The sequence below is a fragment of the Maniola jurtina genome, chromosome 5, assembly GCF_905333055.1.
Source record: "Maniola jurtina chromosome 5, ilManJurt1.1, whole genome shotgun sequence".
Classification (NCBI taxonomy): Eukaryota; Metazoa; Arthropoda; class Insecta; order Lepidoptera; family Nymphalidae; genus Maniola; species Maniola jurtina.
The window spans coordinates 3,145,498-3,217,586 of NC_060033.1; the positions used below are offsets into that span (position 1 = coordinate 3,145,498).

Genomic DNA, 72,089 nt, shown 5'->3' on the forward strand with positions numbered 1-72,089 from the left:
CTATCAAGAGAAAAAGATCACTCATTAGAAGTTGTATGCAGATATCGACGAAAACATATTACATTACTACAAGCTTACAAGTGGAATTGAAACCCATTCTATTATTGAAGTTAATTAAAAATTAGAATTAGAATTTATTTATTGCAAAATATACAAGAAATGCACCAAATACCCAAAATAAATAAACAAATATGGTAGGTCTATGCAAATATGCAATAAATATAATACAAAAAATATAACAAAAAATACGTTTTTGGTTGTAAGTTGGGTCTGTCTGTATCAATGGGAAACATTTTCTCACAAATAAGGGTCAAACCCTTCGATAACGATGATATTCGCTCCGGGTGACAGTTTGAAGAAGTGAAACTGTCATTGCTTCTCCCCTTTGGATTATTTTCAGGCAAACGTTTCGTATTGAAAAGTTATTTATCGCTTTCATTACGTTCGTAACCTACTAAAGACAAGTTAATTAAGATGTCTGAAATCTCCCAAAAAAAGTGATTTTTTGTACGGGATATATTAATATGGTTTGTAGCGATATTTTCGAAATTCGTTTACGTACCTACCTTTAACTTGCTGACGTGGACAATTTTTGCACATGTATGTAAAACGTTGTGAACATTCATTGTCGTACATGAGACTGCTCGAGCAGTCGGCTCGGGCATTTTTCAACTGCTGACTATCCGAGCAGTCCGATTACGTTGTTCAACTGTTCAAGCTGTGCGTGTGTATATGTCTGCTCTAGGGAATTAGGCGACTAGGAAAATCTATTGATATACAAGTGTAAATTAAAAATTTATTACACCCCCGACAAGTGAAGATTACAGTAATAACTAGAAAAGAGCTAATAACTTTCAAACGGCTGAACCGATTTTCTTAGATTATAGCTCAGAACACTCTCGATCAAGCCACCTTTCAAACAAAAAAAACTAAATTAAAATCGGTTTATTAGTTTAGCAGCTACGATGCCACAGACAGATACACAGATACACACGTCAATCTTATAACACCCCTCTTTTTTGGTCGGGGGTTAAAAAATAGAACTTTCTTGCTTTGAGTGCAGCAGGAACTAGTATCGCATACTTTGGTTTAGTCTATTGGACATGTGAGTGCCGTAGAGTTCGTAGCCGCTTTGTAGCGACGTAGATGTAGCCATGATTATATTTCGTAGTAGCGTAGCACTTGGCGTAGAACATTTATAGCTCTACAACCTACAACTAACAGCCTGAGTCGAGGCTGTTATAAAAATAGTTAACCTCAATTTTCTTAGTATTGCTTATAAATGTGTTATATGAAATACCTTCTTCGTGAATATTTTCTACATCTTTAATTAATTTGTTTAAGATTATTTTAAAGAAGAAAGTTCACAGTATCTCTGTTGGCAATTGAGAACGCTATGCTTCTTGTGTCTCTAACTGAACCAGAAATGAGAAGATACGCAGAAAAACCAGAGTAACCGACGTAGCTCAATGAGTTGCAATCCTGAACTGGCAATGGCGGGCCGTATAGATTGAAAAATCAATAGAGGTTATGGTTCCAAAGTTTATCTATGATGCAATGGTGCCTGGTGAGAGCGCAGCTTTGACAAACTACCCCACAATGACAGGTGACATCAAAAGAGACGCAGGGAGCCGCTGGATAGCGGCGGCGCAAGACCGTAAACTTGTCAAAGTCCCTACAAAAGCCTTATTTATGTTTCTCAGTTAAAGATGATGAGAAAAGAAGAAAAGGGATACGGAAGTGATGTATCCCTACTTCATAACATTTATATTTTTTACATTTCATAATATGACTTCTTAAATCTCAACATATAGTATTATGCGATTTAAAATTAATAACATGGCGTAATAAAAGTAACTGTGATGTTTATTGTCATCTAAAAACTCAGCTATGACTCCTTAGGGATCATAAAAGAAATCGCATAAATTCAACTCTGTATGTGTCACCATAAAGAGTAACGTTGGGGTTATTAACTTTTATGAGATAATTCAATAAAGATTACGGAGATCGGTTAATAAAAATTGACTGTGATAAATTTTTAACCCCCGACCCAAAAAGAGGGGTGTTTTACATGTGTATCTATGTATCTGTCTGTGGCATTTTAGCTCCTAAACTAATGAACCGATTTTATTTTAGTTTTTTTTTTTTTGTTTGAAAGGTGGCTTGATCGAGAATGTTCTTAGCTATAATCCAAGAAAATCGATTCAGCCGTTTTAAAGTTATCAGCTCTTTTCTAGTTACTGTAACCTCCACTGCTCGGGGGTGTTATAAATTTTTAATTTACACTTGTAACCGATGTAATAGTAAATTTTACTAAAACATGTTGAAACAGATCTTCAGAAAATAAAATATAATATAAAGTGGTCTTTGTAGTATTTGTTATTCAATGTAATTATTATTAATGCTAGCTGACGCCCGCGACTTCGTCCGCGTGGATTTAGGTTTTTCAAAATCTCGTAGGAACGCTTTGATTTTCTGTGATAAAAAGTAGCCTTTGCGTTAATCCAGGGTATAATCTTTCCCCAATAAGAATTTCAGCTAAATCCGTTCAGTAGTTTTTGCGTGAAAGAGTAACAAACACACATATACACACATAGTAGTTTGTGTGTATGTATGTGACACATACATACACACAAACTTTCGTCTTTGTAATATTAATGTAAAGTGTGATAATATTAATTCAAACTGAAGCGACATTTTATAGGAAATATTCCTTTTCGTTTCACAGTTAATTATGAAATCCATTAATCCTTCACTTCTCTTGAAGTTAAATATTGGGGCATTTACAATTCATATAGCCAATCCTCTAAGAAGCTCATTAGATATGGCGTATTCCCGTCTTCATTACTCTCTCTAAAATCAATGTTAGGTAATTATAGGCTGAGAGAAAATACGACTGAAACATAGGTTTTATGTAAGGTTATATAGCAATAAATTAAATATAACTTGCTTTAACGGTGATGGAAATTATAGTGAGAAAACCTGTATGTATGCAAAAGTGTGTGAAGTCTGGCAACCCGCACTCGGTCACCAACGTGGCAGACTATGGCCTAAACCCTTCTCATTCTTAGAAGAGGAGACCGTGCTCATTTATTTAAGTAGATAAGTAAAACTATAAAACACTTAAATACTGACTCAACCAATTTTAAAGAAGCTAAGCATATAAGTACCTTGAACTTTGAGAACAGGCAAACCTACTTTTATCTTAAAAGAAAACAATGTGTTTCCAATTCGGGGGCAAAAGCTAGTTTATTTATAAAGTACTTAGTTGGATTAATCTTTATCATGTTTCAATATTGATTCGAAAAGCCAAATATAAACCAAAGGTAGATTCGAAAATAATGTCCTAGAAGTTTTGCTTAACATAATCCTGTAATTAACTTGTATTAACAAATTCTGATTTAAGTCTCAATTTATTCAACAGTTCAAAGAAACACTGATTAGTTATTCTGGCTTCGTTTGTAAGTATAATTTAAGGAAACAGAAGGATGGAAGTTTAATTTATTCTTGTTATTTAGCTAGTAAGTACCATTTGAAAGATTTCTAATTTTCAAAACAGCACTGTGAGCAGAGTTAACTGTATGAAAAACATCTTCAGTTTAGCACACGTTCTATTCTTCTCGACGTCAAAAATCGAATTAAAAGTGTTACCCATTTTAGTCAGCATTCGTTAGTTTTAGGGTTCCGTATCTCAAAAGGAGAATCCGTTTCTCCTTTTGAGATATTCTATCAGAGTCTCCACTTTGTTGTCTGTCTGTCCGTCTGTCGTGTTTTGTCAAGAAAACCTATAGTATGTATAATACCCGTTTACCTAGAATCATGGGCAGGTAGGTAGGTCTAATAGTGCAAGTAAAGAAAAAAATTGGAAAACCGTGAATTTGTAGTTAAGTATAATATCACACATAAAAAAATTAAAATGTGTTCACGAAAAATTTAATTCACTAAAGCACATAGTTCTCCATAAAGGTATATCTTGTACGATAGTACGGAACCCTTCGTGCGCGAGTCCGACTCGAACTTGACCGGTTTTTTCTAATTTCGTCGACTTTAATCAGACCAACTATTATTTTATTCAACAACTAGCCGATGCCCGCGACTTCGCCCGCGTGGATTTAGGTTTTTCGAAATCCCGTGGACACTCTTTGATTTTCCGGTATAAAAAGTAGCCTTTGTGCTAATCCAGGATTTTATCTATCTCCATTCCAAACAGCCAAATCAGTCCAGTAGTTTTTGCGTGAAGGACTAACGAACATACACACATACACAAACTTTCGCCTTTATAATATTAGTGTGATAGTCTGATTACTTTATTAATTATCTTACACTCTAAGTATTTATCTAGGACTATAAATGCCTTCGCTTGGGTAGAGTATTTGAAAATGGGTATTGCCTATAATTTATGTCTAATAAGAGTTAAGATGGACACCAAGTTAGCTCCATTTTGAAAGTTGTCCTTTATTTTTAATAGGTGCCTAATCTTTGTCCATTATATCTCAAAAAAGAAGCACCCTCAATTACAGATGCTCTAAACTTTGAGAAACTTCGTCCATTATAGAAACGCAGACCTTTTGATCGTTATTCGACATAACCAGTAAACTTGGACACCGCCTATCTTAACTTCCATGAACTTTATTTAGAGACTTTGGGTTTTGTGAAGGTCAAATTAAATTGGTCCATAACAGCATTACTCTGGAATCTATTAAGAAAAGAGCATTTGTTTTGAATGACTTTCGGCTCTTGTGTTGTTCCAAGAAATTATCGAGACGTTTAGATTCTTTATAATATCATCGGGAGTTTTGTAATTAGCTTTATTCATGTTATAGCTACCTATATTTATATTGGACGACCGTTTAAGCTTAAATCGATGTTTTTCAAAATCGATTTTAAAAGAACTTGGTTACATCTACAATATTGGTTACACTTGGTTGGTAAGAAATGATTAACAAAATTATGATTCATGAATCCATCAGCCCGTATGCGTCCAAAGCATTATTATGATGATAAATGAAGAATATATTCTAATATCCATGCTTCTATACATACATACTTCTATACTAACTTGCCGGTTCTTCTCAGTGGAATCTCCTTTGCGAACCGGTGGTAGAATCCTGAGATATCATAAGTGGCACATGCTGTCCTGCCCACATGAAATAAATAAATGCATTTGATTAAATTAGTTTCGTTACATTTTAAAAGTGAAAAGGTATCATTTGATACCATTTCAGAGCTCAATCCATCTTGATGAAATTTGGCAAGGAGACACTTTGACCCTGGGTACAAACATATTATGATACCTTTTATCCCGGAAAATGAAACATTTCCCGCGTGATTTTTAAAAGACCCGAATCCGCGGAGATGAAGCTGCAGCTTCAGCTATCAGCTAATAACAGTATAAAACATGTCAAGAAAACAATACGGACGATTATTTAAAATCAGCATAAGATTTAATAAAAGATGTTCGTGGCAATTTATCAGAGATTTCACTTGTCTATGTTTTCTGTGAGTCTATCTATGACTTTCGACTCTACAAAGTGTCATGGCGTCTTGTAATAATTTTTGTAACTGTAAAATAATTAAGTAAATAAAACAGTTGTGATCTTAAATTAAAGTATTCATTCTCCGAAGCTGTGTTAATATAAGACACCTCGCAAGTATGAGTGGTTTTTACACATTTCACATGAGCCAATCCAAAATTCCACTTCGCGTGAATCTGAAGACACCTTAAAACGCAATTAATCAAACTTTAGCAAGGGTAATGCTCTAGAGTCAAGACCCGGACTAGAAGTAACTAGTTTTATACCTGTGTCTAGATTCGGTATACAATCAAACTTTGTTACTAAATTTTCAGCTCTTAGATGTCGCAACTCTAAGAAACTTAACTCATTATAGCTTTGAATCCTTCTTGAAAGTTATAAATAGCACTCACACTGCTTTGTACAGTGCCCGGCAGGAAATATTGTACAGCGAACTGTAGAAAAAGATTTCGGCTTCGTAGACTCTTCTCAAATTCTCGTAATCTCGTTCGCTTAGAGAGTTGTATGCGGAAGGATCTGGGAACCCACCGCATTATTATCCCAAGAGAACTACCATTATAGGATTAATGGAAAATGGTCACGACCCTCAGTAATGAGGAATAACGACAATAGAGAGTCTCTTCTCTTCGTAGTCTCTGTCACTATGTGATGTTTCGTCGGTCTTAACGACAGAAAGAAAACTCAACAAAACCGTTAACTCTTTCTTAAGTTCGATGTACCTACAATATTTCCTACCGGGCAGTGTACTTTTAACTGATTCCAAGAAGGGGATAATTAGTTTCTAACCCCCGACCCAAAAAGAGGAATATTATAAGTTTAACGTGTGTATCTGTGTATCTGTCTATGGCTATGGCATCGTAGCTCGTAAACTAATGAACCGATTTTAAATTAGTTTTTTTTTTGTTTGAAAGGTGGCTTGATCGAGAGTGTTCTTAGCTATACCTAATCCAAGAAATCGAGTTCAGCCGTTTGAAAGTTATCAGCTCTTTTCTTGTTACTGTAACCTTCACTTGTCGGGCGTGTTATAAATTTTTAATTTACACTTGTTGGGTCGGGGGTTAGAAACTAATTATAAATGCAAAAGTTTGTTTTTCTTTTCCACCGATTGAAACAAAATTTTATAAAAAGATAAGTAGCTTGCATCCTGAAGAATTTAGGTATATGTTTTTATTTCACAAAATCAAAGAGTTCCCACTGAATTTTTAAAAACCTTTTAGTATAAGGCAGACTATTCGGTTAGGAGACATTATTTTATTTATTTTTCAATGAGACTATACAATGAAATTGCATTTAAGGTTTTTTGCCTCTATTTTAGCAGATTTCTCTCTCATTTTTCACATTATCATTAGGGTGGCAAGTAATGTGCTGATTCCTATTTTATCCAGGGCAAGGTGATTAGGGCCGCCCATCTCGAGGGCATCGCACTAATGAAAGCGTTTTTGGAAACAAAGAAATCGTTCAGTAAAGCACTAGCTCTTTTTCTACACCCTTATTTGGAATTCTGTAGGTACCTGTAAACTCCGAATTTAATGTGTTTCTTAAGCTTCTGTTATTTACTTGTAGAAAGTAAAAAGTTTGCTCTTTAGTTTACATATAAGTACTTATACTACGCCACAGGTCGAGTTGTCAGTCAGGTGTGCAGGGCGTCCCCCCGCCTCATACCCCGATTGCCATCTCGGCGCGTTTGGAACCCTCGTAGCTTTAGTTTTAAGTTTACGTAATTAATTAACACTACTATGTTTTCATCTTACAAATCTAACAATTCTAACCATCAAAAAGGAATATACAATAGTATCTACTTTGAATAAATGATTTGAGTTTATTGGTTTTTCAAACTACCGAATGTATTATACAATAACTAGCTTTTTCCCTCGAATATGTCCGCGCAGATTTAGGTTATTCGCAATGGTACATATTATATTTATAAAAATTTAAAGTACTTAATGTAAATTGCATCTTACTGGAATATAAAAATGCGTGGCCATGCAGAGGTCGACGTCCCGTCATAGTAACCAGACCCTAGCCAATTTAGAAAAGATCATTTCTAGTTAAGCCACAGTACTATCTGGCATCTGACAGTTCCAAAATAAACGATCCCCCATCCATAGACAAGTCTCCTAAAAGATAATCACAGTAAATGGCCAGGATATTAATGAGGCGTCCCAACGTCGACTAAATCAAATTAACTACAGGCCATTTTGATCGTAGGCCTACGAAAACCTCTAAGGAAGGAAGGGGTTGGCCATATCGCAACAATCGATTCAGTTGCAAAACTTGATTGTTCTTTTCTTTTTTAGGGTTCTGTTTGTTCCTCAAAAATAAAAAGTCTGTCTATCAGTCTGTATCATGTCTGTCAAGAAAACCTACGGGGTAGGTACTTTCCGTTGATCTAGAATTATGAAATTTGGTCTTATAACACAAATAAAGGAAAAAATTCAAAAACCGTTAATTTGTGATTACATCACAAAAAATTCACGGAAAAATTAATTGGCTAAATCGCAAATAACTAGATAATCTTCTATCCGGGCGATTCATAACACTCGATTCGGTAAGTTATCGTTCGATAATCGATTTGAGTGTTCTGATTAGCCCACTTCCATCTTAGATTGCTTCATCATTTACCACCAGGTGAGATTGTAGTCAAGGGTTAACTTGTATCTGAATTTAAAAAAAAAGAATTCTGCCCTATGTCGCCATCGTCGCTCTACGGTTTCAGTACACTTAGGCCAGCTATTAATTTGACGCCAAATTCAATTACAAAAGATCACTGCGCCCGTTCAGCTCGTTTGAACAACGTGATTAATCAGATTGCTGCGGCCTTTCGCTTCTATAAAGTGCGCCGATAACGTCTGATGGTCGGTTAGTAAGGTCGCGTCCTTTGAGTTATTTGTGTCCCACATTAATTGATCTGCAGGGTGTAGGGTAAATCATGGAATGTTACATAAAATGGAGATACATAGAGGAGAAGGGAAGACGAAAGATAAAATAACCATCTTCGCACTATTGCCTTTCTAATGAAACTGGTTTTGGGCACATCTGGTTCTGATTTCAAATTCTATAACGGACATAATCGTAGGTAGGTAGAAACATTTTTTGTTTTTATATGAGAAGATAAATACCTAATGCATATAATATTATGGTTTTGTCAATGGCATCAAAAATTATACCCTAATGTAACATTCATTTACCAAATCTCTTCCCAGTATTTCTTATTAGAAATCTACATATTTCAGTCATCTTCGTTATACATAATATTATGATTCTATTTATGTTATGAACTACTTTATAAAAGCTTTTTACATACTTTACGTTTAGATGCTAACTTTAGCAAAATGAATATTACACAGTTGATGAGTTATAACGTGCTCTAAAAGGGGATCGAAACATTCTAGAACTTTCCGCTACTGGAAAATCAGTACAAAATTACTTGTAAGTGGCAATATAAGATAAATCGACGCTCTACCCGTAGCGTATCCTTCTATTAGGGAATGTGAAACTTAGTTTCTTGTTAGGAGCGTAAGCGATATTATAATAATATTTTTTAATCACACTAATATAATAAAGGCGAAAGTTTGTGTGTATGAGTGTGTGTGTGTATGTTTGTTACTCCTTCACGCAAAAACTACTTGACGGATTTGGCTGAAATTTGGAACGGAGATAGATAATATCCTGGATTAGCACATAGGCTAATTTTGATCTTGGAAAATAAAAAAAATTCCCACGGGATTTCGAAAAACCTAAATCCACGCGGGCGAAATCGCGGGCATCAGCTAGTAAATAATATTTTCTGCTGTTTTCTTCTGTTGTGTTAGTAAGTAGGTAAACTTCAGATGATGGAAAGTTACCCTAGTAATTTCTCTACAAGTTCAAATTATGTGTAACGCCACACCGCCTCAGCCAATCGCAACGCGCCAACGCCAACCAGACTATCCGAGTCAAGCCGAGCCAAACGCCGGCCAATCATAGCCTAGTGGCCATTGAACGCCAACGCCAGCGCCATTGACAGCCGAACGCCACTCAGCAACAACTGCCGAATGCCTTCGGTGGGGATAACGCCATATAAAGCCCTGCGAGCTCATTTTTAGGATTATTATTGTATCGTACGCATTATAAGCTGAAATACTGCCGGTCTCTGTAAATAAGTGTGTAATAAATGTGTAATAAGTAAATAAGTGTAGTAGTAACAAATATATGAGAGTAATTATTAGTGTGTTGAGTGAAGTGATAAAATAAATTAGTGCGATTATACTGATTTGCTCTTTTTATTTAACCCCACTGTTTCATCTCAGAAGTGGGATTAATAAAGAAAGTTATGATGCATAATCGCGCCAATTAACGATTCGGCAAATACATGCCGGCTACTTTGTTCCTCCGCAAGAGGGAAACGAATCACCGTGTAAAAATCAAGCGACAATGAAGATCGTCCACTTCTGGGGCCCGGAAGGTCCTTAGAAGAGTTTTGAACCGGAGGTACATTCATCTGCAGCGTGCATGGTTTCTACGCCCGATGGCAATCTACCCTCAACTTCTACGCGTAATAACTGAGGTATGATCCATCCATTATTCCATTTTAAATTTTAATCCCGTTTTTAATGATATTGATGCATAGTGTAATGAGGTTGATCGTGTTTGTAACCTCTACTGATGAGATGACCGTGAAAGGTTAATATTGCTAACACCCTGTTTGAGGTTATGAAATTAGTATTAGGGCACGCGGGTTATGATAGGTGGTCATTATACGCTCGCGGATAGAGTGAATGGTTTGAGTGATAGCTGAAGCTAAAAATATAACTATAATTTGTGGCATATCTGACCGTCAAATAAAGGTTTAGGTTTAAAGACGTATTCTCATAAAAAAAAAGGTCATTTACATGAGAAAATAAAGTTTACAATATTCGCCATTTAATGAAGTACTCATTCAGCGCATTTGCTGAAGTAGTTCGCATTACTCATAATGTGAGCAGCTAATTATTCAGTTTTAAATGGATTGAATGAGTGTACATTTTTTTTTATGTGTGCAGGTATTTTGTTGTACAGTTTAGCTCCTTCATAGGTAAGGGTTTTTCTGCCATAAATTGTTCTAGTTTTGGGTAAGGCAAGGTAGCTAGCTCGACGAGTTTTAGTTTTAATTTTTGTGAATGTGATATTCGTGTGTATTGTTTTATTTACAGTTTTCCTAACAAAAATACACGTGCTGTATGTATATAACTGATGAAATAAAGGCGGTAAATACTAATGCTAAAATTTCAACCAATTTATTTAGTCAACTTTTTATCGAATTAGGTAAAAACCCGCTCAACCATCCACTTTTCACGTTGCACCTCGCTGAGATACCCGCAATTTGAATTCGCAGTTTAATTCTAGAGTGCTACCGGTACGAAAAAGTTAACAAGTAATTCACTAAGTTAAATAGTAAAAAAATAAAAACTCCCGACTGCTGTTTGCGCTGCATATTTTTCGGCTCTTACATTAAATCTTATAAAATCCACCACATTGATTGTTTAAAGAATTTTATGTATCCATTGACACACACGCCATCAAGACGAATGACGTATCATTTATCAAAATCGGTTAAAATTGTTGAGAGGTTATGAACTGACACAAATACATACTGATTAAACGCCTAATCCCTACTTTTGCAGCAATTAATAAAAAAAAAAAATTTTAGTATATCGGATGGTAACAATAGTTCTCAGACTACCCGCAAATTTCAACCAGAAGTTTTTAAGAAACAAGCTTTGACGCTATTAGTGTTTTTATTTGCACAAGGCTCAGTCATAGTATAAGGTTCTATAAACCTTTAAGGTTATTTTTTTCGCGTCGTCAGTGATATTCCCGCTGCAGTCATACAGACAACACTGGGTACGTGTGGGGTACCTATAAATTATTTTTAAGGGTACAATAATATCATTTACGTCAGAATCGGTTGATGAGCACACTTGCATATAGCATGGCGATCGCAATTTGAATGTAAAATCGAATTATTTTATGATGTTCACTTTTGAGTTTCTTGTGAAATTAATTTTCATGTGGTTATGATTGTTATGTAATATGAATATAGATCTTCATAATTGGGGCAGACGTACTTTATGAATCGACTGGGAGCTACTTGTAGTCAAACAATAATATTGTGCTTATCTTTCTTTTCTCGGAATTTTTGGTGAGTTCATGAAGTGCAAACGTCATCGCCTACGATGGTCACCACTGATGCTTTGCTGTGCGCTGTGTACCTGATGCCGAGCGCGTCACTGCGAGGCACCTCATCGTGGCGCGCTAACGATGCAGGGTTGCAGCCAATGGGTATCTATAAGCCGCCGCATTGTCGCCTATTTGGGGTCACATAAGCGCTGTTAAGCGTTTATGCTGTATGGTATGACTGTTCTTTTATTTTTACTAAAAGTTGGTGTTTATGAAGTCTGTACGTGTTGTAACTTGTAGTTTAAATCACATTCTTTAAATGATTGAGAGCATAGTAAGTAGATCTTACTTACGGCTTTGGGACTGTCTCGTATAATATACATGCCAGTGGCACAGCGTATGAGTAAATACAAATAGGTAGTGTAATGTAGGCAGAATCGGGCACTTGGAGGAAACGTAATAATAATTATTACCAGTTAGACATCCTTATGATTTTGATAATGCTTTTGTCATTTTAGAAAAAAAGTAGTGCTTGTAGGCAGCATAATATCTCTATGGTAGGCAGCATGTACGTTACGTACTTTTGCCAACAAGCTTTCAATCGAGTCAATTTTATCATTCTACCTTTAGATTGTCGGTCCAATCATAATGTAAGTAGAAAGTTCAAGTGGCACTTTTAATTACAGCCATGATTTAGCTTTGTGCCGTTCATTGTTAGTCAGGTGGACCGGACGTACCGTAAGAATTTTCACTAAGCCGACTAGACTGACATTTTACATAATATCTTGAGTTCAGTTGGTGTTAGTATGCCTGCCTGGTTATGTAGCTTACATAGTAGGGAATAGGAATGGAATAGAAAACTGTTATTTAACTGATGATCCTGTATTACCTAAATTCAATCGTGAACTGTTTTCGGAATTACATAGATGCCGAAGTGAAGACAGTAGCCAAGTCTTACTTTCTGCAGCCAAGTCTTACTTTCTGCAGCCAAGTCTTACTTTCTGCAGCCAAGTCTTACTTTCTGCAGCCAAGTCTTACTTTCTGCAGCCAAGTCTTACTTTCTGAAGCCAAGTCTTACTTTCTGCAGCCAAGTCTTACTTTCTGCAGCCAAGTCTTACTTTCTGCAGCCAAGTCTTACTTTCTGCCGCCAAGTCTTACTTTCTGTTAAAGTTTTACTTTCGGTAGCCAAGTTTTACTTTCGGTAGCCAAGTTTTACTTTCGGTAGCCAAGTTATACTTTCGGTAGCCAAGTTTTACTTTCGGTAGCCAAGTTTTACTTTCGGTAGCCAAGTTTTACTTTCGGTAGCCAAGTTTTACTTTCGGTAGCCAAGTTTTACTTTCGGTTGCCAAGTTTTACTTTCGGTAGCCAAGTTTTACTTTCGGTAGCCAAGTTTTACTTTCGGTAGCCAAGTTTTACTTTCGGTAGCCAAGTTTTACTTGATAGCCAAGTTTTACTTTCGGTAGCCAATTTTTACTTTCGAAAGCCAAGTTTTACTTTCGATAGGAGTACTTTCATCTCGTTGCTCGTTGAGAGATCTCCCTGCAAGGATTTAAGTGAGATTCCTTTTCAAGTCAGAGTAATAGCATTCACAGCTTCACGAGAAGCTATTCACTTCCTTTCTACAAGCCAGTCTGTTGACGGTTTTTCTTTCAAAAATGTCTCTAAAGTAAAACGTGGAAAAATAGTACAACTGAAAAACGATAATAATTTATAAATTAAATAATGTTCTTTTGTTTCGTCTTGGTTTTAAAGTAGATAAGATTGCAGTTTAGATCACAGAACAATAGCATTGGATTAGAATTTTGTAGAATTCATACTGACCACATTTTGTAAAACCATTTTGTAAGACAGCGAAAGGATATCGCTCATCAGTAGTATAGGTACAATTTGATTATTACAGATGCTTTTGCAAAATTTGTTACTAGCCGAAAACGATCAGTTTCGTAGAATATTATACATAATTTGGCTTATTTGAACATCCTAGCAAACTTATAAAGTGACCATAAGAATGCTTTTACTAGTAGACATTTTAGAGTTTTCGAGTGTCGACTGATTAATAGTTAGGTATGTTTTGACCTCCATGATACTACCACGAGCCAAGTGCCTAGTCAAGCCAAGCCAAGCACTAACCAGACCATGTCAAACGCGTTGTGCCACAGGCCCTAGCGAGACTGCGAATAAAATGATTGGACAAACTGTTAACTGATATTATTTGGACTACTGAAAATACTCTCAATGAATGTGATATCCATAATTTGGTATTTACCTAGGTCACGATGCCATGTTGCTATTAATGTAAAATTAGCAAACTCTGGGAGGTTATACGTAACAAGGCAAATGCTCGGTAAAGGATAGCAAGCGATAGGATAAAGCTAACTAGATAATGTAACTGATAAAATTAATATTTCATTTAATTATAACAAAGGAATTTAGTTATTTAGTGGCAAGTTCCCACAAGCATTGCGACAAAAGTAAACACTGATAGCATTTACTCAGGTTCATTTTCGTAACCAAGCTGGTAGGCACTAAGAGAACCCGCAGTGTTAAGGGATTTCGAGGCTACAGAGCTTGTAGTATGCCTGAGCAAACTCTTTAAAGCCATATCACAACGCCTACGGTTCTTATATCCAACAGTGCTAACTGTTCCGATAAATAACTTGAAACCGAAGACCTTATTGAGCTATTGCCTACCAGAAAGCTAACCAAGCATTTTCCCATTGCGGGAGCAATTCATTGTTTCAGGACGGCCGAATGTAACGCCACACCGCCTCAGCCAATCGCAACGCGCCAACGCCAACCAGACTATCCGAGTCAAGCCGAGCCAAACGCCGGCCAATCATAGCCTAGTGGCCATTGAACGCCAACGCCAGCGCCATTGACAGCCGAACGCCACTCAGCAACAACTGCCGAATGCCTTCGGTGGGGATAACGCCATATAAAGCCCTGCGAGCTCATTTTTAGGATTATTATTGTATCGTACGCATTATAAGCTGAAATACTGCCGGTCTCTGTAAATAAGTGTGTAATAAATGTGTAATAAGTAAATAAGTGTAGTAGTAACAAATATATGAGAGTAATTATTAGTGTGTTGAGTGAAGTGATAAAATAAATTAGTGCGATTATACTGATTTGCTCTTTTTATTTAACCCCACTGTTTCATATGACAAGTTCTGGAGAATAAACACTGGCATAACTTAAAAAGTTGCTACGTTGGTGTGGCTAATAACCGATAAGCATTCAGGTAAAAAGGATCTAAATGTCTCTATATGGTGATCTAGCATTTGCCTAAGCCAATGCATATGATCCTTTTGTGTAGTGTTGGCAGATAATAATATCAAGGAAAATCGTCACGATCTGCTGGGCTTAAGCAGTGCTTGCTCAGCGCTCGTATTCTGTAGAAATCTTTGCGAAAGGCGAACAAGGCCAGTCGATGCCAATCAATTGAACCGATGTCAAAGCAGATTAACTAACTTTAGGTATTAGAATTTGTAAAGGTTGTAGAATCGTGGTCTAACTGTATTCAGGTTCCAAGTATCTATAACTATGTGTCTAGGAAGCAATCTAGCATCGGAATAGCGTAGTGTTGGAATACACCATACTAAGTTTAGGGATAATCTCAAACAATACCGCTGTAATTCATAGTCAAACGACGCGGCGCTTACCCATCGCTTGTGTTCTGTGGAAATCGTTGCAAGAGACCTTGTTTGTCAGTGGACGCCAATCGATTAAAACTATGACAAAGCAGATCTAAGTTGACATACAAGGAACCAAAAGCTTATTTTGCTATAATCCAGCAAACCAAAGAAATCTGTATGGTGCAACATGCAGCATGCGACATGCACCGCCCGCCCTCCCACTGATAAACATGCAGGAAAAGCCAGCCACCAAGCAAGCCACACGGACCACCACCACGTAGCACCTCACAAATCCCAACACCACTCGACGCACGTTTCGCCCCGACACCGGAGCATCCTCAGGAGATGTAGACCTTACAATGCCTAATTGCAAAGTAGACTTTGTTGAAAATGTAGACTTTGTTGAATTTGTAGAAATCTGTATGGTGTATCTAGAAATCATGGACTTCCGCAAAATAACGCCTGCTTCTATACTACAGATCTAAGTTGAGGTATTCCTATTGTTTTTTTGCCAATAATAACGCTTTCTCTTATGTTTTATACCACATCACACCATACTAAGACTGCTCAGTAAATTCACCATGAAATTGAATTGCAGTGCTAACTCGGAGTTGGCCGTTTGATGCACTCCACGCGGCGCCAAAGATATACATTTTCATTGCTTATTGCTGCAATATAATGGGATTCCCAATGCAATGTATCTACTTCGAATGATAGACCATTCAAAAGTTTTACATTAGTAAACGATTGAGATAATCCCATCGATATTCACGCCTATTCGAGCGGGTTTTCATTTTATATTTTAACAGTTTTCGAAGTTTTTTTCCGCGTTGATTATGAATAATAATATAATACTTATGTATGAAAATTCTATTTTATTAGCTGATGCCAGTAACTTAATCCACGTGTAATATATGACATAATAATAATTTAATAACTAAATATTATTTCTTATATACGATGGTAGCTACGGAACCCTTCGTTTGCGAGTCTAACTCACACTTGACCAATTCTTTTAGTAGACGCCACTACAGCTTTGTAAAGCTGTCGAACAACTGCGCAAATTGTGTGGCTTTGAGTTCTAACTAAATAATAAACCTTTTCTACAGGTATTCGCCCTGTTATGGCAATTAAAAGTTTGTCGTATATTAGGTTCGTGAGTAAAAGAAAATAGGTAAAAAAATTCTATAACAAATACGAAAAACAATTTTTAGTCAATTTCTCTCAAAGGATTTTCTAATTATACATCGAGCTTGAACTCGTGAATGCTTTCATAACAATCTGATCTTCAAGCGGTAATTGTTTCGATAATAGCTTTTAAAAATACTACTTTCATATTGCTTAATGGAATTCGAACTCTCTTTAGTCTGCTTTAAGGTCGTAAATTACTAACATTGAAATATTATGTCACAAATAAACCTAGCCTTTGAAGAAACGATCAACACAGCTCTTTGCAACCAACGCCCATTTTATCACTATTATTGCGCAATAGGATTGAAAAAACCGATTTCTTAGGGTGATAATGATGGCTTTGATTAAACTACCATAAATTTTCTAAGTTAGCTCGCTTGTCTCCCCTTGTACCTAAATCTACACTAATATTATTAATGCGAAAGTGCGTCTGCCTGTCTGTTTATCTGCTAGCTTTTCACGGTTTATCCGTTTAACCCATGACGATATTTGGTAAGTAGGTACAAAGATGGCTTGCATCCCGGGGACATAGGATATTTTTTGTCCCGGAAAATTAAAAAATTACCATGCGATCATCGAAAACCTAAATCTACGCGGGCGATGCTTAGGGCATCAACTATTAGTAATTAATAATTTGAAATAGATGATGTTTGGAAAATATTATAAAAAGGTGGTAACCTATCACTACCTATAATATGAATGTGAAAGTGTGTTTGTTTGTGGGTGTGTCTTTGAACCTATCGGAGCAAAGGATTGACGTATCTTATGTATGGGTAATATAGTCAAAGCACTGGAGAGTGGCACAGGCTTCTTTTCAGAAATCGAAGAACTTTCGAGGAATGCTGATGCATGCGGATGACATCGCAGGCATCAGCTAGTTCTGATTAAGGGAAAAATCGGTCAAGTGCGAGTTGGACTCGCACACGAAGGGTTCCGTACCCTCCTAAAAGAAGTAACGCTTTTTAATTTTTTTAATTTTTTTGGCAGCCATTTCGAAATGTTTATAGTTTGTTGTTATAGTGGCAATAGAAATACGCGTTCTGTGAAAATTTTAACTCTCTACCTATTACGGTTTATGAGACACAGACAGACAGACAGACGCGTCTGTCTGTCAGCGGCCGTTAGACGGCTGGACGTCTGGACTCTGGACGGGCGTACATGGTACAACGGAGGATCAATAGGGTCCCGTTGGCAACGTTCGGGTACGGAACCCAAAAAATGAAAACATCTTCACGTCCTAGATACGAGGCAGGAAGACAGGTAGAAAGCTACGAATTTAAAATACAAACCATCGCGAACTATAACCAAAATTGAAATTGAATATTTTAAGCGAACGGAAATACATCTTTTCAACAATGAACGAGGATTTTAGAATTGGGTCAGTGCGAATTCCTATTCGTTCAGTTTATATTCTGAAACTTAGCTTTATCATATTACTAGCTGATGCCCGCGACTTCGTTCGATATAGGCTTTTGGAAATTCTGTGAGGACTTATTGATTTTCCGGGATAAAAAGTAGCCTATGTGTTAATCCAGAGTAAAATCTATCTCCATTTCTTTTAGCCAAATCCATCCAGTAGTTACGTCCATACGCATATTTTTCGTCGTTGTTAGTTTCATGAAAATATTCAGAGATAAGCTCATACAAAGGGCCAAAACTAATTTGTATCTTTCTACGAGAATATTGTTTTTGGCAAAGGCTGGGATAATCTAGTGTTAGAACAGTATTAAGACGTTAAAAGCTATAAATTACGACTAAAGCTGTGAGATCCCATACCCCACTTGGTACAATGGAGGTTCCATTAATTAATTATAAGGTTTCGGGGCTTACCTTACCGAGACGTTTTGTTGGGAGATAGTTCAGTTAGTTAATACTACGTACATATTGTATTGTGAACACAATGTTGGCTCGGGGACAAAAAGGTTCATGAATTAATTTCTATTCTATCTACGTTAGGTGTTTCTCTGAAGGCAAAATCCGTAACGAGGAAATCTAGGCAGTAAGTAGTCTATCACTACCCATAACTACCCATCACTGCCCATCACTGCCCATCACTACCTTTCACTACCCTTTACTACCCATATTAGGTATATAAATTCGAAAATGTGTTGGTTTATTGGTTTATGGGTTTGTAGCGGTTGCCACATTCGCAAGAAGATGTCGCTTCTATACTCAATCAATCAACAACGCTCGATACACGACCTACGGCCTAGATGGCAGCACGGGTAGCTTAATTGGCATACAAGGAGAAACATCGCATCGCATCGACAGAGCGTTTACCAAATTGGACTATATATAGAAGTTTCAACGTACTACCGTCGGCCCAGCTGGCGCTACCGAGCACAACACCGCTCGGTTGGGAAATTTCCCTATTGGTACGGTCGAGCACACAGCCACGCTCCCGTACAGGTTAATTAGTTTGTTGCTTAGCTAGTTTGTCTTTCAATCTCGTCACAAGGGAGCAACGGATTGACGTGATTTTTGCATGGTTAAGTTAAAGACCTGGAGAGAGACTTAAGGTTTTATCCCGGAAAATCAAAGAGTTGCAACGGTATTTTAAAAATCTAAATCCACGCGGACAAAGTCACGGATATCAGCTAGTAGTATATTATGTCTATAGTATGTAGTATGGTAGCAAGCTGTATTGTTTGAACCAAGTTAATGATACCCGCAACTTCGTTGATGTGGAATTGAATTTTAAAAATCCCGTGGGGTCCTTTTGATTTTCCGAGACCAAAAGTAGCCTAGGTTCTTCACTGGGATGTAAGTTGTGTACCAAACATTAAAATTGGCTTATCGGATAGGCCGTGAAAAGTTTTCAGACAGACAAACTTCCGCAGTTTTATAAGTATAGAAGGGTGGATATGGATGTAATCAAATTAAATCGATATCTTGGAATCCATACTAATATTATAAATTCGAAAGTGTGTCTGTTTGTCTGTCTGCGTGCTACCTTTTCACAGCCTAACAGTTTAACCGATTCTGACGAAATTTGGTACAAGGTTAGCTTATATCCCGGGGACAGACATAGGCTACTTTTTATCGCGGAAAATCAAAGAGTTCCCACGGGATTCCTAAAAACCCATCTGCTTAACCGATTTGTATGAAAGGTCCAGAGGTAGCTTGCGTTCCTGTAATTGACATAGGCATTTTATCCCGGAAAATCAAAAAGTTCTCACGGGATCTTCATCTCGCCGGCATCCTCTAGTATAATTACCTACATATTAATTATTAAGTACCTTGTACGCTTAGTCATTTTTAACCCCCGACCCAAAAAGAGGGGTGTTATAAGTTTGACGTGTGTATCTGTGTGTCTGTGTATCTGTCTGTGGCATCGTAGCGCCTAAACGAATGAACCGATTTTCATTTACTTTTTTTTGTTTGAAAGGTGGCTTGATCGAGAGTGTTCTTAGCTATAATCCAAAAAAATTGGTTCAGCCGTTTAAGAGTTATCAGCTCTTTTCTAGTTTTCTTGTAGAAAAGAAGGTTAGATAACCGTTAGGTTCATAATATTATGTCAATTGACAAATGTCAAGCTGTCAAGATGGACGTTGCCTAAATACATAATTATTTATTTGAAAATGATGTTTTGGAAAACTCAGATACTTTAGATAGTAGGCGCGGAATAGTCCAAGAAAATAAGTTCAGCCGTTTGAAAGTTATCAGGTCTTTTCGGTCTTTTCTAGTTACTGTAACCTTCACTTGTCGGGGGTGTTATAAATTTTTAATTTACACTTGTATCAGTTTTATTCAAGGTGATTGTGACTATGAAAGTGTTGCGCAATAACCCTCTGTCCCTGAAACGTTACAAATATCAGGGTGTTCGGCAAAATCCGGCCAAATATTTACCCACCGGCAGCCGGGTGGAGGCTAATTTATCTTGCAAAGTCGCAACTTCTCCTAAATATACTCCGTTTAAAATATCGGCTCAATCCTCATAACTTTTAGTAAAACCTTGTGTATAGTGAGCGACTGCTTGCTTATTTTAACTCTTCTACTTTTGTTAAAACTTTTCTACTTGGCCATTGGAGGGTCGAACGTGCAAAATCTCACAACCAATGCCGAAAATTTGTCTATTATCACAGAATACTATAATTATAATTAATTAAACCTACTGTTTTCTAAACTATTACACTGATCACGAACAATTTACTCTTATCCATTTAGAAGTTCTGTTCTCCATCTCCAAACTAAAATGGTGGCCCATTTTAGTTTGGAGAAAGTGTGACCTACCAAAAGAAAAAGAATTATCAAAATCGGTTCATATTTGGCGGAGTAATCGCGTAACAAACATACAAAAAAAACACACATACGAACAGTCGAATAGTGAACTTCCTCTTTTTTTTGAAGTCGGTTAAAAAGGCAAAACTTAGCGCCAACAACAGTCATTCAGAGTAGGCACGAATACGTACAGTATTGCGTCTGTAATATTCATAGGCCGTCGTACATTTTTTTTATTTCTGTGCGCCATACCTACTTACCTACTTGCAGGTTCGTAAATTTTAGGGACCTAACTTACCTTTACTTTTTCAACAGTTTTACGATCTTGATATCATTGCTGTGACAGCTAGTTTATTTCTAATCTTTCAATATCTAAAGGAAATGATTTATTTTAAAGAATTTAATTACTTAAAACGCACTTATCCGCGAAAAGTTAGAAATCCTTGCCTGGACCCCTATATAGGAGGCAAACGTCTTAACCATCTATTCTATTAAAGGTAATAATTGTGTTTGATTTTTGACTGGTCGTTTTATATTTTTCTTTAGTCTCTAAGCGCAAAAAATAACCACCTTATATTTTTCATTTGCAACAAATCAACTGAGCAAATTATATGTTTGTAACACGACATAATATACAAAACTCCTATTTCCTGTTCCAATTCACGTAAAACAGACAAAAAGGCAACGCTTAGCGGGTTGTTTTGTGCTGAATAGGTATCAGCAAATACCATGGTATAAATACACGGATCACGCTTATAGCACTGGGTCACGGTAGAGTTATTACAATAGCTACGAATGTACCAGTCTACTGTGATTTTTAACCCCCGACCCGAAAAGAGGGGTGTTATAAGTTTGAAGTGTGTATCTGTGTATCTGTGTGTCTGTGTATCTGTGTATCTGTGTATCTGTCTGTGGCATCGTAGCTCCTAAACTAATGAACCGATTTTAATTTAGTTTTTTTTGTTTGAAAGTTGGCTTGATCGAGAGTGTTCTTAGCTATAATAGAAGAAAATCGGTTCAGCCGTTTGAAAGTTATCAGCTCTTTTCTAGTTCTTACTGTAACCTTCACTTGTCGGGGGTGTTATAAATTTTTAATTTACACTTGTTATTGCTTGTGTTATGATACACATTGCCTTTACGAACACGATTAGATTACGACACTAGAATACAACATGGGGCGGACCAACAAATTCCTGAAAGGCGGTTCCTCTGTTGCTGCAAATATTCATGGGCGGCGGTAATCACTTAACATCAGGTGACCCGTCTGCTCGTTTGCTCGCTATCTTATATTAAAAAAAAAACCATTTTCCTTCATTTCGTATTTGCTCTAAAAACTCGGTCATGAGCGAGTCGGAGTCGCACACGAAGGGTCATTTTGAAATTTTTATGATTTTTTGTTATAGCGGCAATAGGAATACACATTCTGTGAAAATTTCAACTCTCTACCTATTACGGTTCATGAGTTACAGCCCGCTAACATACAGACGGGCTGACAGACATTGGAGGCTTCGTAATAGGGCCCCGTTGGCATCCTTTAGGTATGGAACCCTAAAAAATCATTTCACTTGAGCCAAATGTAGGATATAATGTTTACGAGAAGCTCCATTAGTACAAAGTTTAATGTTATGTGTCGACAAAATAATTAACCATCTGCCTTATCTACTTAATAATATAAATTTTAATATTAATTAGCAACGGTGGACACAAGAAACATGAAATTTTGCACAGAAGCTCCTAGGTATAACGGAGATTTTCGAAAATTCATCCCCTAAGAGTCGATTCACATTGGCAGCGAATCAAAATTCTATACAATACATATCCATAATATTTCCACTGTGTAAAGCACAAATTACAGCGAAAAATTCACGTATTTTTCTTTCAACAATTTGATAACATGAAAGTTGCTATGACTACATTATTATTTGCCAACGAAGTCGACGATTAGGTACATTATTATTCGCCGACGAAGCCATAAAAACCATTTAGAATGCAAATATCCTAGCTTAGCTTGTTTGCTTACTAAACAGTACCTAGTTGTCCCTAAGTTATAATTATTGCAAAGTTAAGCCTAGTTAACAGGGCTCTCTCCGTCACTCGTTTCATACAATCGTAGTTCCAATTTCATTTGAATATTAAGCAACCAAAGTCCATGAAATTTTGCAGACATATTCTAGAAACTAATATCTGTGTCTGTGGTGTTTTAGATTTTTCTAAAAATATGTAGTTTTAAAATTACAGGGGCTCAAAGATTTCTATGAAAATTTTTAATACCGCGTAACTTTGAAACCGAATATTTTAACAGAAATCTGGAAAACCACAGACATAGATATTAGTTTCTAGAATATGTCTGCAAAATTTCATGGACTTTGGTTACCTAATATTCAAATGAAATTGGAACTACGATTGTATGAAATGAGTGACGGAGAGAGCCCTCTTAAGCTTAATATTCTTACTCTACAAACAATGCTATGCTCTTTGGAATCGTAAGTCACCCAGTTGGATTGAAACGTGTGAACTGCGCACGTTACCCTATGCACTGCGTATAAGACTACGTAGCATTTGTTCTGGTCGGTATAATTACCACCTGCAACTTCCAAAACATACACTTAACAGGGCTCTTTCCGTCACTTACTCCATACAAACTTAGTTCCAATTTCATTTGAATATTAAGCAACCAAAGTCCATGAAATTTTGCAGACATATTCTAAAAAATAATATCTGTGCCTGTGGTGTTTTAGATTTTTCAAAAAATATGTAGTTTTAAAATTACAGGGGCTCAAAGATTTGTATGTGAATTTTTAAGACCGCGTAACTTTGAAACCGAATATTTTAACAGAAATCTGGAACTACGTTTCTATACGGAGAGACCCCTCTTAACCAAGCTCAAAAACGCACTAGATTGTCCTATTTTTGCCAAAAAACCACTATTAACAGTTGGAACAAAATAGTTAACCATTTATGGTTGAATGTATTGTTTCTAAACAGTTTTCTGTATTGTTTGGGAACTGTATATATAAGTGAAATAGTGTAGAAAGTAGGCTGAAAATATTATATTGGATATTGGCTGAAAGTCAGTTTTAACAGCTTACCTAAGCTTTATTTATACCAGATCAAGTAAAAGCTAACTTCAGAGAAAAGAAAGGAACGCGCATCTCTTGCGAGCCTAGACGCGCTTATGCTCACATACCTAAGGGTGAGTTGCATGAGATAACATATCAGTATAACTGTGTATTGACCACAGAGTACTATTGACTGTATTGACTGACCTATTGGTGTCGCTAGGAACACGCTGGATTGAGCGCGCGTACGCACGTTCGGTTTAATATTGAAGCGTGAATGGAGCGCACAGAAAAAACAATAATCGACGAAACTATCCTTAGAGCTAATTTGAAGCTGAGAGTTAATCTTACTCAACCTTGCATAGTCTAAGAAAGTTTATTTTTCCATCCCATTCCATTCTATCAGCCTATAAGCGTCCACATCTGGACACAGGCCTTTCCAAGAGTGCGCCACCAAACACGGTCCTCCGCCTTCTTCAACGACCGTCGGTTCTGAAAATGTCTGTCGCAGAACCGACGGCCGTTGGGGCAGACGTGTTCTGGAGTGGAGACCGCGTACCGGTAAGTGCAGTGTGGGACGACCTCCAGCCCGCTGGACCGATGACCTGAAGAAGGTAGCGGGGAGCGGGTGGATGAGGAAGTTTTTTGCTGGGTTATAAATAGGTATATCTACAAGTTTCAAATACTATCGCAAAAGTCGATATAACTGAGATGGTCCCCGCTGCAAAGTTTGCTACTGATACACAAAAAGCCATTGAAGTTTAAATTGAAAACAAACCGATGCCCCTCTCCGGGGCGATCAGTGCGGCACTTTGCGACCAACACCCGTTCGATCTCCATTATTGCGGGTTAACGACAAACTGTACCGATTACAGTTTATTCAGCCACTCGATAATGTTACTTCATTAACAATCGCTTCAAGTCCCGTTGAACAATGAAGCCCGCAAATAACGTTTAGACTAGTACTTCAGACTCCAGCCCAGCTAGCATGGGCAGTAGATAAAGTTATACCCCCCGATTATATCCACTGATGTCATAGAAATCAGTGGATATAATCGGGGATATAATTTTTATCTACTGCCCATGCTAGCCGGGCAGAAGTAAAAGACATTATGAATAGAACTTCTGATGGTTCGTGACAAAAATCGGTCTGAAATCGACGCGAGTATAGCTACAAAATTCATACAAGATTCAGCTTGACTGGTTGACTTGTAAGCAGAGATTTATTTAAATCAATTGAGTTTATTACTGGCAAAATAATAACTAAATTGAAATTAATGCATAAGAAAAAATACTAAGGGCGCATTTACATTAAGTCGGTGGCCGAATTCCTCAACCTATATTCGATGTAGATATTTAACAGTTCAATGCACGTTAAGTCGGTGGTTGAATTTTTCAACCGATGTTTAACAGTTTAATGCACGTTAAACATTGGTAGGTATACGAATTCGGCCACTGTTTTAGCTCAAATAATAAAGCATACATAATATTATAAGAACTAAAGTTATATTTAATCTATTATTTAAAATTTAGTCTATTCGTAAAATCATCTTTCCTTAAGTTTCGTTAAGTATTGATTTAAATAAATTTTACGTAAGTTCTCTAATCGCTTTATTTACGTTCTCTATATTGTAACAGTGTTTACACAATCCATAAATTACCTCTTATCGTACGTGGTGTAACACAATATACGGACACGGACGCCCGTCGTACGATTACCGTACGATCTATCATTGTCTACGTACATTGCGACATAATAATGCCATGCTACGAGCTCTATGATTAATAGTGTCGCCCCAGTAATCATTGACTTAGCATATAATGTTTGAATCAAATCTGATTGACCTGAATTGACCAATAAGCTAGGTTCATTTGCCGACTCAATTAGTGACTGGGGTTCCTAACTTTGCCTACTAACTAGGCAACTTTACCTTTTGATACCAGGTTGCCATTGAAAGTTTTGCATACCGCAAGCAATTTCACCTGGGTGCCTGGTGCACTTCGACCGCCCGTTTCGCCAAATCCACGCACATGCAAACTGTGGAATCAACATACAACCCATCGGCGGTATTCTCAATAAATTACAACATAAGGTTATTCAATGGGCGGACCAACGAATTCCTGAAAGGCCGGCATCGCGTCGGCGGTACCTTTGGTGCTGAAAATGGCGGCGGTAATCACTTAACACCAAATGACCCACCTGCTCGTTTGCTCGCTATTTATTATTTAAAAAATGTTTGCCGGGATAAAAAGTAGCCTATGTCCGGCCCCGGGATATAAGCTAACTCTGTACCAAATTTCGTCAAAAGGTAGCAGACAGACAGACAGACAGATAGACAGACAGACACACTTTTGCATTTATAATATTAGTATGGATCCATATATTCCCCATAATTTTTATTTTTTATTTATTTAACTGAGACTTAATTATAAAAGAACATTTTACACCAATTGTTGTAGACCAAAGCACTAGACAACAAGTGTAAATTAAAAATTTTCAACACCCCCGACAAATCATTTTCAAATAAATATTTATGTATATCTAGGCAACGTCCATCTTGACAGCTTGACATTTGTCAATTGACACTTGAATATTATGAACCTAAGGGTTATCTAACCTTCTTTTCTACAAGAAAACTAGAAAATAGCTAATAACTTTTAAACGGCTGAACCAATTTTTTTGCATTATAGCTAAGAACACTCTCGATCAAGCCACCATTCAAACAAAAAAAACTAAATTAAAATCGGTTCATTCGTTTAGGCGCTACGATGCCACAGACAGATACACAGATACACAGATACACAGACACACAGATACACAGATACACACGTCAAACTTATAACACCCCTCTTTTTGGGTCGGGGGTTAAAAACTGAGACTGGTGCTTGAAATTTTGCAGCCCAAATAGACCGTAGTCCGTGCTAGGGCTGACAAAAAAAAAACGATTATCTGGTATCATCTAGTAAATTTTTTTTCTCTCGTCTGTTGTATGACTTACAAGAGCATCTATCGCATAGACGCTCTTGTATCTCTATGCCATATCGATTACCGTGCGATATATCAATGTCTGGCGTCCACACTGATATAATAATGTTGCGTAACATCGTCTATGATTAATAGTTGGAGCATTGTTATCATTGACCCACTGAGTGACTGTTTGATGGCTAAGTGATTAGGATCGAGCTTCATTGTGTGCCCTTTTCTCCTCCTTCCTTTATCGTTTCCCGTATTATTGACCATTATGTGTTTCCCTCATATTAATTATTAATTATACCTGATGTCATATTATTTCCCTCATATTAATTTACTAGCTAAGCTCCACCACGCTTTGCTGTCTGATGTTAATTATTAGGGAAGTAAATAATTCCCATTCCCTGGAACGTAGGGTTAAAAATATATAAAAACTCTAGGAATGCAACGTTGCGTTGTGATAAGTCAATCCATCGACTACTTTCGAGTTTTGAGAGAGATTTTTTTAATATTTTTCGTATAAACATAACTTATAAATAATTTATTTCCTGTTTTGCAAGATTTCTATAATATACCTACCTACATGTCGCAACAAAATGTTAAAACCCCAACTCAATTAGACCATTTCACTAAACAAATCTAGTGATATCATAGAATACTAAACGAGAAGTAAGTGGTCGGGATCGAACTTCCGACTTTCCCAATGCGAGGCGGACGTCCTAACCACTAGGCTATCACGGCAGAGAGACAAGAGACATTACCAGTTTTTTATTACGTTAGTCGTATACCTGTGGTCTACACCTAACAATGGGAGACGACAATAAAGTTCTATCCACAGGGACCATGTAACAAATTCAAACTATGTAAACTAATAGCCGTTCAACGGTTGAATTACTGCTGTGAAATAAACGTTAAATGAATGACCTTTGGGATCTTTCACACTAGTTAAACAGATATTGTTTAATTAATGATATTTGAGACGTTTTGGAGTTGTAAATAAAATAAAAAGCTGACATGCCTATTATACTTTAAGAGTTTCTTACTTACCTCAAAAAGAAAAAAGCAATCACACTTTGATGTCTGTCTGTCCGTCTGTCCATCTGTTGTGTCTGTCAAGAAAACCTATAGGGTACTTTCCGTTGATCTAGAATCATGGAATTTTGGCGGGTAGGTATGTCTTATATAGCACAAGTATAGTTAAAGATTTTTTGAATATAGCTACGACATAGAATTTTAACTTTATTCAAGTAAATCTATTCTTTAAAGTGCTTGTACAAAGTACAATCAGTAGTGTAAATAAAATAAAAAATCACATTAGGTAAAGAAAGCGCAGAAACTACAATATTTATAGCTCTTACAAAACTCTTATTTGCTGTAGCTGAAAATTTGTGGCCTCGTAAATTTTATCGAGCAGGCTTGGGCCCCGTTTTTTTACATTTTACGGCTCTTGTACCGGAGTATCAGAAATAACTTAGCCAGAATTTCCCGCTTCGCTGATCACTTTTCAGGGTTCCTGTGCCGTTGAGCAAAAACGGAATACGTATTTTTTTGATAACGTATGGAACACAACTATACGCATTGATTCACCTTTCCTAATGCCACACCATAGGCACACCATGGTAGCGAAGTGATTGAATTACCGTTTACTACTACTTGACCACCGGTCTGTCCGCACATGATTTGTATGCGTGGTAGGGCTAAGATCTGAGCGAAGCCAATCGAGAGGGACAAGTACGATATACATGAGCAATCACTGCATCTGGAACGCGAACAACAAGGTGAGAATTGAGTGACGCCAGCGCAGTATGCTGGGGGTGGCGCTCCAAAATCGATGGCAGCATGCAGTCCCTCCACACTGAGTGCCTGTAGAGGTACCATTACGTTGCGGATGGCAATGAATTAGCGGAAGGAGTGAGTGTCGCTTCTTTACGTATTAGATTTTTTTATATTTAGAAACCAAAGGGGTATGGGTTAAGTAAAAACTGCCATACCGCAAGTTAGATCACTTCCATCTTAGACTGCATGATCACTTACCACCAGGTGAGATTGCAGTCAAGGGCTAACTTGTACATCAGAATTTAAAAAAAAATCTCTTATGGTTTTCTCTTCTTCATTTTTTCGAGTCAAGTGTAAGCCTGTGCGCTATCTTTGAGGGTCAACTTTATGGCATCCCTAAAGGATAATTCGTAGCGTTAGATGGAGTTCATCCTTATTATATGCTTTAAATCGTACAATAATGTGAATCGCTGTCAGACATATTTTGTTTGTTTTAGGGATCTATAAGGGTTAAAGGCCTCTTATGGTTTCTACAAAATTTATTGGGTCCCATTACTTGAGTCGAAGACCCTCGAAAGAAAAGAGTTTGATCCAATTTTGCATTGACACCAGTGATCATCCACTTTGTTCAATTTTTGTGGGAATTCCAGTGCAATTTCACCTGGTGGTCAGAGTGTAGTTATGAAAATATTATTAGGTTGAAAGAAATGAAAGGTGATTTAAAAAAAAAATCGGCCAAGTGCGAGTCGGACTCGCAGACGAAGGGTTTCGTACTATGGTGCTATCGTACAAAAAATAACACATTTTAATTTTTTCAATTCCATGGCAGCCATTTTGAAATTATTAATTGTTCTTATAGCGGCATTAGAAATGCATATTCTGTGAAAATTTTGACTCTCTACCTATTACGGTTTGTAAGATACAGCCAGCTGATAGACTGACAACGGACGGACGGATGGACAGCGGAGGCTTAGCATTTAGCAATAGGGTCCTATTGGCACTCTTCGGGTACGGAACCTTAAAAGCAATTCAAATATTTAATTAAATTATATCTTTTACTTTTGACCTTTGACCCTTATAACTTTTCCATCGTTCTTTTATCCATTATAACTTGTAAGAACTGACCTTTAAATAAATATGTATTTTACTCTTTCAAGTCGAAGATATTGAGTTCCTCTTTGATATGTATTTTTCCTTTGTTAAAATGGGTTTGATTTTTGCCTTACTCTTCTGCTTGACATTATTATATTTAGAACTGGATTGAGAAAAGTCACAATCAACCCACTGCGGCCTACTACTGAGCACGAGTCACCATTCAGAATGAGAAGGGTTCAGGCCATAGTCTGCCACGCTGGCTCAGTGCAAATTAGCAGACTTCACAAACCTGTGAGAACAGAAGAACTTTCAGGCATGCAGGTTTCTTCGTGATGTTTCCCTTCACCGTTAAAGCAAGTGATATATTTAATTGTTTAAAATGCCTTATCTTGTAATTTTGGTGATTTATTTTTCACTTAAGAGACTTCGAGTGACCTATTTACGGAACGTTCGTTGACCTCTAGCGTTAGTCATATGTTTTATTTGCAATATATTGTGAACTTTTAAAAAATACAAGATTTAAAAAAAATCGTAGTTTTTTTTATGGTAGATCTTATCAGTAATCATCAGTACTATCTTCTTTCGTTTTTGTTGGCATTCTGGTTACACTCTGTATATTTAGGATCTGCTCATGTAGCATTCATCAAACAAAAACACGATAAAAAACCTAGTTTTAAAATTATATGCGTCAAACTATACGATAACTCAACGCCAAACTATTAAAACTTTGTCCTCCACTCAAAATGAGAGCGAATTTAAATTTGCTGAAACTTGGCTAGCAAAAAGAGAGTCTGCAACTCAATTAACAACTTCTGATATATGCTATCATGGTTATTCACATTAAGCCGTTAGGTAAAATCTCCTAGCTAGAATTCATATTAGTAATATTTTGTTTGAAATACCAGCTTTGAATGTATGTTCCTGCTGAAACGGATTTAAAAAAAAATCTATAAGTTCTTATATCAATAGTGACTCGACAGAACGATCGCAGTATACTAAGATGACAAGAAACACCAAAACAAACCATATTATAACAACAAGACACGTAAGGTGGATGGAAAGAGATAAAGGTTTTTGCTAACGTATTCTAAACTAGTTTTTAAGTACTGTTACAATACTTGCTTACAGAGCTAATATCATTTACAGGTCGTTCACACAGACTGCGTAAGCGTTGCGTAAGCGTAGACGTAGCGCGTACCATTGCGTTGTAATGTATAGAACTGAATGAAACATGGCACACCGCTTGCGTAAAACGTGGACGTATGCGTAACCTGGTGTGTTACGGGTTTATGCGCGTCACTACGCACGTGTCACGTGTACTTGGTGTGAATTGGCCTTTCATGACAATCTTATTAACTAAACCATAGTTTCTATCCGTTTTGAAATCCATTACATAATAATAAATCAATAAAATCATTATAAACTCGTGCTAATCACATAGTGAGAATTCAAAAAGTGTAAATCACACTTCTGTAATACTGTATGTAGGTATAGAAAACAATAAAAATTGTAACAACTTATATTTAATTGGACATAATATAATATTAGTTTTTCAATGTAACATTTTCATAAAGCGGTATTCTTTATTCCGCAAAGGCCCTTGAACTGTGATAACTACTAAATCTATATAACAAACATGCCTAAAAAGTACAATACAACATCTGAATGTAAAGAAATCCTCCAACAGAAAGTTCAATAGAGATATTCCAATAACGAGGTAAAATATTGAGAATATTTCCGGTGAAGATCAAATTTGAATTGAGCCTGCGGTTTTCCTCGTATCTCCTTACTTTGTCGTTTTATCTTTAAATATTTATCCGTTTGTTATTTTCTTTTCTTTAGAAAAATGCTCTAAGACGTGCTTGTAAGAAAATATCGGATTACAATGATGAGGGACTTTGGGGCCTAGTTGTGAAATGTATTTCAAACTATGTATAAACTAACTTTGGGGGCGAATTTGGTCTTTTCGTTTCCCCCATGCCTTCAAGAGCACGTGAAGTCATCAGTCTCGGTTATAATATTCATTAACATCTGATAGTGGCAGGTAAAAACTTAAGAACTGAACTCGTTCTCTTAGTCGAGTTGTATACTGAAAGATCTAGGAAACCATCGCGCCCAAGAAACTACCAACCCAAGAAATATAATAATTAAACTACTTCGTGGCTTACAACAACTTACGTGGTAGGTGTCGATAAGTACCTAGTAGGTATACCTACTAGGTAACGGTACTAGGTACCGGTAGGTACTAGGTACTGAAACGATAATAAATTTAATAAATTTATTATCGTTTCAGTCCGTTATGACCACTTGCCAATATGACCATTTTCCGATACGACCACTTCTCGATATGACCACTGCCCGATACGACTACTTCCCGATACGGCAACTTTCGATGGGTTTCCAACGAGTAACACCAAAACAAGTAAGTCTTTCTGATGCGACCACTTATCGGTACAATTACAGATGATAACAATCAAACTTTATTCAATTAAAAACTTGAACTTCAGAAACAGAGAGGTACTTCGAAAACTAATAAACTTCTAAACACTGTCAGTTTTAACAAGGAAACTAAACTAAACACTTAATTGGATTGGAAGTGGACACTTCCTTCCTAAACTATAATAATAATAATTAATCAAACTAGTTAGTAAATTACCTGCTAATCTATCTATGCTAATTAACTATGCTATCTATATACGCTAATTAACTATGTTTTTACATCCATACTAATATTATACAAATCCCCCAAACCATACTTGATGCACGTTTCTTTCCAACACGGGAACATGCTCAGGAAATGCAGCCTTTCAATGCACAATTGCATTTGTGCATTGCACGGATTATAGCAAATTATTATTATTAAGTTTTTGGTTCCTCGTAAGTATATCATTGACTTCCGCAAAGTGACGCCTGTTTCTATACAACATCAGCCAAGTTCACCCACTAGACGAGATCCAAGAAAATCGATGAGCTATTTCTAGATTCGAAAATTGAGCCCGGAACCTTCAATTGATTATAGGGTAATAAAGGTGTCTGTCCACTGAAACCGAGCGGAGCACCCGACCAATCATTCGACATCAGAGTGATAATTGAAAAACCAGTGAAGTGCGAGTCGGACTCACACAAAGGGTTCCATACCAACAAGCTATAATTTTTTTTTAAATTAACCACTTTACGGATTTCAGATATTTGTCTATACTTGTGCTACGTAAGACACTGCTACCTGTCGAATATCATGACTCTAGGTCAACGAGAAGTACCTTATAGGTTTTTTGCTCTTGATAAGTCATGACAAAGTCGAAAGACAGATAGACAGAGGCAATTTTGCAATGTTTTTTACTAGGAAAGTTGCAACAAAACACTGTCACACTGATTGCGCTTGGGCTGCAGGAAAAACGTTATAGTTTATGAGTTAACTGTTAAGTTTCGTGATTCAGGCTATCTATGGTAAACGGAGCAAAGGTCGTATCGCGATGATATTATTTTTTTGCTTGTTTTAACATTACTGCATTTGTGGTGGTCACGAAACCTGTCAGAGATATCAAGATACCTACTATGAAAATGTTTGATTTAAGCAAGCTTGAATTTTAAGTGAATTTAAAACCAAAACATACTAATATTATAAATGCGAAAGTGTGTCTGTCTGTCTATCTGTCTGTCTGTCTGTCTGCTACGTTTTCACGGCTAAACCACTCAGCCGATTTTAATGAAAGGTACAGACTTGGGATACATCCCGGAGATAGACATAGGCTACTTTTTGTTCCGGAAAATCAACATTTAAAAATTCCTTTTAAACTTTTAAAAATTTTATTCCTACAGGATTTTCAAAAATCGAAATCCACGCGGGCGAAGCCGCGGGCATCCCCTAGTAATTAAATATATGACAGGAAAAAAGCGGTGATAGCCTAGCTGGTCTGGGGTTTGCGACCTCTTACTTTTCGGAGTTATGTGCGTTATATGCAATGGCGGACTTCACACACCTTTGAGGACATTATGGAGAACTCTCAGGCATGCAGGTTTCCTCACGATGTTTTCCTTCACCGTTAAAGCAAGTGAAATTTAATTGCTTAAAATTCACATTACTGCAAGAGGTTACATGCTCGGGATCGAATCCCAGACCTCCCGAATAGAAGGCCGATGTTTTAACCACTAAGTTGTCACAGTTACAATAGCACAGTTATTAATATACCTAAATTAAACAAATGAATCAAGTACCTATGCTTGTTATGGGATTTTCTGTAGTTCAGCAACAAATTTTCCACTCTACAAAGCCTACAACATTAGGGAATAGTTGACAAATACCAAGGCATCATAAGTTTACAAGCGTCCAACCTGTTGCTTCGAAGGCAATTTATGCGGTACAGTGTGTGAGTGCTGACGTATTTATTACCAGGAATTGACGCGTGAAAGGATGAAACATTGTTTCGGGAACGTGGGTTGAATTTCCACGGTAAGTTGGGATCTCAAAGGATATAACGACAGTAGTATACAGACTTATTACATCATCGTTCATGCAAACTTAGTGGATACTTGCTTTGTATTCGCCTATTACATTAAGAAACTATTCATTTACTAGCTAACTAGAGATTTAGGTCTTTAAAGATCCTGTGGGAACTGTTTAATTTTCCGGGATAAAAAGTTGCCTATGTCAATCACAGGGACGCAAGTTACCTAGGTACTTTTCATACAAATCGGTTAAGCGGGTGGGTTTTTAGGAATCCCGTGGGAACTCTTTGATTATTCGGGATAAAAAGTAGCCTCTGTCCTCCGCGGGATATAAGCTAACCCTGTACCAAATTTCGTCAGAATCGGTCAAACTGTTGGGCCGTGAAAAGGTAGCAGACAGACAGACACACTTTCGCATTTATAATATTAAGTATGGACTAGATGATGGCTACGTCTTCGTCCGCGTGGATTTACGTTTGTATAATTCCTGCGGGAACTCTTTGATTTTACGGAACGAAAATAGCCTATACCTATCCATCCCTGGGAGGCAAGCAATCTCTGTACTAAATTCCATCTAATTCGGTTAAACGGAGGGTTGTGTAAAGCTACCAGACAGACACTTTTTCTTTACGTTACTTAAGTTTTAATACCACATAATATGTCCAAGCAAGTTACAGGAGAGCGAAAAAACTTGCTATTTTTGGATCATTATTTTCTTGAATACCACGCAGTTTTCTTTTTATTCTTTTGAGACTGGCCGAAAGGACGCCTCTCCCGATTCTCTAACGAATGGCTTCGAAAACCGCCAAAAATGACTCACTTGGTTATTAAATATAGAAACGACAATTCATAAGTCGCATAGCATTGTAATCATGATAGTTAGGTATTATTGATTGAATTTTATATAATATAACAAGTGTAAATAAAAAATTTATAACACCCCCGACAAGTGAAGGTTACAGTAACTAGAAAAGAGCTGATAACTTTCAAACGGCTGAACCGATTTTCTTGGATTATAGCTAAGAACACTCTCGATCAAGCCACCTTTCAAATAAAAAAACTAAATTAAAATCGGTTCATTAGTTTAGGCGCTACGGTGCCTGTGGCAGATACACAGACACACAGATACACAGATACACACGTCAAACTTATAACACCCCTCTTTTTGGGTCGGGGGTTAAAAACTGAGAATCACTTTTATGAGTATCAGCCAATCAAAAGAAGTGAATTGAAGCCTCTTATATTATGTAGCTGTATCAGTGTGGGCAACCCTATTAGTTTAATTGAAAGTGGATTGATGCATCGTATATGTATCTAGGTACGCTTTGTAGGTAGGTACCCTATTAGTCCAATAGAGATTAATTAATATTCAATGTTATCAGAGTCTAGACAGAATACCATGCTTATCATAAGTAAACAAGCATTAGACCTGTTGCTTATCATCATCGTTATCAAATCAAATCAAATCAAATTGCTTTATTGCGAATTTGGGTAAACAGTGGAGATGTTACAAAGACAAATTCTGCTTAAATAAGCATGCAATATGTAACATTAAATTAAAATACATTTTGGTCACACAAAAAAACATTTAAATAGCAAAATGCAAATTAATAGCAAAATGTCCAAAATTAAAATAAAGTTATAACTTTTCTGAGAGGTAATCATTAATTGAGTAATATGTCTTTTCTAATAATAGTTTTTTCAATTTTCTCTTAAATAAAGGAAGTTCGTGGGTCTCAATTATATAGCTGGGCAAGTGATTATACAAAAGTGGCCCAGTGGAGAAAAAACTTTTAGAAAAATGAGCACGGTGGTCGTCTATCGACCGATAGACGTCCACCGCTGGACATACTTAGGTCTCTTGTAGGGATTTCCACACGCCACGGTTTTGCACCTTCTGAATCCAGCCGCTTCCATCGACATGTTTAATATCGTCTGTCCACTCATCTCACTTTCTCTCATCGATTGATCGATTGATGAATGACGAACATAATCATTATAATTTTTGGCATGGGATGGGTAATATAACAATTTCAAGCAATTTCACCGCTAAGGACATGGGTATAATTTACGACTGAACCCTAAATTTTACGTTTTGACATTTACGTCGCACCCCACTTGGCCATTGAAATGGACATATTATACAGGTACGCTCGAAGAGGTGTGCCATAAAAATGATAGTTATTTTTTGTAGCAATTCGAAGCGCTTCACCCAGCGTAAGTATACCTACTGGGAATGAAAATTGACACTTTATGTCAAATGTTCTTCGTGTTGACACTATGTTGGAAGATGTCTGATGTCATCACTGCTGCTATCAGCGCCAAATTGGCAAACATCTAGTTAAAACAGGTCCGCAATCGCAGGTCCAGCGTCTATTAGTAGAGGTCTTTGTCATTTGGCACTCAAATGAATATTTAACAGAATAATAAACACATTCATAGACCCAAATGCTGGACTACTTTCAAAGGTACTCTGACCATAACTTTTCGGTCCCGAGGGACAGAGTTGAGGTCTAATTTTGAAGAACACTCGAAGTGTTTGTAGTGTAACAATATTTAACTTCCGCCCTATTTGCGACATTCCAGCTGCTTAGTACCTAATTTAAGTAGAATTCATACTGAAATGTTAATTCTGGAAGATTATTACAAGCCAGCTTACAACCAGCAAAACAAACAAGCCCAAAACTGGGCGTTGACTTTAGTTATTGCCCGCGACTTAGTCGTGAATTGTGTTTGTTTCTTTTGAAAACTACATGCAATTCCGTTATTTCTGGAAAACTATTCCTTAACCTTTGCGCGCAAAATTTCTTACAAATCGATCTAGTACCTACTTAGTACTTAGTTCCGTAAATGAATAACAAACAAACACCGACAATTTTTCAAAATACATAGTATAAAATATTGCGGAACCAGCAGGATTTGAATCTTTCATCTGTTTGACCGCTAGGCCACCGTCCCCAATCCTGTAGCATTACATTCCTAGCTATCTATAATGGCAATCTGAGCAATTATGCTTTTTAGTAGCGATGCAATACACTATTTATCGATTTACTCAAAGGCCGATATTATTATAATACTTACAATGGAGCTTGTTCATGATAAGAAATATTCTCTAGAGTCTAGACTTAGCTTATTTTCTAGCCTTAGGTTAACGGATTACACCTTTCGATATATCGATTACACTACACACTACTTCTATTTTTCCCCCTAAGATGTGGAATTTTCAAAAACTTTCTTTTTTAGCGGATGTCTGTCATAATAGCTATCTGCATGCCAAATTTCAGCTCGATCCATCCATTAGTTTGAGCTGTGCGTTAATAGATCAGTCAGTCAGTCAATTTTTCATTCTATATATTCAGATATTTACTAGCAAAATACTAAAAGATATCGTATTTTGTTAGCGCTAACACAAGTTCACTTCTACTATAAAAGAAGGATCATAATTAGGTATGGGCTGCTCGAATTCAGACCTTTGAAAACATTTTTACGAACCAAACTAAAACCTACTAAAACTTGTTCATATTTTATTTATCCTGTAGTGGAAAGAGGCAGCCGCATGTTTTTATACGAGGGCTTACGCAATCTGATAAAAGAGCTTAGCAACAGATAAAAGTGGCGCATTTCACTATTTCATACAACTATTAGCTTCCTGAAAACTCATACGAAAATCCTCCTTATTTCTAAAGAGTTAAAGTTTGCGTGTATTGTGTTCGTAAATAGGCTTTATGTGTCGTAAATAATTTCATTGCAATATACGTCGGAGCCTCGTAGAATTTCTCGGTAAGCGCTGGTAAGTGTTATAAGTTTGATTACTTTCTGTTCAATAGATTCTTTTATTGCACTTTCAGATAGTTTCAGGTTGGATTCACAACAAATTTATGACTTAGAGTAGAACATAGGTAGGTACTATAGTTATACAACACTAGATACTTAGACAGCTATTTTTACCACCTTTAGTTAGTACCTGTAGTTTAGTAGATAAAGCTAGTTTCCATTATAGACTGTGTTGACACTTATCACCAGGTGAGATCACAGCCAATGGCTATATCTGGTAGCTGAATAAAAAAACATTACCACAAATTTTTTATTAATTATTTTGGCGATTCAAAAGCACTTGTAATAGTTTACTTAAATAAAAATATTATATTCTATTCTATTCTATTACCTACTAGGCTACCTACAAACAAATGAACAAGAATTGGATTTTTAAGTTATATTTTAATTTAGTTACTTGCGCTGAGACCTGGCTTCTTGCCTTTCCTTAGTCTGGGACTCTAGGTCAATGGGAAAAAGGTATCCTCTAGGATTTAATATTGCGAGTATCAAAAATTAAAATATCGACATAAAAATAATAGCTTCATCGGGTGACAGAAGGGCTGGCTCATTTTTTGCGCAACGGATCAGCCTGGCTGTCCAGCGCGGAAATGCAGTCAGTATTCTTGGCACCATTCCACGCGGGCATGATTTGTAGGTATAGTAATTAGATAAAGCTTTAAGCTTTAAGTTTTATTGTAATATTTTCAATAAAACAAAACATAAAAATGTCGCAATGATTTTAATAATTTTGATTACATTAATATAGGCTTGATTGTTTTTACAGCTCCAATCATCATAGACTTATAGTTCTTGATAGTAATTTCAACTTGATACCTTTACGCGTTTTTGAGAAAAAGGGTTTTATTGTCACGGACAACTAAGAACGAGGTTTTTATTTCCATTTGAGGCACGGAACCTTAAAAATAGACTTCTCTTTTTGTAGACACTATAGAGTAAAGTATATAACTACAATTTATCCAAAGAGTTACTTAGACAGTAAAGCGACAAGAGCGAACTTCGTAATGGTCATTTAGCTGTTAAATTACCGCTGAAAAACAAAAGTAATGTAACATAAGACCCAAATAAAAGACCTTTGGGATCTTTCGGGACAATATTACAATGAGCTCGCCGTTTTAAAGTACAGATGCGGCATAGAAAATTTTTTCCTGGAACAAAAGTATTCTATGTCCAAACTCGTTAAAATTGAGTGGTTGAGGTGCTAAGCAACAAAAAACACCAATAATAATTATTCTTAGAAGCTAAGAAATGACCAAAAACAGATTATCTACAAGATTATCTATTGACTGGCAAATCAACGTGCATTTCAAATCACGGGTAAAGTAACTTAAAATTTCACGGGTCGATAGTTTCCCTGTATAACGTAGAACACTATTATTAAAAGGTTTTAGAAATTCTTTTTATGTCTTAAGCGAAGACGGGACGGGTCGGCTATTTTCAGGATTCCGTAGTAAGAGAAAAATCTATAGTTTCGTCTACCAGACAGTCCGTGTGTCACAGCTGTCATACCTCGTTGAATAGGCATTTTTAACCTCCGACCCAAAAAGAGGGGAGTTATAAGTTTGACGTGTGTATCTGTGTATCTATCTGTGGCATTGTAGCGCCTAAACGAATGAACCGATTTTAATTTACTTTTTTTTGTTTGAAAGGTGGCTTGATCGAGAGTGTTCTTAGCTATAATCCAAAAAAATTGGTTCAGCCGTTTAAGAGTTATCAGCTCTTTTCTAGTTTTCTTGTAGAAAAGAAGGTTAGATAACCGTTAGGTTCATAATATTATGTCAATTGACAAATGTCAAGCTGTCAAGATGGACGCGTTGCCTAGATACATAATTATTTATTTGAAAATGATGTTTTGGAAAACTCAAATACTTTGTCGGGGGTGTTATAAATTTTTAATTTACACTTGTTAAATCATTATGAGATGTCTTAGAAAGTTTTTGTAACAAGACTTTTATCTTTTTTCTTTCTTTCCTTTCTTTTTTTCCTTTCTTTTCAAACTATCTTCATTTAATTTTTATAAAATTTGGTACAGATATAGCTTGTAGGTTAAAGACGGTCATAAGATAATCTTTATCCTGGAAAACCAAGGAGTTCCTACGGGATTTTGTAGAACCTGAGCCCGCGGACATCATCCAGATTTCACATAATTTATTTACATTATGCTGCATACTTGTTATTTCATTTGCTTCAAACATCTACGTCCATTCATTAGCAAGAAGCCCTTATCAGCGAGGGTAATTTTCATTATTTATTACACTGGCCCAGTCACCGATCCGACTCGATAGTGTCACCTCTGTTATTTACAGCTTTCACTAATAATATGGTATTACGATTTTATTATCGCGGCCAAATTATACTTGATTGTTGCTATTTTGGTTTATTGGGCTTTATAAGACCATCTACTTTACAACGCTTTGTAATATACGAAAACGAAACGAAAATCAATATTTTTGCTATTTCGCCTACATAACATGCATTGCATGAAATAAAGACGTAAGTCAACAGTATACTAATTATTATTAATAAAACCTTCCAGGTACAAAAATAACAGTTCGGAAAAACGTTTAAATAATGCTTTTTACCCGACTACGGCAAAGCCGAAAGGAAGGGTTATGATTTTAGCAGTCTATGTATGTATGTATGTAAATATGTATGTATGTTTTTACAACACAATAAAGGCTGATTTAGCTCACACAGCATTGCGGCCTAATCTCTTTTGTCTTATCTCTCTCTGTCCTTCCCTCTCTCTCTCTTATAAGAGATAGAGTTACACGAGAGTGGTCAACCCTCCATAGGTAACTATATCTGAGCTCGGCCTGGTATCTCCTAATTGCGACAGTACTGTATAATGTTTATCAAAGTACTAATATAATATTCTGTGAATATCACAACAATATTGATAGCCTAGTGGTTAACTTCGATCACCTATTCGTCGGGCCCGAGATTCAATCCCGGGCACACATCTCTATCTTTTCAGTTGATTTGGTGAATAAAAACATGTAAGGAAACTTGCAAGCCTGAGAGTTCTCCATAAAGCTGTTGAAAGATATTTTTAAAGCCTCCCAATCCCATTGAACTACACTATGTACTCTGTCCAATCAGCACTTGTCCAGAATGGAGGACTAATGGCCTAAGTCGTTCTTATTCTGAGAGAAGACCTCTACTCAGTCGTCGGCGTTTGATAGGTTGCAATTATGATGATTATGAGAAATATATTTATATCCTACGTGCTATAGCCCAATAATTACCTTATCCGGCATAAGAAAATTCTAGTCACAAGTAAAGCAATAGGTACCACATTAACGAATAACGAGAAAGCCACAGTACTAAAGACAAAAAGTCACGATAAGTCAAAAGTACAATGCCAATTTAGGATCACCCATTACTGTACGTGACCAAATGCAATAAAATCTAAGCGTGATACAGTTAAAGGATGAAAATCCAATGAACTGAGCGACTTTCACTCCTATTACCACGTATTAAAGACTACACAGCTACATTATTCAACTTGGAAAATATACGCTAATTGCGTTAATAGATTTTGTACTTTGTGTTACCAATTATAAGATTCAAAATTGAGTTATTCTTGAACATGCTTTTCGATGCCATGAAGTAACAGTAGCGAATGTGACGAATGAACTAGGAATTGGTTCAGTTGGTCGTTTTTTCCGCAATAATGGAGACCGAATGGGTGGTGGCTGCAAAGTGCTGTGTTGATCGTTTCTGTGAAATGCTACCTATCGTGATTCGTGTTGTTTTCAATTTAAACGTCAATTGCTTGCGCGATGCAAACTTGTTGTAGGACATTGATGATAACAGGTTAAACTACAATTTATGATAACAGATTAAACTACCAGATCATTACCCATCACTTCCTATATAAAAAATGCGTTAGTGTATGTTTGTTGGTTCAGCCGCGACGTACCTACCTTAAATTACTACGCAACGATATTGTGTTGAGATGATAATGATGATTTTGTACCCTAGAGACATAATAACATGATAGTACCTTTACTTTTCAGAAGGAAACAAAGTACTAACGGACTTTTAACAATTATTAGTTTAACCTCCTCCCCCAAGGATCCGTGTACTATGATGTTCTTTATTACACAATATGCAGACTATATTAAACCAATATCTTTTAATATCCATGTCGGTAACCGAGGTTATAATATAAAAAGGCATTCAAACTTTGTAAATAATAAATAAAAACATATATACAGGTCAAACACATAACCCTCCTTTGGGCTTCACCGCAGTCGGGTAATAAATAAGACTAGAGACTCAAATAAGACATAAGAGAAGTCTATAATTCTAGCTCAGACATCTCACGTGTAAGTACGACTATTGTTGCAAAAATTTGATAAATCGGTACAAGTTCTGACGAGGGTCCTTTTACGCCAATCATCAATTACCGGGGATTTCGGAGTGTTCTTTTGTTACATTGTGTGTTTACTTTCTTTCCCGACCGTATGACGGTAATATGAGCGAAGTACCGTTTTTTGTTTGCTACAGGAAATCTCTTAATTATGTCCGACCTCCTGACAAAATACATCTAGTATTTTTCCATGAGAGATTTAAGAGTGGTCTCTCCGTCACTCGCTCCATACAAACGTAGTTCCAATTTCATTTGAATATGAAGCAACCAAAGTCCATGAAATTTTGCAGACATATTCTAGAAACTAATATCTATGCCTGTGGTTTTCCAGATTTCTGTTAAAATATTCGGTTTCAAAGTTACGCAGTCTTAAAAATTCACCATGCCAGTTGCATATCCATGATGACGAGACGAGATGTAACCACAAATTCGTGGTTTTTGGATTTTTCCCTTCACTTGTTGTATTGTAAGGCATCCCTGATAGGCACAACGCGTTTACGATCATCGCGCGAGTAAGCGATCATACGGGATCGCGCGAATGCCAGTTAGGACACCTATTCGAGATCAGTAGGTATGTTCGTAGTTCGTACGAGTAAAATTCGCGTGAATTTCATTCGTCATTAGGTCGACACGGGACGCCTAAGACATTGCTATTTGCTACCTACTAAAGTTCATGATTCTAGGTCAATGGGAAATATCCTATAGCTCTTGAATCCTCCGAATTGACACACACGACAACAGACAGACAGACAACGATGCTAACCTATGTGGGTTCCTTTTTCCCTTTAAGGTACGGAACCCTAAAAATATCTTAATGAAAAAAAAAACACATAATGCGACAGAAAAGCATGCATACTACAAGTTCGTGCTGCATAACAATCACATGCAGGTATTTACGATTTAAATTGCCATTTACCTTGTTGTAATTACAATTACAGTCAAAATACGATTGTGTGTTCATAAATAATGTAATTATGCATTGTAAATAGTGCTTTTCGAATAGCATTAAGACTTTAATTAATATAAACATTAATCCCATTTAATTATGTTTTTAACCATTTATCTGAAGTGTCAGAGTTGTTCTGTTACTGAATACCTAGAGCAGCAATGTACCTAAGTCTACACCAAACAGACTTAATAATATGACTGATTATGATGTACAACTTTTTTTAATTACTTACATAATTAATAATGAGTTAATGAGTAAGTGGCCTACTTATGCAACGTTCGTTGACCTCTAGCATCAGTGAGATTTATTTGGCATTTATTGTGAACTTTTGAAAATACAGGATTTTTTACTTATTGTTTTCGCGTTTTTTTTTGAGGTATCTTATCAGTAATCATCAGTCTTATCACCTGTCTTCGTTTTTGTTAGCGTTCTGGTTTACACCACTTTGGGTCTGGGCGTAGCTTTCTTGTAGAGATTTCCACACGCCAAATTCTTGTGCCGCCCACACCCTGCGGCTCCGATGATTCATAACTTTGCTGTTAGGTACCTATAATAAAACTTGTATAATTAATATTATTTTATTAAATCCAATGTTATTTGAAATTGAGCCTCCTACTGGTAGAGTTTTCCGGATAAGCTAATACCAGAACGATTGTTTTAAATCGAATTGTTTTGCAAAGATTTCAACTGTAGGCACTTTTAATAATATGCAAATTATATTAATCAGAATCCGAATATCTAATCTAACACAAACAGACCCCGTAGTGGGTTGAGATATATGAATAAATTAGCAAGTGCTTGAAAGTGACCTTCGTCGGCATTCTCGGTATTAGGGATCTGGGAAGTTTCACAAAGCATACATTGTCTCAGCATATTATGTATATTATATGTGTACTATAATATATATGCGTGTATAGGTAGCTAGAAAGGTAGTCTTGGAGCCGCTATACGTTCTAAAGCGGCCGATAGGTGTTTTTTTTTTTAATTTTCAAAAACTAATGTTTTAAAAAGACTGTTACGTAAGACCAAACTAAAAACCTTACGCAGCATTTTTTTTTTTGAGAAATTTATTCAGTGATATTTAAAAAAAATTTTTTTTGACCCTGCGGCAGCATTGTGGACACGATATCATATAATATTAACAAACCATATATTATAAATGCAAACCATATCATACAAACAATCCATAATATACTTAATTATTATCTGCGTGTAGCCTCCTTAGGGAGACGACATGATTACAATATTCAGTTGAAATGGAAATTAGGAATTTGGTATCCAATCTAATAAAATTAATAGTTAATGATGATTAGTATTTTTAATTTTAATTTTTACTTAATTTTAATTTTATTGCACTGAACTTGAACTTGAACTTTTCTAATATGGCAGATTATGACATGTATAATAAGTTGTACACTGTTCCGGGGTTGTATATCTAACAATGTGTGTGTATCTAACAATGTGTGTGTGTGTACGTATTGTATGCGTTTCGTTTCCTTTCATCCATACTAATATTTATAAATTCGAAAGTGTGTCCGTCTGATTGTAGACTAGCTTTTTAGGGCTCACGTTTGGTACGAAGACAGATTTTATCCTGGGGTCGGCCATACATTAGGCTGTTTTTGTCCCGGCAACAAACAATTCTCACGGGATTTTTCAAACCTAAGTCCACGGAGTCGAAAGAGCAGATATTATCAGTTTGGTACATAGATAACTTAAATCCTAGGGATGGAAATAGGTTCTTTTTTATCCCGGGAAATTAAAGAATTTACGTACCTACGAGATTTCACAAACCGTGGGTACGAGTACGTATCCACACGGATGCATAAACCCTCTGAATATATTGTTTTTGCCCAGGTTCAGTTTTCGGCCAAAACATCCAAAGGTTTCAAGGTTAATTGACCCATTGGCCGTTATGGACCTCATGGAAGGGCTTCAGAGTGACAATTGCAGGAATCTGATTTATCACGTTGTTTAAACGGGCTGAATCGCCACAGTGATCTTTATTAGTGATTGAATTCGGCGCTAGGCGCAGCCCCACTATGTCGTAACGTTTAATTTATCGTTAATCGTACGACTATCATATTATCGTCTCTAGCTGTTCCCATTAAAATGTCGTAAAAAAGATATCGTATAATATGTCGTATAATATGTGAAAAAAGGAACCCATATCGGATCACCTTCTTGTTTGTCTGTCTGTCCGACTGTGCGTGTGTTCGTCTGTCTGTCTTTCTGTCGTGTCTGCCAATAAACCTATAAGATACTTTCCGTTGACCTAGAATCATGAAATTTGGTAGGTAGGTAGGTCTTATACCACAAATAAAGGAAAAAATTCGAAAACCGTGAATTTGTGGTCACATCTTTATCGCTTTATAAATAACATATTTAATTATATTTATTTAAGCAGTTTGTCATTAACTTGCAGTGTTCTACATAAAAGTATAAAGTGAAGTATATTTTGCGGTGGTACGGAACCTTTCATGTGCGAGTCCGACTCGCAATTGACCGTTTTTTAACGTTTTACGAATGTCGTGCTAGCTGTTGCCATTGTTTTAAAAATCTATCGTCACTGCAAAAAAATCGTGGATGACATAGTTAATCGTGCCGTCCTATATGTGAACACGTCCATTCAAGTAATATACAAGCCATGACGCTTTAAATTATTGCACGACTCTCTGTCGTCACGACAAAGTGGGAATGGGCACTTAATGGCCGGCCTAAGTGACCGAAACCGCTGTGCTTAAGTTGATTTAGTTCACGTCGGGACGACTCAATATCTTTGCCATTATCTCATAAGAATCTGACTCGAAAGATTGCTCATAGTTTACTATTATAAGAGGAGCTTTCATCTCGACTGGTCCAGATAGCGCTGCATACAAACGTAGTTTGATCCTCATTTAAATAGTAACCAGTCAATTATAAATATAGATGATCCCGACTGATTTCTCGCAACGCAGCGCGGTTGAGACTGCGTGCTGCTCAGCCGCAGCCTTTGAGGACGGCTTTGAGGGAGGCTGAGGTGGCGGGAGAGATGGCTGCAGATAATCTCGCGACAATTCCTACAGATCTTACCGTAATCCAAGCAAGCGGAGCTAATAGTGTCCTGTCTTATGACTGATGACGTTGTCTTAGCGTTAATAACTCAAAATTTAATAACCCCCGACACAAAAACCTCTATAAGAAAACTAGAAAAGAACTGATAACTTTCAAACGGCTGAACCGATTGTCTTCGATTATAGCTAAGAACACTCTCGATCAAGCCACCTTACAACCAAAAAACTAAATCAAAATCGGGTTATTCGTTTAGGAGCTACGATGCCACAGACAGAAACGCAGATACACACTTCAAATTATAACACCACTCTTTATGGGTCGGGGGTTAAAAACTAGTCGGGCTTACACATCTGACTTAACATATATGTAGACTATTTTTGTCTTGGAAAATTAAGGAGTTCCCACGGGAATTTTAAAAACGTTCCTCCACTTGAACGAATTCACGGTCACCATCTAGTATAATATAACAGTTTTTCAGTATCTAAAAATACTGAAACAGGGAATCCACCTTACGAGCAACATATTATGAAAGTATTCCTGCTTTCAACGGGAAACGTGACCTGGTTCATAATGTGTATCTATCAAAGTGAAAATTCTTACTGACTGCGGATGAAAAACGTTGATTTTTTTCACTATGTATTATTTTCTACTAGATGATACCCGCGACTTTGTAAGTGTGGATATAGGTTTTTTAATCCCGCTAGAATCTCGATTTTTCCAAGATAAAAAGTAGCCCTTGTATTTATTAAGAGGGCTCTCTCCGTCACTCGTTTCATACAAACGTAGTTCCAATTTCATTTGAATATTAAGCAACCAAAGTCCAGGTTTTGCATACATATTCTAGAAACTATTATCTATGTCTGTGGTTTTCCAGATTTCTGTTAAAATATTCGGTTTCAAAGTTACGCGGTCTTAAAGGTTTACATACAAATCTTTGAGCCCCTGTAATTTTAAAACTACATATTTTTAGAAAAATCTAAAACACCACAGACACAGATATTAGTTTCTAGAATATGTCTGCAAAATTTCATGGACTTTGGTTGCTTAATATTCAAATGAAATTGGAACTACGATTGTATGAAACGAGTGGAAACGAGTGACGGAGAGAGCCCTGTTAAGTCAGGGTATAAGGTTATCTCCACTTCAAACAGATAAATCCATCCTGCAGTTTTTGTGTGAAAGAGTAACAAACCTACACACACACATACAAACTTACTGGTTTGAGACATTTATTGTTCCATGAAGGAATTTCCACATAAATGGAACTTACAGGCTATGTTACAAAGTACAAAATTACATCTGAGCGCACAATAGATACATGTTAGTAGGTAATAAAAATTAAAACTTTCGCCTTTATAATATTAGTATGATATAATATTAGTGTGACATAGCTTATACTTACCCGTGGCTTCGTTTGCGGGGAATTACTACTTTTTAATCCAGATATCCATTACCTCAAAATTCTGTGTGTCGAAAAAAAAAGTGACGAAAGGTCTATTAAAAAACTTTTGTACTTTTGTTTTTAATAAATTTTCGTGAATCGTGATTTATTTCAGAAAAATTAAGAGTCTCGGCATATTTTAATAAGATTGTGTTTTGACAAACGACTTTGTGAGTGCAAATCAGGGGACCGAAGCGTAATTTAATCCATGGGGTGGAATTCCAAGCGAAATTTGATAGTCACGTGTCTGTCACGAAAATTTCCTATAAAAAGTTGTAAATGATAGGAATATAATTAGATGATGATTGTGGATTCTTATAGGTTTTCTACAAGATTTAAAGCGTAGAAAATGATTGAACTGAAACCTTGAACTATTTTGTAGCGTTCCGTACAAGGTACTTACCTTTAGAATTTCGTCCCGTCCGTCTGTCTGTCTCTCCATCTGTCCATGTGTCGCAGCGATTTTAAAAATAAACTATAGGAGCTGTAAGAAATTTAGTACAGTTATACAAGCTTTGTAAAAAAAATTAAGAAATAATGGCTGCCAAATTTTTAGCAACTAGCATGGCTACGGAATTCTATCTTATGCGCGTTCTGACCAGTTTTGGAAATCTGTAGGTAAAGTTATACTTATCTACATGAAAATACCTACATCTTTTGTTAATCTACCTATCTAATTGAGTAAAGCATAAAGATAAAAAATAGACTGTCATTTTCATTCCACAAACTGCAGTTATCGTTTAACGAGAATCCGGCAAAATCTCGAATAATTTGAAAAAATAATGAGCATTTTACTTTAGTTTGAAAAGTTGGATGGTACTGACCATCCTAATCTTCCAAAACAAAATAAAATGCTCTTGATAGAGTGCCATATGTTGAGGAAGAATCCTTATAAATGTTGGTAAATGAAAAGAGACGTTACAAAAATACAAAGCAAAACAAGTTTGAACAGAAGTTTGTTTACTTTTATGAAATCTCGCACAATAACAAGAAAAACACTTGAATAAGCCCTTTGACATTACAAACATCCAAAAGAAAGAACACAAAACAACAGACTTGTTGGAGAACTTTTGCTTGCTCCTGAAACTTTCGGTCTGTCACGAAGTCGGTGCCGCAATTTGTTTTCCGAGTCGTCTTGCGTCGCGTCGCCTCGTGGAGAATGTGAAAGCGGGTTAAAATGCTGCAATCTACTGGCAAAATTTTTCTGCCCGTAATTGGCAGGGCAGCTAATTGAGGGCAGGACAATGAAAATCTTTATTATTTACTACGGAATAAGGGCGGTTACGCACTTAACCGACCCGAGTCTGTGAAAAAAATATGTTCCGAAGAACATATACATATACAGTACACACACACGTAGAACTATTTGTATGGTAGCTTACGCACTAGATCTGACTTTCGTTATCCGATGTCTATCCGTCCGCGTCATCCGTGAGAATATCTCAGATGTGCCTCGAATTCAAGTCGGACACATTATGACGTAGATATGTCAAAGGTGTCCACTGAATAGGTTGGATTTGGATCAGAGATCGGATTAGTGCGTAACCAATATCCGAGTTTATTATCTTCGCATTTTCACAGATTCGGATCGGATGAGTGCGTAATCGCTCTTACGCGTTACATTTTAAATTAAAAATGCTTCATTTCAGTGTGATATTGGTCTGGATCTGCAGTACGACGTAGATCATGATAAGTGCTATCAACTTTATCACCGTAGTTATGTCGAAGTAGAACATCCCGAGAATTGAGAATCGTGAGTTCCTGGAATGTATTATGTTTTGGACAGTTTCTGCGACGTCGATGACTTTTTCTGAAAAAAAAAAAACAATCATAATAATCATGCATTTGCTATTTAAATGATATTAAATTCTAACATTTTAAACACAAACACCAATGTTTTCAATATCCACAATGGATTCATTAAAAAGACGTCTTGTTCTTAATGACTGACTGACTGTCTGATTGGTTGACTGATTGATGTAAGTATCAACGTATGATACAGCCAAAGTCACTAGGATTAGAAACTTGCAATTTTGACGGTAAGATTCTTTCATTACGCAAACATTCACTTGAAAAAGTGGTTTTGGAAATTCCGTTTTAAGGGGTAAATGTTTGTATTGAAGTCCCTCATTTAAACGATTTCTGAAAATTCTGCCCCTAAGGGGATTCAAAATAGGTTCGAAGTTTATTAGAAACACCCTAATTTTTTAAGTTGTATCTATGAAAATTGGTATTTGGGTTTTCGGTTAAAAATGAAAAAAAAATACGTAGGTATATCAGGATTTTTAGAATCTCCAATTTTCAAAAATTCTACTCGAGTGAAGCTGGGGTGAATCAGACTGTATTTTATACCTACAATAATTATAATTGTTTTAATCTTACTTGGTATTGAAGACTTCAGTTGTATGTAGGTACATATCAGATTAGTTTGTTGAATTTGTTCATCGAAGAAGTCTTGTTCTGCAGCACAAGAGGCGAATAATACCCAACATGCGCTAATCGTTAACACAATCGTAATTGTTCGCATCAAATCTCTGTCCTATAAAATAAAGGTCTTTCATTATAAAATGTTTCTTAATCTTATTATCATGGCTCTCCCAGGCATGATGGAAAGAAAAGTTCAACGACTTTGATGCTACGGTACTATGGATGTGTGTGATATCCTCCAATCATATTCATTGCTTCAAATAGTAGTATTGGTGGAAATACGTACAAGATAAAAGTGACCAACATAGCTTAAAGGTTTAGCAAGTTGAAGTGGCAGTGGGCAGGCCATAATATCTGTCGCAGAGACGACAGCTGATGCAATTGGGTAGACTTGTTCTGGCGTGCCGATCGCGTACCGATAAACGTTGTGTAGGATGACCTTCAGCCCGCTAAAGGTGGTTCAGAAGGTGATGGAAAACGCGTGAATATGGAAGGCAGAGGACTGTGTTTGGTGGTGCGCTCTTGACAAGGCATGTCTCCAGCAGTGGACCCATACTGACTGATAAATTTTATTAGATAGAGATATAGAAAGGTCTATTAGAAAATGTTTGAAAAATCAACGTCAAAATAATTATGTTTACCAGTTTGAAGTCGGTTTTTTAAAATAATTTCTGAGTAAGATTATTTAAATACTTACCGGCTTTATTACGTATTCAATAATTGCTTGCACTTCCACAAACGCGGCAAAAATGAGGGTTATTGTATACATACACATCTACAACGTACAAAATATCTCTAATTATATTATTATACATATTAAACAAAGTCGGGGGACTTATCGCATTTGCTTATGTGTGCGCGCTAATAATATTCTTTTGGATTCTATTCAAACATCTGATCTTTCAGGTTTGAATGTAATAGCCTTCAAGGTTTATTGGCTGAGTTTAAACGATATTTGTCGACTAAGTTACCAAAAATCGTTTTACTTGAGCATTTAAATTTATGTTGAAAAAAATGAAATAAGAAAATATACTCCTTAAGTTAGTTAAAATTATGTTACTAGTCTACATTCTAAGCTACCAAATATATTATGTGTCATCAAAAATACAACTAAGGAACCGCAACCAACTATTAACTACATCTCAAGTATGTACATAGGCAACCGAGACGGGTCGCTAGTGCACTATGCAATATTAAATCATCGGAAAAAAAGCTTCGAATTAAAAAATGTATAAACTCGAACACTAACTTTTTATCAAATAAATATAAATGAAAATGTCTGTGACATACGTACGTCAAATTCAAAACATTTGTGTATACGATGTATTTGAACAAGTATTGTCTTATAGGCCTCTGCAAAATCCTTCAAGTCAGCGCGTTTATGAAATTTTACTAAATCATCAAACTTTCTCATCCAAAATATAGTAGTAAAGGGGAACTGTCTCGGAAAATAGGTCGGATTTAGTTTAGCTAGTTTAATTAAGGCAATGTTTAAATAACGAACTCGTAACGTTAGAGAAATATAAAGTGTGTGGTATAAGGCGAATTCATACATAGCGATAAAAAGAGATATACACACTTGAGTGGTCAAATACAAAGCCCAAGATAAATCATCCCACCAAAACATAATACCCATACATAGCAATGTCATAAATAAGACAAGAATAGAACTTTTAAATGTTCTGATGGCAATTCGTCTCATAAATTTAGTTTCAGTAACACCTAGCAGAACGTCGAGATTGATTTTATCATCAATGAAGTCCATACCAATGTTCTTGTTAAGAAAACTGACATTGATAAAGCAAGACATTTCCAAGTTCCAAAGTAAAAGTAACGAAAGCACATCTAGATACGTGTACTTAGTGTCATCACGCACTACTACATGGTATATCATGTAAGACATGCATACATCCACTACGATAAAGGCTATAACGTTATGCCAGAAATTAGACAATGTATTTTTAATAAATTGACCATCTTGAATATTAACTCTAGACACTCCTGTAATTTTAAATGGCCATAAATAGAAACTGTTGAGTATATTAACGTATTCCTTAGCAAGCTTTTCTCTGTCAGAGTTCATTTTGGTCCGAGCGTCCATGTCGAATAAAATTTAATTCAGAACTGCGCATTATAAGCCATAAATCATTTTGTTTTATAGTCATTGTAATTTACTCAGGGGATAAGATTTAAATTCCCAGTTTGACATTTATTTTTGTGGTTAGATGTCATCAAAAAACTATTAGCAATGTGGCTAATTTTAAAAATCAATTAAGAAATGTCAATTGCACCAACAACATTTCATGTGGTTGACAAGACTCACAAGTTTATAATGCTGTTAAAAAGTTATGAGATTTCTGGAATCTAGAGCCAAACCCCTAGTTGAGCTTCGATTTGTGCTGCCCATGCGGCCTGTCCCAAGTCCAAAGTTTATTATAGCTCTTAAGTGCTCTTGACTGTACCATATTTATATACCTAAGTAAAAGCTTAGTACACAGTAAGTTTTTAACCGGGTATACCATCTTTTATTATAGTGGGGCCACTAATAATTGTAAAATAAAAAAATTCTAAAAATTAATAAAAACCGACTTCAATAACCAACACTAAAAAGTATAAAAATAATTAATTTATTACCAAATATATTATTATGTATACAAAAGTAAAATATGTAGTTCTATAGTCTATAGTAACATTTTTTGGAGTCGGTGTCTATGAAGTGCCAATGTGAAGTCACAAACAATACGAAGTAAGTTCATGCGGCTTCTTTTCGTTCTACGAATATCGTGCTAGCCGTTGACATTGTCTTGAAAATCTGTCGTCACTGCAAAAAATTAGTGGTCGACAGTTAATCGTGCCGTCTTATATATGAACACCTCATTCAAGTTATATACAAGCCATGACGCTTTAAATTGCATGACTGTCTGTCGTCACGACAGAGGGGGAATGGACACTTAACGGCCAGTCTAAGTGACCGAAACCGTTGTACTTAGATTGATTCAGTTCACGTCGGGACGACTCAATATCTTTGCCATTTGCCATAATCTTTCAGGAATCTGAGTCGAAAGATTGCTTATAATTTATTACGAGGAGTTCACCTCAAGTGCTCACGATAGCGCTGCATACAAACGTAGTTTAATCCTCATTTAAATAGAAACCGATCAATTATTATTAACATAATAACGATCCCAACTGGTTTCTTTCAGGGTCAGCGCGGTTGAGACTGCGTGCTGCTTACGCCGCAGCCTTTGAGGGACGGCTTTGAGGAACGCTGAGGTGGCGGGAGAGATGGCTGCAGATCACAGACAGTTCCTACAGATCTTCATCGCTGTAGGAACTAGATTACGGTGGCCCTGTCACCGTAATCTAAGCAAGCGGAGCCAATAATGTCCTATCTTTCGAATGATGACGTTGTCTTAGCGTTAAAAACTAGTCGGGGTTACACATCTACTACTTTTATTTCGGAAAATTAAAGAGGTCCCACGGGAATTTTAAAAAGTCAACGCGAATGAAGTCACGGGCATCAGCTTAATAAAACCGTAAGTAATGGGACCTCTGCCAACGTTGAATTTTCCATTGCAAGGTCACCATTTAAGGATTTTGGGACTTGGGATCCAAAAAAACGGTCAAGTGCTAGTCGACTCACAAACGAAGAGTTCCATACCATCGTAAGAGAATAATAAAAAAAAAATTCAAAAGAAAAAAAAACCGACTTCCAAAACCACAAACACTAAAAAGTAAAAATAATTTTTGTTTAGCTACACGTGTAATGTACCTAGGTATGAAGTCGAGCGAGCATATTAAAACAAAATTAGAAATCCAAGAGTGAAGCTTGCCCGACTTCATACCGAGGTACATTACACGTGTAGCTGAACAAAAATTATTTTTTACTTTTTAGTGTTTGTGGTTTTTGAAGTCGGTTTATTTTTCATTTGAAATTTTTTTATTTCACAATTTTTAGTGGCCCCACTGCACTATAATATGCTATGCCCAGTTAAAACCCTACTGTTTACTAAGCTATTACACTGATCGCGAGAAATTTTCTCTTATCCATTGAGGAGTTCTGTTCTCCATCTCCGAAGATATTCATCAGATATTCACCAAATTTATATTCGACCACCTGCACCCTTTCAAACAAAAAACAAAATCCAAATTGGTCCAGGGGTCTTTGAGTAATCGGAGAACATACATAAAAAATAAAATAAAAATAAAAAAAAAGATTCCGACGAATTGAGAACCTCCTCCTTTTTTGGAAGTCTGTTAATAAATAAGAAATACTTACATGAAACATTGTCTTTTGTTAAAATTAACATTGTAGCTATGCATGATAATATTCAGCAATTCTAAAAACGGAATATCTATCTGATTGTGTAAAGAATAAAGATAAAAAAGATGAGTGACTTTCAAGCCACCGTTATCGTTTAATGAGAACCCAACAAAATCTCGAATAATTTGAACATATTGAATAAAAAAAAAAATGAACATTTAAATTTAGTTTAGGTAAAAGGTTGGATGGTAGTGAGCATTACAGATCTCTTAAACCAAAATAAAATGCTCATAATGGAGTGCCATATGCGTAGGTTGAGGAAGAATCCTTATAAATATTGATAAATGAAAAGAGACGTTACAAAAATACAAAACAAAATAAGTTTGCACAAAAGTTTCTTTACTTTTATGAAATGTCGCACAATAATAAGAAAAACACTTGAATAAGCCCTTTGCTATTACAAAAATCCAGAAGAAAGAACACAAAACAACAGACTTGTTGGAGAACTTTTGCTTGCTCCTGAAACTTTCGGTCTGTCACGAAGTTGGTGCCGCAATTTGTTTTTCGAGTCGTCTTGCGTCGCGTCGCCCCGTGGAGAATGTGAAAGCGGGTTAAAATGCTGCACTCTATTGCCGAAAATTTTGTGCCCCCAATTGGCTGGGCAGCTTATTGAGGGCAGGAAATTGAAAGTCTATATTTACTACGGAATAACGCGTTACATTTTAAATTAAAAATGCTTCATTTCAGGGTGATATTGGTCTGGATCTGCAGTATGACGTAGATCATGGTAAGTCCTATCAACTTTATCACCATAGCTATGTCGAAGTAGAACATCCCGAGAATTGAGAATCGTAAGTTCCTGGAATGTACTAGGTTTTGGACAGTTTCTGCGACATCCATGACTTTTTCTGAAAAAATAAAACAGAAAACAATAATTTTCCTGCATTTACTATTTAAATCATATTGAATTCTAGCATTTTAAACACAAACACTAAAATTTTAACTATCCGGAATATGATTTGCACCTTAGTAACATTATACATCTGTTCATGTAAAATGACTCGTACTTTGTGACGAACTGACTGACTGGCTGACTGACTGGCTGATTGGCTGACTGATTGATTGATTGATGCATCAACGTACCTACAGCCCAAGCCGCTAGGGTTAGAAACTTGTAATTTTGACGGTAAGATTCTTTCATTACGCAGACATTTACTTAGGAAGGGGGTTTGGAAATTCTATCCTAAGAGGGCTACAGGGTAAAAGTTTGTATTGAAGTCCGTCATTAAACGATTTCTGAAAATTCTACCCCCAATGGGATTCAAAATAGGTTCGAAGTTGATTTGACACGCTCTTATATTTCAAGTTGTATTTATGAAAATTGGTATTTGGGCTTTTGGTTAAAAAGGAAAAAAATACGGAAGTATAACAGCATTTCTGGAAACTCCAATTTTCAAAAAATCCATTCGAGTGAAGCTGGGGCGAATCAGCCTGTATTTTATATCTACAATAATTATAATTGTTTTAATCTTACTTGGTATTGAAGGCTTCAGTTGTATGTAGGTACATATCAGATTAGTTTGTTGGATTTGTCCATCAAAGAAGTCTTGTTCTGCAGCACAAGAGATGAATAATAGCCAACCTGTGCTAATCGTTAACACAATCGTAGCTGTTCGGATCATATCTCTATCCTATAAAATTAAGGTATTTCGTTATAAGAGGAAAATGCTTCTTAATCTTATTACCATGGATCTAAAAGGCACGATGGAAAAGAAAAAATCAACGACATTGATATCTCCCGTAAATTAGACTGCCTTTCCACCAGAGATATTATGTGCTGTGCTACGCTACTGTATTGATGTGTGTGATATCCAACAATCATATTCATTGCTTCACATAGGTTAGTATTGGTGAAAACGGGATCAACAAAGCTATGTTTTTATGTAAATGAATGCGTGCTATAGATGAGAGCTAAGGATGGGAGCTATTTATGAGAGCTATGCAATGGGTGGGAGCTACGGATGCGCGAGTGGTGTAGCCTCATGCTCTCCCTACCGTCGATGCATTGCTTAGCACATCTCGCGGCGGCGCATCTTCATAGTACATCTTAGCAGCTCCACTACATCGCTTAGCACCAGTGGAAGCGGTTACTTAGTTTCGTACCTTATCTCTGACCTACTCACAGCAATAGCTGCGTAGCACATCTCTGGTGGAAAACCAGCCTAACTTGGAGTTGTGAGTGAAGTTAAGGGCAATGACGCGACTGTTAAGAAATAAGGCAATAAGTTTCCTTGTTGTATTATAAATTATCAATGTGTAATGTTGGCTGACCCACAGTTAAAAGTCTCTCAGTGCGTTATGGAGCGAACTTTTACGTATCTCTGCAATGAAAAAATGCGGACCAAGGAAATACGTAAGTACAAGAAAAAAAGTGACGACATAGCTCAAAGGTTTAGCAAGTTAAAGTGGCAGTGGACAGGCCATAATATCAGCAGTTAGAAGTCGGTTGTTTTAAAATAATTTCTGAGTAAAATTATTTAAATACTTACAGGCTTTATTACGTATTCAATAATTGCTTGCACACCTACAAACGTGGCTAAAGTGAGGCTTATTGTATACATACATATCTAAAACATACAAAATATATCTAATCAAAATATTATACATATTTTTATACAAATTAAACAAAAAATCATATAATTGTACAATGTACATATCAAACAAAGTCGGGGGACTTATCGCATTTGCTCGTCTATGCGCAATATCTCAGAAGATTCTAAAATGTTATAGCCTTCAAGGTTTATTGACTGAGCTTAAATAATAACTGTCGATTAAGTTAACAAAAATCGTTCTATTTGAGAGGTTTTAGATTTAAGTTGAAAAAAATGAAATAAGGAAATATATACCTCTTCAGTGAGTTAAAATTATGTTACAAGTCTATCTTCTAAGATTAATTCACAATTATCAAATATATGTGTCATTACAAATACAACTAAGCAACCGCAACCTACTACTACGTCTATACCTTGGCAACCGGGGCGGGTCGCTAGTGAAGAAGACAATATTAAATCATCGGGAAAGAAGCTTCGAATAAAAGTCAATAGACTCGAACACTAACTTTTTATCAAATAAATAAAAAGCGAAAATGTCTGTGACATACGTACATCAAATTCAAAACATTTGTGTATACGATGTACTTGAACAAGTATTGTCTTATAGGCCTCTGCAAAATCCTTCAAGTCAGCGCGTTTATGAAATTTTACTAAATCGTCAAACTTTCTCATCCAAAATATAGTAGTAAAGGGGAACTGTCTTGGAAAATAGCTTGGGTTCAGTTTAGCTAGTTTAATTAAGGCAATGTTTAAATAACGAACCCGTAAAGTTAGAAAAATGTAAAGTGTGTGGTATAAAGAGAATTCATACAAAGCGACAAACAAAATTATACACACTTGAGTGTTCAAATACAAGGCCCAAGAAAAATTATCCCACCAAAACATAATAGTTACACATATCAATGCCATAAATAAGACAAAAACAGAACTTTTAAATGTTCTAATAGCGATTCGTCTCATAAATTTAGTTTCAGTAACTCCTAGCAGAACATCGAGATTGATTTTATCATCAATGAAGTCCATACCGATGTTCTTGTTGAGAAAGCTGACATTTATAAAGCAAAAAATTTCTACGCTCCAAAGTAAAAGTGACGAAAGCACGTCTAGATACGTGTATTTAGCGTCATCAGTATTTAATACAAAATAACATATCATAGCGTAAGACATGCATATATTGAATACGACAAAGGCAATGACGCTACGCCAGAAATGTAACGATGTATTTTTAAGAAATTGGCCATCTTTAGTATTAACTCTAGAAACTCCTGTAGTTTTAAGAGGCCATAAATAGAAACTGTTGAGTATATTAACGTATTCCTTCGTAAGCTTTTCTCTGTCAGAGTTCATTTTTGTTCGAGCGTCCATGTCGAGTAAAATTTAATTCAGAACTGCGCATTATAAGCCATAAATCATTTTGTTTTATAGTCATAGTAAATTACTCAGGGGATAAGATTTGAATTCCCAGTTTGATATTTATTTTTGTGGTTAGATGTCATCAAAAAACTATTAGCTGTGTGGTTAAATTTAAAAATTAATTTAGAAAATGTCAATCGCACCAAAAACATTTCATGTGGTTGCCAAGACTAACAAGTTTATAATGTTGTTAAAAAGTTATGAGATTTCTGGAATCTAAGGCCAAACCCATAGTTGAGCTTCGATTTGTGCTGCCCATGGGGCCTGTCCCAAGTCCTAAGTATATTATAGTTCTTAAGTGCTCTTGACTGTACCATATTTATATAGCTTTGTAAAGGCTGGGTTAACAGTAAGTTTAAACCAGATTTAGCATATTTTCATACAGCGAGGCCACTAAAATTTGTGAAATAAAAAAAACCAAACAAATAAATAAAAACAGGAGACGGAAAAGGTGGCAGCTACCTCGGATAAAGAAATAGTCTAGTTATTCAAAGGGGGAATGATGCCAGTATCTTCGGAACCTTGCCTAAAGGGACTTCTTTTAATAATTTATTTTAGTTATTATATATTATTATATTTTTAAAGTTTTTAGTTTTAAGTTCATTGTTTTAATAATTGAGATTTTAGATGTTCTGAAATTAAATATTTTGCAATAAAACCGACTTCAATAACCACAAACACTAAAATGAAAAAAAAATACAGAATATATTATGTATAACTACAGGAGTAAATTATGTAGTTCTATAGTACTCAATATTTTTGGAGTCGGTGCCAATGAGGTGCCAATGTGGAGTGACAAACAATATGAAAAATTTCATGTGGTTTTTTTTTTCGTTTTACGTATGTCGTGCTAGCCATAAATGTATCTGAACATCTCATTTAAACAAAGTGTCATTCAAAGTGTCATATACAAGCTATGACACTTTAAATGACACGACTAACTGTCGTCACGACAAAGTAAGAATGGACATGGAATGGACACTTAATGGCCGGCCTAAGTGACCGAAACCGCTGTACTTAGGTTGATGTAGTTCACGTCGGGACGACTCAATATCCTTACCATTTGCCGTTATCTGTTAGGAATCTGATTCGAAAGATTGCTTATAATTTATTACGAGGAGTTCACCTCGAGTGCTCACGATAGCGCTGCATACAATATGGTTAAAGAACTTTATTCTCACTAAGAATTTTACAATTCACTTACATGAGAAAGAAACAAATTGATAAGTAACTTATTCATTTAACGTTGCGATTATATAAAACAAAGTGGGTAGAAATGTATTATAAAGTAAACGAGTCGGTCGAGTGCGCCGATTGCGTGGACAAAACATGGATCATTAGAGACTAGATACGGCTTGGCACTTCAGGGTAAGTACAGTTAGTATTTTATGTACCTAATGTGTATGGCATGTAAAAGGTAAGTATAGGGGTAATAGTATGTAAATGTACACATATATGTATGTTTATATATGTTAATTTGTATCTATTTCATTTTCATTTTTATAGTCGTGCATGTGAATTTAGTATTAATAGTAATAATAATATTATATGTATAGATTATAATTATTTATTTATAAATTATAAATATATAATGCGGCAAATTTTTTATTTTTATCTTTTAATGTACTAAAGTTATTTTCGTTAGTGTAATTTATCGTTTGGTTCCAGAGTTATTGTTCAATATATAATATTTTAGCAGTTTTTTATATGTTTGTAAAGACTGTGTATTTTTTATGTCACTGGGGAGTTTATTATATAATTGTGCGCCTTCGTACAAAAGATTTACGTAGTTTAATCCTCATTTAAATAGTTACCGGTCAATTATAAATATAACGATCCCAACTGATTTCTTCCAGGGTCTCAGCTCGGCTTTGAGGAACGCTGAGGTGGCGGGAGAGATGGCTGCAGATCATCCCCCGACAGTTATCTTCATCGCTGGCCCCGTCACCGTAATCTAGGCAAGCGGAGCCAATAATGTCCTGTCTTTCGAATGATGACGTTGTCTTAGCGTTAAAAACTAGTCGGGCTTGCACATCTAGTACTTTTTATCTCGGAAAATTAAAGAGTTCCCACGGGAGTTTTAAAAACATAAGTCAACGCGAACGAAGTCAAGTGCGAGTCGACTCACAAACGAAGAGTTCCATACCATCGTAAAAGATACTTTAAATAATAAAATAAAAAAGTAATACATAAAAATAATCTTTTGTTAAAATTAACATTGTTGCTATGCATGATAATAGTTAATTCAGCAATTCTAAAAACGGAACATCTATCCGATTGAGTAAAGAATAAAGATAAAAAAGATGAGTGACTTTCAAGCTACCGTTATCGTTTAAGGAGAATCCAACAAAATCTCGAATAATTTGAACATTATGAGCATTTTAACTTAGTTTAAAAGGTTGGATGATAGTGAGCATTACAAACCTCTTACACCAAAATAAAATGCTCGTAAAGGAGTGGCATATGCGTAGGTTGAGGAAGAATCCTCATAAATTTTGATAAATGAAAAGAGACGTTACAAATATACAAAACAAAATAAGTTTGCACAGAAGTTTCTTTACTTTTATGAAATCTCGCTTAATAACAAGAAAAACACTTGAATAAGCCCTTTGACATTACAAACATCCAGAAGAAAGAACACAAAACAACAGACTTGTTGGAGAACTTTTGTTTGCTCCTGAAACTTTCGGTCTGTCACGAAGTTGGTGCCGCAATTTGTTTTTCGAGTCGTCTTGCGTCGCGTCGCCTCGTGGAGAATGTGAAAGCGGGCTAAAATGCTGCACTCTACTGCCAAAAAATTTCTTCCCTCAATTGACTGGGCTTATTGAGGGCAGGAAATTGAAAGTCTATATTTACTACGTAATAACGCACGTAACGTAATTTTAAATCAAAAATGCTTCATTTCAGTGTGATATTGGTCTGGATCTGCAGTATGACGTAGATCATGATAAGTCCTATCAACTTTATCACCATAGCTATGTCGAAGTAGAACATCCCCAGAATTGAGAATCGTGAGTTCCTGGAATGTATTATGTTTTGAACAGTTTCTGCGACATCCATGACTTTTTCTGGAAAAACAAAACGGAAAACAATAATTATCATGCATTTACTAGGCATAGTCAGACCGCAACACTAGACGTGCCTGCTAACCGTTCCCACGGTCGCCGCCGAACCTGACGCCTGACGCGGCGAAATTCGCGATCACCATGCGCGAGGACTGGGCACGGACACATCACTATTAGCTTTAGAAGCCTCCGCCATAAATCGACGGAGCAATTAGGATTATTATATTTTATAATTAGTTTATAATATGTAAATTTCTAGAAATAAAATTAGGATTAGAAACTGCTGCTTTATTTCGCACCCCCTGCAGCCGCCATAATGTAATCATTTAAATAATATTGAATTCTAGCATTTTAAACCCAAGCATTAAAATTTTAACTATCCTAAAATGATTTACACCTTACTAACATTATACATCTGTTCATTTTAAAAATACTTGTACTATATGACTAACTGACTGACTGGCTGATTGACTGATTGATGCATCAACGTACCTTACAGCCCAAGCCGGGTTAGAAACTTGTAATTTCGACAGTAAGTCGAGTGAAGCTGGGGCGAATCCGCCTGTATTTTATATCTACAATAAACATAATTGTTTTAATCTTACTTGGTATTGAAGGCTTCAGTTGTATGTAGGTACATATCAGATTAGTTTGTTGGATTTGTTCATCAAAGAAGTCTTGTTCTGCAGCACAAAATATGAATAATAGCCAACCTGCGCTAATCGTTATCACAATTGCAGCTGATCGGATCACATCTCTATCCTACAAAATTAAGGTCTTTCGTTATAAGAGGAAAATGTTTCCTAATCTTATTATCATGGATCTAAAAGGCACGATAGAAAAGAAAAGTTCAACGACCTTGATGCCTCCCGCAAATAGGCTGCTTTTCCACCAGAGATATTATATGCTATTTATCTATCTATATATATATATATATATATATATATATATATATATATATATATATATATAATATTATATTATATCTACGATACTATGGATGTATGAAATATCCACCAATCATGTTCATTACTCCACATAGGTTAGTATTGGTGGAAACGGGATCAACGAAGCTATGTTTTAATGTAAAGGAATGCATGCTATGGATGAGAGCTATGGATAGGAGCTATTGATGTGAGCTACGCTACGGGTGGCAGCCGAGTGGTGTTGCCCCATGCTTTCCCTACCGTCGATGCATCACTTGCTCGATTCACGTATCTATCTTACACGCCTACCTCGCGGCGGCGCATCTTCATAGTATATCTAAGCCGCTCCGCTACATCGCTTAGCTTTAGTGGAAACGGTTACTTAGTTTCGCACCTTAACTCTGACCTACTCACAGCATAGCTGCGTAGCACATCTCTGGTGGAAAACCAGCCTAACTTGGAGTTGTAAGTGAAGTTAAGGGTACTGACCCGACTGTTAAGAAATAAGGCAATAAGTTTCTTTGTCGTAAGTATAAACTACGTAAGTATTTTAAATTATCAATGTATAATGTTGGCTGACCCACAAGTTAAAAATCGCTCAGTGCGTTATGAAGCGAGCTTTTACGTATCGCTGCAATGATAAAATGCGGAACGAGGAAATACCTACGTACAAGAAAAAAGTGACCGACATAGCTCAAAGGTTTAGCAAGTTGAAGTGGCAGTGGGCAGGCCATAATATCTGTCGCAGAGACGACGGCGGATGCAATTGGGTAGACTTGTTCTGGCGTGCTGATCGCGTACCGATAAACGTTGTGTAGGTTGTTCAGCCCGCTAAACCGATGCCCTGAAGAAGGTGATGGGAAACGCGTGAATGAGGAGGGCAGAGGACCGTGTTTGGTGGCGCGCTCTGGAGAAGGCATGTACCTACCAGCAGTGGACCCATTCAGACTGATAAATTTTATTAGATGGAGATATAGAAAGGTCTATAGAAAATATTTAAAAAATCGACGTTAAAATAATTATTTTTACCAGTTTGAAGTTGGTTGTTTTAAAATATTTTCTAAGTAAAATTATTTGAATACTTACAGGCTTTATTGCGTATTCAATAATTGCTTGCACACCCACAAACGTGGCTAAAATGAGAGTTATTGCATACATACACATCTACAACATACAAAATATTTCCAATTATTATTATACATATCAAATAAAGTCGGGGGACTTATCGTATTTGCTCGTTTGTGCGCAATATCTCAGAAACTACATATTTAAGGGATTTTCTCTCGGGTGCCACTCAAACATATTAATAGACTGATTTTCCTAAGAAGCTAAAATAGCCTTCTAGGTTTATTGGCTGAACTTAAATAATAAATGTCGACTAAATTAGCAAAAATCGTTCTACTTGAGAGTTTTTAGATTTAAGTTGAAAAAAAATTAAATAAGGAAATATACCTCTTAAGTTAGTTAAAATTTTGTTACAAGTCTATCTTCTAAGATTAATTCACGATTATCAAATATATTATGTGTCATTAAAAATACAACTAAGCAACCGCAACCTACTACTACATCTGTACACAGGCAACCGGGGCGGGTCGCTAGTGAACTATACAATATTAAATCATCGGGAAGGAAGCTTCGAACTGAAAAATCTATAAACTCGATCACTAACTTTTTATCAAATAAATATATAAGAAAATGTCTGTGACATACGTACGTCAAATTCAAAGCATTTTTGTAAACGATTTACTTGAACAAGTATTATCTTATAGGCATCTGAAAAATCCTTCAAGTCAGCGCGTTTATGAAATTTTACTAAATCATCAAACTTTCTCATCCAAAATATAGTAGTAAAGGGGAACTGTCTTGGAAAATAGGTTGGATTCAGTTTAGCTAGTTTAATCATGGCAACGTTTAAATAACGAACCCGTAAAGTTAGAAAAATATAAAGTGTGTGGTATAAAGCGAATTCATACAGAGCGACAAAAAAAATTATACACACTTGAGTGTTCAAATACAAGACCCAAGAAAAATCATCCAACCAAAACATAAGACTTATACATATCAATCCCATAAATAAGACAAAAAATGAAGTTTTAAATGTTCTAATGGCGATTCGTCTCATAAATTTAGTTTCAGTAACACCTAGCAGAACGTCGAGATTGATTTTATCATCAATGAAGTCCATACCAATGTTTTTGTTGAGAAAGCTGACATTGATAAAGCAAGAAATTTCTAAGCTCCAAAGCAAAAGTGACGAAAGCACGTCCAGATACGTGTATTTTGCGTCACCTTGCATTAATATATAATAACATGTCAAAGCGTAAGACATGCATGTATTGAATACGACAAAGGCAATGACGCTACGCCAGAAATTAGACGATGTATTTTTAACAAATTGACCATCTTTAGTATTAACTCTAGACACTCCTGTAGTATTAAGAGGCCATAAATAGAAACTGTTGAGCATATCAACATATTCCTTTGTAAGCTTTTCTCTGTCAGAGTTCATTTTTGTTCGAGCGTCCATGTCGAATAAAATTTAATTCAGAACTGCGCATTATACGCCATAAATCATTTTGTTTTATAGTCATAGTAATTTACTCAAGGGATAAGATTTAAATTCCCAGTTTGACATTTATTTTTGTGGTTAGATGTCATCAAAAAACTATTAGCAATGTGGCTAATTTTAAAAATCAATTTAGAAAATATCATTCCCACAATTTTGGTTGCCAAGACTCTTAAGTTCTTAATGCTGTTAAAAAGTTATGAGATCTCTGGTAGGTAGAGCCAAACCCCTAGTTGAGCTTAGATTAGTACTGCCCATGGGGACTATCCCAAGTCCAAAGTATAATATTATAGCTCTTAAATGCTCTTGACACAAAACATAACAATATAAAATTAAAAAAAACAGAACATAAATAGAAATATTATGACATTGAAATTGTGACTATACTAATTAATAATAATAAATTTTGACATATTACAAATAAATCTGCACTAATAAAAATTAAATATTGATCTTTTTTTATTTTAGCAATTTTTGTAATTTGTCATATTATGATTTGTAACAAAATAATAATGCTTGTATCTACTGAACTATATCAATTATTGTATTTATTGAACTAATGATTGGAAATAAAGGCTTTACTTATTTATTTATTTAAGTGCTCTTGAGTGTACTATATTTATAACAATAAGTAACAAATAACTCTACTTATAAGCTCTGACTCTACAAACCGTACATCTTGGTAAAATAAGTATGCTTTGGCCGTTCATTGTTCATGAAACAATTACGTGACATAACATATATTTTTATTTCAGTCCATAAAGAATAGTTTGTGCGACAGTCAGGGAATTATTTTGATCCATAGATGTAATTCTTATAAACCTCATATAAGACCTCAGATAATATATTAAAGAGCTAATCTTCAAAATATTCCTTAACTAATACTATAACATTTCCACCGATTTTCAATTCAAACACTGTCAAAATTAAAAATATATATTCCTGAGTTAAACATTATTGTTGTAAATCGCTTGGTCGCTTTACAAAAAACATCAAACAACGTGATATTTGGGGCACAAAATGTTTACTGGTTCTTGGAGCTATGTGTTGCAACCATTGCAACTTTAGTTTTAGTTATCAACCCATCGCCGGCTCACTACCGAGCACGGGTCCCTCTCAAAATGAGAAGGGTTAAGTTATGGTCCACCACGATGACCAAGTGCGTATTGGCATATTTCACACACCTTTGAGATCATTAAGAAGAGCTCTGAGGCTACGCGTTTCCTCACGATGTTTTCCTTCAATATTTACACTTACTTATAAGCACTATACGAAGATTTTAGTTTTCAGGTACTAAGGGATTTAGGCAAAAAAGTCATGAAACTTCTAGAACGATTTTATATGATACACATCAGTGTTTTTTGGGATGTGAGGAAATGAGACTTTTAGTAGGTAGTAAATAAGCTTTGAATAAGCTAAGACAGCTTTGGAATGCGTTTAACGTGAATTTTTACAGGACCATGGCGTGGGATTAGAAACTTATTAAACGAACTAATGAAACGCATGTTACTGGGAATTGGCTGTTTCAAATTGAAAGTCAATTAGTATTAAACGGAGTATCGTTTATTTATTAAAATGTACATAATATTATATGAATATATACATGGTTATAGTTATAGTTTAAGACCTGGAATGTGATATAAGCTAATTTTTATCCCCTAAAGTCCAAAGACTTCCCGCGGGATTTTTAAAAGGGCAAATTCACTCGGATAAAGTTTTGGGCATCAGCTAATCTATGATAATAATTATTATTGTGTATCTGTTTTATTTGTTGATCCAACACACGTAAAACACAATTAACTTTTATTTATCTTAAAATGTAACTTAAAATTAGCAGCGTCTAATTAAAATATTTGTAACAGCATTAAAATACATGTAAGTACATATATCTAGATTATAAATCAATGATATATTTTGTGCTTTATTTCAGGGCAATATTCGTCTGGATCTGCAGAACTACGTAAACCATGATAAGTCCTATCAACTTTATTGCTGTACTTGTATCATAGTAGAACATTCCGTAAACAGAAAATCTTGGGTTCCTGGAATGTATTGTGCTTTGGACACTTTCTGCGACGTTTATGATTTTTTCTGAAAGGTAGAAATGTTTTAAGGCGAACAGTTAGGTACATGAGCACTTATCACGAATTTACCCTAAATTTTTAATTCGTAATTCAATTAAGTATTTAACTGTCATCTTACTTGGTATTGAAGACTTCAGTTGTATGTAGGTACATATTAGATTAGTTTGTTGGATCTGTTCATACAAGAAGTCCTGTTGTAAAGCACAACAGAAGTATATAAACCAACATGAGATAACCATTAACACAATCGTAGATGTTCGGAGCAAGTCTCGATCCTATGAATAAAGTTTTTAGATTGAGTAAAATGATAAAGACGCGAGAATCTGGTTGGTATATTGTTTCTGTAAGAACTTACCGGCTTGATCATGTAATCTATAATTGCTTGCACCGCCAAAAATGCAGTGCTAATTATGCTTATTGTGTATATACAGAAAATCTGGAAAGATGCGAATTTGAAAATTTAGTTATAGAATATAAATAAGTACATATCAAAAGATCATTCTGGTGCAGACGACGAAGTTGAAGGTCACAATATGTTTGATTTCCTGAAGTCATAGAATATTAAATTAATCTTACTTTGTATATTTTAATTAGTATATGTTAATATTTATTAATACGTACATCGAATTCGAAACATTTGTGTACTCGATGTGCTTGAACGTATATCATCTTAAAAGCCTCTACAAAATCCTTCAAGTCAGCGCGTTTATGAAATTTTACTAAATCATCAAACTTTCTCATCCAAAATATAGTAGTAAAGGGGAACTGTCTCGGAAAATAGGTCGGATTCAGCTTAGCCAATTTAATTAAGGCAACGTTTAAATAACGAACCCGTAATGTTTGAAATACACAAAGTGTGTGATATAATGCGAGTTCGTAGATACAGGCAATAATAATACTGTCCACTTGACTGGTAAGATATAAGCCCCAAGACAAATCGCGCCACCAAAACATAAGACCAACACATGTTAATAACACTACTAAGGCGAGACAAATACATTTAAAGGTTCTCATAGCGATCTGTCTCATAAATTTAGTCTCCTTAACACCAAGTAGAACATCAAGATTGATACTATCATTTATGAAGTCCATGCCGGTATTCCTCGTGAGAATACTGATATTTATGAAGCAAGAAATATCAAAAGTCCAGATTATAAGTAACGAAAGCATGTCTAGATACGTGTATTTAATGTCATCATGCATCACCACATGATGCATCATGTAAGACATGAATATATTGAATGCAATGAAGACAATCACACTGTTCCACAAATTCGACAACGTATTTTTAGCAAATTGCCCGTCTTTAGTATTAACTCTAAAAAATCCTGTAACTTTTAGAGGCCATACATAGAAATTGTTGAGTATGTTAACGTATTCCTTAACAAGCTTTTCTCTGTCAGATATCATTTTGGCCCGAGGTTGGATGTCGAATAATATACAATTCTGAACTAGTATTTTATGCTTCGAATCATTTTGTACAAGCTTAATGGTCATGAGCCAGGGGGCGATAAATTCCCCAGTACGTCATTTATTTTTTTGGTTGGATGTCATCAAAAAACTATTAGCAGTGAGTCTGAGTTTTTAAAACGATTATCTTTAACTATTGTTGAATACAAGCTGATTTTGCCCGACTTTATATGGCTGGGGCTTTCTATGCTGGGGCATTGTAGTAGTCTGTTCTTGGTACCCCCAATATTATAATTTAACAGGTTCGAAATCTCTATGACTTAAGAGTGCAATACAATAGCATTTTTAAACTTAGAATAATACTCTCTCATAAATTTAGTTTCCGTAACACCTAAGAGTACATCAAAGTTGATACTATCATTTATAAAGTCCATGCCAGTGTTTCTGTTGAGAACACTGGCGTTTATGAAGCAAGTGAATTCCGAGATCTACAGTACAAGAACTGCAAAGGCATCTACGAGTATATAAGTACAAGTATTTATCACGAACTACCACCTGATAAAAGATGTAAGACATACAAATATTGAGTACAAAGAGGGCAATAACGCTGTTCACAAAATTCGCCAACTTATTTCTAACAAACTGACCATCTTTAGTATTAGCTCTAATTTTGTAATTATTAGAGGCCATTAATAGAAACTATTGAGCATGTTAACATATTTAAAAGTTTTTCTAACAACAAGTTTTTCTCTGTCAAAGTTCATTTTGGCCGAGGATGGAGGTCGAATAAAATTTAATTCTGAACTAGGTGCGTTAGGCCGTCATTTTTTTTTTAAACCTGATAGTCATTATTACTGTACTCTACTGTAGTTTACTCAAGGGGCAAAATTTACATTCCCTAGTTAGTCACTTATTTCTGCGATTAATATCATCAAAAAGCTTTTTTATTTTATTTATTTTATTTATAGAAGGAAAATCTACAGCGAAGTAATACTAATAAGAGTCTTAATACTAATTACATCGATAAATATGGCTAATTACAGATTTTCTCGAAAATAATAATTATAATAATTTGTCTGAGTGAGTGATACATAGTTAGATACTAAAAAAAAAAAAAAAAAACCAGAATTAATTAAGTAAATATATCAAAAGTGGGTTAAGAAAATAAATAAATAATTTTATACGTATAAAAAAAACAGTATCTCAGGTAGCCTAAATGAAAAATAACATAACATAATAATAATATTGAATACAATTATGAAGCATATAACGAATTAATGTTTAAGGTACAAACAAGAATGTGTTTATGTGTGTGAGTGTGTGTGTGCATGTGAGTGTGTGCGTGTGTGTGTGAGATGATGTTAAGTATGTTGCACTTGCGTGTAAGAGAGAAAAAAAAAAAAAAAAAATTTTATTTGTGGAGTAGTGAAATGTGTCGCTTAAATGTCTTTTTAGAATGGCGAAAAAGGTCAATTTCCGAGTAATGTTTGTTATAGGTGCGAGTTATTCTAGCAATGGGTGAATTTTGTGAGTATTTTTTTCTTTTAAAATCAACGTGAAGCAGTGATGTGTGCCGAGTGCGTTTTGGGGGTGCAACTAATTGTATTTTGGATAAAAGATGAGGACTGTCAATCTTACCGTTTATAATATTATACAGCATTAACATGTCAGCTATTTGCCTCCTTTGCCCACAAGTTTGTATATTATAGTGTTTACAGTTTTCTTTATAGTCGGAAGGTTCAAAGTAAGTGCGAAAGTTTAAATGTTTAATAAACTTGCGCTGTATCCTCTCTATTGCTTCTATAGGCTTTATGTAGATAGGTGACCAAATGCTACTACAATATTCTAAGTTGCTCCGCACGTATGCAGAATAAATAATCTTAAGTGTCCTAATTTTCTTGAAGGGTTTACAAGTTCTTAAAACAAAGCCAAGCATAGAGAAAGCTTTGTTAGTGATTGTTTCAATATGAGGATTGAATGACATTTTATTGTCGAGTATAACTCCCAAATCGCGGACCTTATCAATTTTGGGGATAGTTTGGCCGTCAATAGTATAATTAAATTGTATAGGATTTTTGTTTCTTGTAAAACTGATGTGCTGACATTTACTTATATTAACTTGTATTCTATTTTCTTTGTAATAGCGAGAAAGTCTATTAAGGTCACTCTGTAACTTCTCACAATCATCTTTACTGTTAATTCCTAAGTATATTTTGGTATCGTCAGCATACATTAAAAACCTCGAGTAAAAAAAACATTTATCAATGTCATACAAATATATGTTATAGAATAACGGACCCAAATGTGAGCCTTGTGGGACTCCAGAGGGGATCTCACAGAAATCTGATCTACAGCCACCAACCACTACAGCTTGAGAACGATTAGTCAGATACGATTTTACCCACCTCAGAAGATCTCCGTGGATGCCTAGATATTCCAATTTATTTAACAGGATCACGTGATCCACACGGTCGAAGGCTTTCTCAAAATCTGTGTAGATCACGTCAACCTGTACACGATTATCCATTGATGACAGTATGTCTTCGGTAAATGTTATTAAATTGGATGATGTGGATCGCCCTTTTATAAAACCATGTTGTTCGGGTGGGATCGCCCTTATAATAATTGGATATATTGAGCTATAAACAATTTTTTCGAGCATTTTGCCAAATACATTTAAGATCGATACAGGACGATAGTTTTCTACGTGACTTTTACTACCTTTTTTATGAATCGGAACAATATGAGCTTCTTTCCACTTAGACGGAAAGAACCCTTCTGCTAATGACCTATTGAAAATAATACTTAGAGGTGTAATGAGAGCCTTACATGCGTGTCTAACAAAGTAAGGTGATATGTTGTCACTTCCCGCGCTTTTAGATGTATCAAGCTGGCCTATACTTTTTGAAATTTCGTTAATATCAACTTTGAGGGAATGAAGGTGTGACATACTAGAGTTAGTTGGAGATCTGAGATTTGAAGATGGGTATTGCTTAAGGGGTTGAGAAAAAACGTTATAAAAGAACTTATTAAACTGAGCTGCGTGATCCTTATTACTAATGGATTCGACATTTTTATAAACTAGTTTTCTTGGTAAATTGGTAGTGTTACGCTTGGATTTCGTATATGACCAGAAACTTTTTGAATCTTTTTCCAAGCAATGTTCGGTAAGATCAGTATATTTATTGTAGCATTCAGTTTCAACCTCACGTACTCTCTTTCTCAACCTGGAAAATTCTTGATAGTCCAAGGGGTCTTGAAATTTTTTCCAGCGTCTGTGGACCTTGGATTTTTCTCGTATAATTTTTATGAGAGATTTACTGTACCACTTTGGATAAGCATCACTTTTTCTCGTTACCATTACGGGTACAAACTTATAGATACTATTGTAAAGGTTTTCATAAAAACAGTCCACCGCATCATCCAAAGAACCTTCATTTAAGTATGTACTCCATGGAATTGTCATCAAATATTTTATTATTTCGTCATAATTTGCCTTATAAAATTTAAATTTTATATGAGGATCAGTTCTTAATGTTTTGGGAGATAAAATAGGTACTTCGATTAATAAAACCGGATGGAAATCATCTTGTTTTAGCA

At 35.8% G+C, this 72,089-nt stretch overlaps 1 long non-coding RNA gene across 1 annotated transcript; it reads left to right on the top strand.

The window, feature by feature from the left end:
* Window positions 1-350: 350 nt before the first annotated feature.
* On the top strand, window positions 351-15,616 carry LOC123865717. Its single transcript, XR_006796033.1, has 3 exons — window positions 351-360; window positions 1,357-1,362; window positions 15,562-15,616. It is a non-coding gene; the product is annotated as an uncharacterized LOC123865717 (long non-coding RNA).
* The last annotated feature ends 56,473 nt before the right edge of the window (window positions 15,617-72,089 follow it).